Source organism: Bradysia coprophila, unplaced genomic scaffold (genome assembly GCF_014529535.1).
Source record: "Bradysia coprophila strain Holo2 unplaced genomic scaffold, BU_Bcop_v1 contig_70, whole genome shotgun sequence".
NCBI classification, from domain to species: Eukaryota; Metazoa; Arthropoda; class Insecta; order Diptera; family Sciaridae; genus Bradysia; species Bradysia coprophila.
The window spans coordinates 4,678,963-4,748,775 of NW_023503941.1; the positions used below are offsets into that span (position 1 = coordinate 4,678,963).

Here is a 69,813-nt window from a genome sequence, read left to right on the forward strand (position 1 = left end):
ATCATAAAGATTCGCATCAAATTCACTTAGCCATTTTCAAAGCATCGTTCATTCAAAATTCATTGCATCGTTACGTAATTTTGAAAATTGCTGTGACCCGAACAGCTGTGATTAAGTCTCACTCAGATGACGTCGAACGAAGGATAAGTGAACCAAACAAAGTGACAGTTATTAGTTTATAAGCTTATATGATAATCGAAAGTTAAAGACATTTGGATATGGTAGATCATGTAGAGCAATTAAACTATAGAAGCCAACCTACAGGCCATCAATAATCCCAAAGATTTTAAAGACAACCCACAAAAGCATGTAAAACCCATCAAAATCTTGAAGTTGTTGGGCTTACAAGAGTTAGGAAGGGTCAACGAGGGATAATATTTTCCTCGTTGTAATTCTTTTAACTTTGGGAATAAACTTGATGAAAAAAGAATTTTTTAGGGACTGAATTTTGAAAACCGTCACATTTTCTGTTTTCTGTCTTACTTGACTTTTGTGAATTTTCGAGTGTATTTTTAAATAAGGAAACTACAATCGCTAAACCGAACTGGTGTGCATACGTTATTTTGCACCAGCTGGTCACATACAATTTCAAATGGGACCAGCTGGTGCAAAATAACGTATGCACACCAGTTCGTTTTAGCGATTGTACAAACTCAAGTAAAACACAGAAACAGAAAATGTGACGATTTTCAAAATTCCGTCCCTGCAGTAGCTTTTAATTCTGAAGTGCTACAGGATATGACAGAGTCAGAACCATCATTTTCTATGGTATATCCTGGATCTTTGAAAGAGCTGTGTTTTTGAGGTCGGATTAAGAAGTATTATGTAAATTTGTTGTTTTTGTTGGTTCTTCCAAATTTTTGAGATTAATAATATCACTGCAGGTTGCTTCCAAAAGTTTAATTAGTTAATTGGTGAATCATGTACACCATCAATACCTTTCGACCTATTAACTTATAAACTTATGACTTGTAACCACTTGACTTATAACTTATAAATTCGGATTTATAAGTTGACTTATAAATTATACGTCGTCTACTCAAACTCTACATTATATTGATCCGCCCGCCACTTTTTTCAACAATATAATAGAAGGTTTGCGCACTCGACTTATCGAACTTATAACTTTCAACAAGTTCTGCTACCTTTCATACCCAACCAATGTTCAATAGCTCGAATGTTCCAACAAATTGAATATATTGGTGTGTATTAGAAGGTTCAATTATAAGTGACAATTCAAAAGTTAAGTTTCTATATATTATAAATAGAAACTTAACTTTTGAATTGTCACTTATAATTGAACCTTCTAATACACACCAATATATTCAATTTGTTGGAACATTCGAGCTATTGAACATTGGTTGGGTATGAAAGGTAGCAGAACTTGTCTTGGTGTTAAAGCGAAAGAACAACAGTGGTACAAAGGAGTATATTTCCGGAATTATACGGAACATAATAAAATTTTGAGGGTGTTCTGAGTGATTTATACATACATTTTTTATTTGCATTGGCTGGTAATGAATTTCTCAAAAAATTCTCAAATTTCTTAAAAATTTCTCAAATTTCTCAAAAATTTCTCAAAATTCTCAAAAATTTCTCAAATTTCTCAAAATTTGTTAAAATTTCTCAAAATTCTCTAAATTTTCTCAAAAATAGTCCCTGGTAATATATATTAAAGGTGTACAAAAATTTCGCTGCTGGTAATTATATCTCACCAAAGTTACCAATAGCGCAGTATTTGTATACAATTAGAATGTAAATTGGTAACTTTGGACCGTGATTCCACACATTTTTCAGCCAGTAGACTGTATTCTATTTTTCAGTCATTTTTCAAGCATTTTTCAGGAACTGTGTACTCGCCTTAGAAACAATAAGAAATCAAAGCGATTTCTCATGTTTTTTTTTAAATATAAACAAGCCTTTATTCAATGTTTTTTTTTTGTTGATACAACACTTCATACATTACATCGTCGAGACCAATTACAAATTCTACATCGACTATAACAATAACAGCAGCAAGCTTGAACGCTTTTCGATTCTCATGTATGACAATCATGCCTATACACAACTGTAACTTACAGTGCCAACATCACACTCATACCAGATTTCAAGTCGAATAATGTATCTATCGACGTAAGGATAATAATACTTACGTTTGACAGTGGTTCGGATTCCACTTTAGTCAGTAGGTCCAATTAGATGACAAAGGGGCACGCACAACAGGCTCTGCTTAGGTGCAGAGATTCGTCTCACCTCCTACAATCTAATCTAATCTAATAGCTTCATCCTTAAAAAATACATTTGCAAAATGAGATTTCCATGAAGAGGAGTGCGCCGATGAAAGATGATGGTGCCGACCGACAAAGTGGGCTGGGCCAGGTTCTTTACTCTATCCAAATGTATTTAATGAAATTGATCGATTTTATTACACGTCCATACCAAAGTATAAATAAACACTGAAGGGAAATGCAAAGGCAACAGGTTTGTTGCAAGGTCATTTCGAAATGTCAAATTTCATCCACAGATGGCAACTTTACCTCAACTTTTTTTAACGTTTAGCTAATGTTCATCTCAGGATGAAATCGTTGTCGTTCTTGTTGTCAAAATTCGGGTTTACAGTTATTTGGTAATATTGTTATTTGGATTATACAATTAATTCACCTCAAAGTAGGGTCCTGCTTGTTTTCGTGTATTCGCATTACAGTCAGTCTTTATACACTTTGGTCCATACGACTCGACTGTTCGACCAGACTGACTCGATACAATGCAATATATAATGACCATGGGTGGTGAATAGAAATGTTGACATAAACCGCCGTAATACCATTTAAGACGCTTTCGGATTGCACCCCTTCCAGCTGTAAAGGTTGGTTTCAGATCTGATATTTTTGGAAAGGTAAATCAAGCATCACAATTTAAGCACAACACCACTGTTTTACAAAATCAACGACGCACTGGTAAATCAACGGCGCACACCACTAGCTGTATGTATAACTATATTTTTGTGTACGTAAAATTCTCTCATATTTTGCGCAGTTGTAGCTTAGCCTTTCGTGAGTGATGGTTAGTTTTTTATAGTATCGAACGAACAAAGCGTCTGAATAAGTGAATTTGTGACGTCAAATTAAAACATAATCGAGTAAGTCCTCATACCCGAGTGAAAATCCATTACATAACTCACCTAGATATTTTACTTTTGCTAAATACCAATATGGCGGCCGGTGGCCATTTTGTTAGGGGCCGGAAATAGAACTGTCGATGTCACTTTACAGCCGTTAATACCTTTCAAATAAAGACAAAATCATGAAAATCTGAAGAAATTTGCTCGAGATATGAGCAAAACTCGCCACGTTGAATGTATGTACGTCCGCTCAAGGGACCTGATTGGTATGGTCAATATGTTCGACCTTTACCTTTCCATTTACATATCACTTACAAGTATAGCGTTTGAATATCGGAATATGGTCGAAAAACCTTAACCCGATGGTAACGAATTCACAAAATTCTAAGAATTCTTTTATTCTTCTTTTGTTATAATGGCAGACGATACCAGCCGTATTTGTAAGAGCACTTAAGGGGCTTCAGTTGGAAAGGTGTCGACCCAAAATCGCCCTTCTTCGAAATTATCTTAGAATTTGCCATTTCAAAACTAAAAAAAAGAATTTTCCAGAGTTGGCGAGTGCTGGAATCGAATTCGCTAAAAAAGCATTTTAGCATGCGTTAGGAAATTAACTATTATGTACAGCAGTGCGTAAATGGACTTTTCATGCACTAGTGCGTAAGTTGACGTTTGTAAGAGGATCCCACGGCTGTACATAAAATCTTGTTGCTAACACGTTAGTAAATAAGGGTTTTGCGCATACCCACTCACATCTATTGCGCAAAACATCCCATTTACTAACCAGTTAGCAAAATAGCTATTTCAAAATCGAATGCGTTTTGCTCACAGATTTGGCATCCCTGACCTGGCCAACCATGATAGGTTTCTCTTTACCCGTGTTACAAACGTTGACATTAAAATTTTAATTAGGTCACCTTCGCGTTGCTCTATGTATAGCTGTACCCTACACTTATACATTTAACAGAGCTCATTTTTACTACCGGTGTTGATGACAAATGAACAGATGACGCTAGTCAAATCAGCATTAAATGCTGCGCTCATATCACACTTTATTTCCGGTTATTTGTATCATATTAAACCCGTTTAGTTTGTAGTCATATTACTTCCAAGTATTGAAATTTGTTTCTGTTTTACGTGTTCATATTAAGATAACCACACACTTATTGTCGGTCAGCTTAAGTGATCACCATTTGGGTCCGGGGTTTTTATTTTTTGCACGTTGCCACACGTGCTGTTGTCAAATTCAAGGACATCACCTTGAAAAATTTAGGACCTTGCAATATCTGCAACATGAAGAAACTAAATTTCAAAGCCCACTGAAACCAAAGTATATAAACACTGAAGGTAATGCAAATCCGCAGTTACACACGGATCCAAACTTTCAGGTGGATTTTAGCTCCGTCATGTTACACACGTATTGACTTCGTTTGCGTCAAGTTGCATCTAGTGGTGAATCTGGAACGATTTAGCGGCGTTATGTTGCACACATATAAAATTCGTTTGCGTCAAGTTGTATTTAGTGGTGAATTGGAAGTTTTTGGGCCGTCATGTTGCACAAGTTTAAGTTAGACAACATATGAAAATGAATTCACCTGAAAGTTTGAATCCGTAATTTCTCTGATCCGTTGAGGGTCTGCATTACCTTCAGTGTTTTTATACTTTGACTGAAACCCCGTAGTCTACGTAGTAAACACAAACGAGGCGAGCCAATCTTAATCTATTTTAACGCGAGTCAATGGCAGTTTGCCATGTAAATTTCACATCACGGGCGATGATTTGATATATACCTGCAATTCTCAGTCTCTTCAGTTGGCGAAACTAATGACAGGACCTAGTTCACTTTCACTTTGCTGCGCTCTGGCCCGTTAACTTTTGCACTCAATGTAATCGGCCATTTACATGGTCTGTCTGTCTGTCTGTCATGTAATCTACTAATAAGTCACACATTTCATGTGGAAAGTTGCTGTGCTTATTATGTTTCAGTTATAACATATCGACTTATCGACATACAGTCATTAACTTTAAAGGAAGTCATAGCATATATGGACATGCTGTTTGGAAACTAAACTAAACTCAAAACGCAATAGATTTTCGTTTCATTTCCAGAGAGTTGCTAACAACGACGTTTCGACGTTTCCAAAGTATATAAACATACTGAAGGTAATGCAAATACTCAGCGGATCACAAGTTTTATGCTGAAAACAAACGAGGCATTCAAAACGTGTTTTGGTCCTTGTTTTCATGACGAAATTGTCGCAACTGTCAAATAAATTTAGAAATTTCTCTATCGAAAATTGCGATTGCTGCATTTGTCAATGAAAACTAGGACCAAAACACGTTTTCAATGTCTCGTTTGTTTTCAGCATTACGGAACCCAAGTTTCGGATGAATATAAGACTTGTTATGTTGCTTGCGTGACGTTTGGCGTTTTAATGTTGGTAGAAATGTGTTGTTTTGCATACAATTTTTTGTGTTGAGTATAGGTTTCTTCCAAGGCCGTTCAAAATGTCAATCGTCATCCACAGAGAACCCAACACAGCCTCACTTTGACGTTTTCACAAACAAATTTGTTTAACTTGCAGTTATGTTTGCTACTGTGGATGAAGGTCGGATGTTTTCGGACTGTCAAAATTCGTTTTTACCGTACGATGGAAGAAACCTATAAAGATGCAACCTAACAAAGTGAATTTAACTAGTGGCCAACATTCTAAAAATTATGTTCACTCCAAAGTAGGGTTCCGTGAGTTTTTGTGGAATGCAAATCCACCTTCAGTATGTTTATATACTTTTGACGTTTCGACGGAAACGGCGTCCCAGCCGTCATATTAGCATCTCTCGGTTAATTTCTAGTTGTTTACTTCCATTTACAATACGTTTCATGACTAGTTAATTGAGCTCTATTTTCTATGAACCAACTTCACTGCAATGACATTTGAAAGATATTTTACCAGACTGAAAATAGAGACCAAAGAATGAAGTAGTGCAAAAAAATGTGGTTTCCCGTGGTGTGTGTGAAAATCGAGTTGAACAAATGTGTGCATGAATCAAATAAGTTAGAAAGGATGACGTTACGTGATGATATGATATACGGTGTTGAATACATTAGGGATATAAACCATTATGTTTCGTAAACTTTGTTAGTATGGCTATTTTGTGAACTTTTGACATTTCTTCCGAGATTTCTTCCATTTATTTTATGTCAAAAGTCTACTAAATCGCCATACTCACGAACCTTATGAACCATGATGGTTTACCCCTATTATTTTGTCGTAATAGCGATGGTATGTTGAACTTAATTCACTTTGTTCAACAAGTTCTGGTCATTATTTTACTGATTCCACTGACTTTGTTATGACCTAATTACATTCATTTTTCTGTCTTGAAGAGAAATCTGGCAACAATGAAAGCAAAGTGGTATTTCGTGACACTTTTCTTGGTTGGCATATTGTGTCGAATCAACGGAATTTCACTATCATCATCGACATCAAGAGTTGACGAGCCGAAAAAATTATGCACGTCCACATATCCAAAGCTTAACTCACTGCCGGGCAACGGTTGGTGGAGTTTACGGAACATTGAAATGAATCCAGTTTTTTCCATCACCTACAACAAATGCCAGATCTTGGAAACTCCGACTGGAAATTACTTACTTCCGGACCACTTGCATATAACGCCTAAATCCGAGAGTGACATCGACACAACTCAAGAACTCATTGAAAGCTATCAGAAATTCATCAGCACTACTTCAAGTTCGATGAGTGCCAGTGCGTCTGGAGGATATGGAAAGTTTTCGGCGCAAGGCACATTCTCATCAGAGTACAAACATATGAAGAAAAATCAAGTCATTAATAAGTCAGTGACGTCTAGAATCTGTGGGCGATATGTTTTGCATGCAGCCAGATTTGACGAATACACGGGTAAGGGTTGTTTTAAGGAGAAGCAATAATTGATTACCAAATCACATCATCCAGTTTGACTTAGCCAAGGCTGTAAACTTTGGGGAGGTCACGCAGATCGCCATTTTATTAGATACGCGGGAACACACCACTCCTGAAGATTTTTCATATAAAAAAATTCACCACATCGTCACGGCGACGAGAATCGTCACAGGAGGTGAATTTTGTATGAATTCTCCGCCATTTTATCTTCAATTGTGGCGTGTCACCCGCGTATCTGTATCTGCTCGACCTCCCCAAAGTTTACAGCCTTGGACTTAGCAACCTGCCACTCAACATTGAACACTTTTCTTGACCCCCTATTTTATTAAAAAAATTGGCTTAGTTTTAGATGTTCGTTTGTGGTTAGTGTGTCCTTTAAAGAGCTATTTTGATTCTGACTTCATTCGGTATAAATACACCTTTGTACAATTCGAATGACATGACATTCGTGCAAATTCAATTCAATTCTGTACAGATGAAGGACATCAACACAGACGATTCCAAATTCAGTAAAGCTTGTGACAGTATACGTATCTTGGTATATAAACGATTTGTTATTTTTGTTGTGACATTTAAATGCTAAATGTTTGATTGTAATGACTGTGATCGACTTACTTAATTTATCTTTTTATCTATTGTGATTCTATGAAAAAGAGTTCCAGACTCGTAAGACTTACTGACTTAGTGTGAAATATTAACTAATCCCAACAAAAATCTCTTCGAGAAAAGTGTGACGCAGTCTTTGAAGTACAATTTCTAAAATGAATGATATCGCTAGAGTTGACGCTTTCAGCTTCGTTACGCAAAAATTAAATTTTACACCCTATTAGTTCAAACAAGCTGGCTTAGGTTTTCTCATCATCTGCCAAATAATTTTTACAAAAAAAAATTTAGACTGAAAACAACCAAAATTTTACCAAAAAAAATCTGCGTCGCATGCGGCAGATAAATTTTCTTGCAGGTCTGTTACTGAACATTTGTCACTTTGCGACGCAGATTTTTCGACGAAAATCGAAAATTTGACGAAATTCGAAAATTTGCCGAAATTTAACGAAAATCGAAAATTTGACGAAAAACGAAAATTCGACGAAAATCGAAAATTTGACGAAAATCGAAAATTCGACGAAAATCGAAAATTCGACGAAAATCGAAAATTTGACGAAATTCGAAAATTTGACAAAATTTAACGAAAATCGAAAATTCGAAGAAAATCGAAAATTTGACGAAAATCGAAAATTCGACGAAATTCGAAAATTTGACGAAAATTTGACGAAAATCGAAAATTTGAGAAAATTTAACGAAAATTCGTCGAAAATCGAAAATTTGACGAAAATCGAAAATTTGACAAAAAATCGAAAATTTGACGAAAATCGAAAATTTGACGAAAATCGAAAATTCGACGAAATTCGAAAATTTGACGAAAATCGAAAATTTGACGAAAATCGAAAATTCGACGAAAATCGAAAATTTGACGAAATTTAACGAAAATCGAAAATTTGACGAAATTAGAAAATTTGACGAAATTAGAAAATTTGACGAAATTTAACGAAAATTTGACGAAATTTAACGAAAATTTGACGAAGAAAGTAATTCTCTATCTGCCACCATTCAAGAAATATCTCCAAAACTCCAATTGACCCACCCATTTCCAACTTTCGACATTTTTCGCAAATGCCCTTCTTTTCTACTCGTAAAACTCTGAGACTTTGCCGAAGAAAGTAACTCTCTATCTGCCACCATTCAAGAAATACCTCTAAAAACATAATTGACCCACCCATTTCCAACTTTCGACATTTTTCACATATGCCCCTCTGTTCTACTCGTAAAACTCTGAGACTTTGCCGAAGAAAGTAACTCTCTCTCTTTCATAACCCAAAAAAATATTAGTCCTTTCATCCTACGCTCGAGTAGCTCAAAATTTGGTCACTCTAATCAGTCTAGCTCAAACGAATCTGACCCGATTTTTTTAATTCGAATCGTCTTACGAATACCTTTCATTTGATGGGTCGCACGCCTCTGTAGGTTTCAATACAGCTAAGCTACAGCCGAAAACGCGTTCCCGACCCTCGAAAACCACACACAGAAACCACTTCGAGGCCAATAAAACAAAATTCTGGTTTTTCCTGGGGTAATGGCGTATCACATTTTCATTTTTATGCCCACCCTGAGGTTCCTGCAAAATTTCATGGAGATTGGCTGACTAGTTTCCCAGATCGACCGTCGATAGATAGATAGAAACATACAGAGTAAGTTGAAAGATTTTGATTGTTTGGGAAAAGTCAATTTGATGCATTTTCTATGAAAAATGACCAACTTCAAAACGATGTATTTCCGGCAATTTTAAAGCTACATAGTCGAGTGATAGCTCGTTTTGCTCGTATTTGAAGCGCGAATAAGATAGAATAGGATTTGTGGTGATACAGGCCAAAGGAAAGAAACTTAAATTCTCGCCTATATATAGTTGCCGCGTCTCAAAAAATTTTCTTCGTTCTTTTTTTGGAAGTTAGACTGCGTCAAGTCCTCCGCTAACGCTCCGGACATGATCTAAAACTACTTTCACCGATTTAAAGAGAATTGACTGGGCCCATAACCTGTGAAATATTAACGATGAAATGAAAGACCTCTTTTGGTTGATGATGAACAGACGAACATTTATTGTCGTAAGGTTGACCTCTCATAAGACTGGCTGTAAAGTTTCCATTCCACTCAACAAAAAGTACTCCATGAGAGATCAAACCGAAAAAATTCAATTTTGTCTCTCACACGGAGTATTTTTTTGGTAAGAGGAAATTAAGCATAACAAGAGCAAAAGTCCCCCTGTGTTTGACTCTACGTTATGTTATACAAACATGCGATGGTGATAAATTCAACACTTATTTTTGAAGACATTTTTTCAATCGATTGTTCAACGTGAAGCCTTGATGGCACATTTTTGCCACCCAAATGACGAAAAATGTAGCAGACGACCTTTTTCTGAATTTGGACTTGTTGAATTTTGGGTGTTGGTTCCTACTGTCACCTGAGACCTCAATAATAGCAAAAGTCTAGAAAAGAAACAAACCGATCAGAAAACCTTTAAATTCCCTGACACTGCCACTTATGTCCAAAAGTATATGAACCGCTATACATGTGGTATGGATTACAAACATTGTCGTGGGTTGCTTCATTCGGTGACGGGAAAAATCTCCGAGTGTATTATCGTTGCAGCGGCGATAATATCGTTTCATGGACGATAATATCGTTGCTAGGACGATATTATTGTTTCAGAAAACGATATTATTGTCGTCTGATACGGTATTATCGTCGCAAAAACAATAATATCGTTTCAATCGGCGATAATATCGTTTCAATGACGATAATATCGTTGCACGGAAAACGATAATATTGTCGTCAAATACGGACGATAATATCGTTAGAAAACGATATTATTGTCCGGAAAACGATATTATTGTCGTCTAATACGATATTATCGTCGCTCGGACGATAAGATTGTTACAGAAAACGATAATATCGTCACAGCGACGATATTATCGTTTCAAAAACGATATTATCGTCCCAGACGATAATACACTCGGAGATTTTTCCCTAGCCCGCTTCATTCCTTTTAATTCAATAGGCTACTTCGATCACTTTCTTTTTTGAATTTAAAACAAGCTAGCTTGATTGATCGTTCATATCAATAGCGTGCTCAGTTCACAATCAAATATTATTGGTCCAAGTTCGACACGTGGTTCTCGAAGTTATTAAACCTACGATTGACTGAACAAAGTTGGGCTGGGGAAAATCTCCGAGTGTATTATCGTCGAGGACGATAATATCGTTTTTGAAACGATAATATCGTCGCTGTGACAATATTATCGTCCGAGCAACAATAATATCATTTTCCGCACGATAATATCGTTTTCTGCAACGATATTATCGCCAATGAAACGATATTATCGCCGATTGAAACGATACTATTGTTTTTGCGACGATAATATCGTTTCATGCAACAATATTATCGTTTCTGCAGTGATAATATCACCCGTGAAACGATATTATCGCCGATTGAAACGATATTATTGTTTTTGATACGATATTATCGTATCAGACGACAATAATATCGTTTTCCGGACGATAAAATCTTTTTCTGAAACAATAATATCGTCCTAGCAACGATATTATCGCCGCTGCAACGATAATACACTCGGAGATTTTTCCCGTCACCAACAAAGTTCTAGGGATTTTGTCTAGTTGTTTTCCCTCTCGCGTTTTTCGCCAGACGAAATTCGAAACGAAAATAAAATTCTAATTCCAACAGTTGAACTTCATCCCGACCTTAAGGTCAAATTACTGGATGCTATCGATGCAATTGAGAATGGTCATCTGACAAAGGCTTCACTCATCTTAGAGATGACAATCCTATCACATGGCACGCATGCGGTAACAGGCATCGATCTCGGTGGTGTGATCGTGAAGGAAGATTACCTTTCCGCAGCATACGTATCGAATAACGACATGAACGAACTCGGGCTGACCGCTTCAGCATCGATAGGATTTGCCGATTTTTTCAACATGAAATGCTCCTATTCAAAAGCGGATTATACGGATCAGTACAGCCAATACACCAAAAATACCAAATCGACCAAAATCAGTAGTCACGGTGGACAGCTCATCGATTCAGCTATGTTAAACATATCAACTTGGGTAGAATCAGTTCCCAGTTATCAAACGGCAGTCGACCGATCGGGAGTCGCTCTACCATATGTGATTACGCCGAGACATTTTCCCCACGTAAATCAAACCACTTTGGCAGTACTTCGTCGTGAATTTACGGAAGCCATCGAACATTTCAATGCGGTCAACATCCGTATTGGTTGCATGAATCAATTCTCACCGAATTTCGATTACAATGCAAACATTGGGGATAAGTCTTGTAACGCACCACCAACCAATTGTAGTGGTTTTCACATTTAAAGACCAAGCAGAGTTCTTAACATTTCCGTTAATTCCAGACAGCCTCGGTGGCTTCTTTCAAAACTGTCATTGCACTGGCGACAATAATTGTGCTTCTTTGTGTGCAAATCGAACTGTCACGAATTTTCTCACTGGCGAAGCTACCTGTCCAGAAAATTTCACGCCAGTTTTCCTGAATGAAAAGAAGTTTAGTGCTACTCGAGAACAGTGTTGGCAAGACTGTTATTGCTTTCTGTTTTGTTTTTGCGACACGAATTGTGAAACGATCAACATTGACTATGGGTACGAAACCTACTGGTGTGCTGCCAATGTCTATCCAGTTCCCGAGAAGAGCGGACTAATGTTCGGTGGAGTTTTCACTTCCACAGCAATAAATCCAGTTACGGGTATGTATTGGCTTGCTGTCACAGTGATAGAATGAAAGTCCACGGTGGCAATGAAAGTGGGGGCTATGATCGGATGAATTGATTTTGTCTATGATTAGCACTCTACAATATCAATTTATTGATTTTTACGAATCGTACTAACACTCCTTATCACACTGACACATCTTGTATCACACTGACACATCTTGTATCACACTGACACATCTTGTATCAAACTGACACATCTTGTATCAAACTGACACATCTTGTATCACACTGACACATCTTGTATCACACTGACACATCTTGTATCAAACTGACACATCTTGTATCACACTGACACATCTTGTATCAAACTGACACATCTTGTATCACACTGACACATCTTGTATCACACTGACACATCTTGTATCACACTGACACATCTTGTATCACACTGACACATCTTGTATCACACTGACACATCTTGTATCACACTGACACATCTTGTATCACCACTGACCACATCTTGTATCACACTGACACATCTTGTATCACTGACTTTGTATCACTGACACTCTTGTATCACACTGACACATCTTGTATCACACTGACACATCTTGTATCACACTGACACATCTTGTATCACACTGACACATCTTGTATCACACTGACACATCTTGTATCACACTGACACATCTTGTATCACACACATCTTGTATCACACTGACACATCTTGTATCACACTGACACATCTTGTATCACACTGACACACTGACACATCTTGTATCACACTGACACATCTTGTATCACAACTGACACATCTTGTATCACACTGACACATCTTGTATCACCACTGACACATCTTGTATCACACTGACACATCTTGTATCACACTGACCTCGACACATCTTGTATCACACTGACACATCTTGTATCACCACTGACACATCTTGTATCACACTGACACATCTTGTATCACACTGACACATCTTGTATCACAACTGACACATCTCTTGTATCACACTGACACATCTTGTATCACACTGACACATCTTGTATCACACTGACACATCTTGTATCACACTGACACATCTTGTATCACACTGACACATCTTGTATCACACTGACACATCTTGTATCAACACTGACACATCTTGTATCACAACCACTGACACATCTTGTATCACACTGACACATCTTGTATCACAACTGACACATCTTGTATCACAACTGACACATCTTGTATCACACTGACACATCTTGTATCACACTGACACATCTTGTATCACACTGACACATCTTGTATCACAAACTGACACATCTTGTATCACACTGACACATCTTGTATCACACTGACACATCTTGTATCACACTGACACATCTTGTATCACACTGAACATTGTATCACACTAACATCTTGTATCACACTGACACATCTTGTATCACAACTGACACATCTTGTATCACACTGACACATCTTGTATCACACTGACACATCTTGTATCACACTGACACATCTTGTATCACACTGACACATCTTGTATCACAAACTGACACATCTTGTATCACTGACACATCTTGTATCACACTGACACATCTTGTATCACACTGACACATCTTGTATCACTACAATCTTGTATCACACTGACACATCTTGTATCAACACACTTGTATCACATGACACTCTTGTATCAAACTGACACATCTTGTATCACACTGACACATCTTGTATCACAACTGACACATCTTGTATCACACTGACACATCTTGTATCACACTGACACATCTTGTATCACACTGACACATCTTGTATCACACTGACACATCTTGTATCACACTGACACATCTTGTATCACACTGACACATCTTGTATCAAACTGACACATCTTGTATCACACTGACACATCTTGTATCACACTGACACATCTTGTATCACACTGACACATCTTGTATCAAACTGACACATCTTGTATCACACTGACACATCTTGTATCACACTGACACATCTTGTATCAAACTGACACATCTTGTATCACACTGACACATCTTGTATCAAACTGACACATCTTGTATCACACTGACACATCTTGTATCACACTGACACATCTTGTATCACACTGACACATCTTGTATCACACTGACACATCTTGTATCACACTGACACATCTTGTATCACACTGACACATCTTGTATCACACTGACACATCTTGTATCACACTGACACATCTTGTATCAAACTGACACATCTTGTATCAAACTGACACATCTTGTATCACACTGACACATCTTGTATCACACTGACACATCTTGTATCACACTGACACATCTTGTATCACACTGACACATCTTGTATCACACTGACACATCTTGTATCACACTGACACATCTTGTATCACACTGACACATCTTGTATCAAACTGACACATCTTGTATCAAACTGACACATCTTGTATCACACTGACACATCTTGTATCACACTGACACATCTTGTATCACACTGACACATCTTGTATCACACTGACACATCTTGTATCACACTGACACATCTTGTATCACACTGACACATCTTGTATCACACTGACACATCTTGTATCACAACTGACACATCTTGTATCACACTGACACATCTTGTATCACACTGACACATCTTGTATCACACTGACACATCTTGTATCACACTGACACATCTTGTATCACACTGACACATCTTGTATCACACTGACACATCTTGTATCACACTGACACATCTTGTATCACACTGACACATCTTGTATCACACTGACACATCTTACCACACTGACACCCCTTGGCACACTAACTCTTCTTGCCACAATGTCACCATTAACTAACACACCAAATCGTACTAATACTCCAGCTACAGTGAAGCTACAGGTATTCGAAATTTTAGATTTTCAGCCGGTACAGCTACATTAACAACAGGTAGCCTGGTAGCCACTGGTAGGGATATTCTCCCCGCACTTAATTAGTGCCAGAACGCTAAATTCTTTCTAGTGAGAATTAAACAACTAATTTTGGGCTGTTTCCCGTTTAACGTTCAAGTTTATTCTGAATCTTATTCGTACAAGCACCTCGAATTTAAGGCAAAGTCTTTGCATACTTCGACCAATTTCAATTCAAGAGGTTGCTTGATTCATCACGTTTGACCAGTGAAACCACTAGTGGATTTCCGAACACTTCCATCTGTGGTTTTCGAGCGAAAAGAGGAAACCACACCACACGGCCTTTGTTTCTTTCAATTTTCAGAGGATGTACAAATTCTTACGGAATGACCGCACTCTCACATGACTGTCCGCCCACTTGTTTCGTTGACCCAAATCTTTGTTTACGATCAATCGTCACGAAATGCATCAATTTCACGGAGTGGCCAGACTCATCGATTCGAATAAATACTTACATCAACTGCCAAAAGTGAAGACAAACTCTTTCCACGGCTCTGCGAAACTCATAGGCCTTCATCTCGACACCTTTGTTGTAACCATGCCGTCCTGTCACGGTCGCCATAATCGAAAGTTTTAGATGATTCGTTCTTCAATAAATCGGCACGGCTGCAAATTGCTAATTGAACTTCCGTTTTCTGGAAGGGATATTCTCCCCGCATCAGTGCCAGAAACCTCTGTTTCTACTTGAGAATGAAACAAGTCATTTTGGGCTGTTGCCCGTTTAACGTTCTCGAATCTCTGAATCTTATTCGTACAAGCACCTCGTGTTTAAGGCAAAGTCTTTGCATACTTCGACCAATTTCAATTCAAGAGGTTGCTTAATTCATCACGTTTGAGCAGTGAAACCACTCGTGGATTTCCAAACAACAAGTGAACCAAAGTGAAGCTACAGGTGAACCCAAGGGAAGCCAAAGGTAAGCTTGAGTGAAGCCTAGCTTCTGTGAACATGTACTATTATATATCTAGCGTGTAAAAGTTCGCTAGCTCTACTGCAAAGTGGACTTTACAGTTGAGAGAAGTATATAAAATATAATATTGCGGTTGATCATGACCCGTCTCCCCCACGTAAAACGCGACCAAATATTCGAGGACCGATGGATTTTAATTTAAATTTTTTATTTCTCGTCCCTGATAGGCAGCAAAAATTGTCCACCAAACTTTTCCGAAGTTTCCATCTTGCAAGATCTCACAGTGTGCGCGAGTAACGATTACGAATTCGGATACAAATACTCGATTCCGTTTGGTGGCTTCTTTAGTTGTCGCGCAGGGAACCCGCTAGCTTCAATTTCGTTATCGAACGAGAAAAATGCAAAACTGCTGCTTACTGCAAGCAAAGCGACCTGCGGTGATGGCTATTCACAACATGCAGCTGCAATCGACAATGATTGCCTGATCAATTATTGTGTCAAAGCAAATTCATTCGGCTTCGGCCAGAACGAAATACCAATTCAATTGCCACCGTTCCAAAACTACGATGAAATGTTTGCTGAAGAAGAAACGAAGCAGTTGCCGGTCGTTATCAATAGGTCGTCTGTTGTGAGCATCGTTCTGGGTACTTTGCTTGGGTTTGTGGTTCTAGCCAATGTGTTGTTCGTTGCAGTGAAGTGCTTCCTTCGACGCAGACGATCGCGAGCCGAAGATAATGAACGCAAATCGTTACTTGGAAATACAGCCACCACATCAGAATATGAAAGTATATCAGGCGATGTCGGTGACGCTTAGTAAGACTTTCGATAGCTGTGAGAAGCTAAAACACACTTTCCATCAAAATAAATTTATATTTGTAGTCAAAAGAAATTGTTTACCATTCTTTTCGTAGTTCAATATCGACAACATAGGTGTCATTCAATGTCATAATCAGACGTTCATATAACGTAATAACGTTCATATTATATCTTCAAACAACAACAAGCTATATTGCATCCATATATTGTGCCTGGACTTGATGTGCCGTTTAGAGATGGAGGTGGATTATAGGCTCTATGATGAGATAGTAAAAAGGGTAACCAGCTAGACCACTTTTTAGAAACTAAAGCTCAAATGTAATCGCCCAAAACCACTTATAGTGGAGGTATAACGCAAGTCCTTTTATCCACTTACAAAACAGCTGACATAGGTAGGGGTGACGCTTACAGCTTCGACTCGCAAAAAGAAAAGCTAAAATTTTACCGAAAAATTTCTTAAAAAAAAATACCAACAAAATTTTGTCAGATTATTCGGTTTTTCCTTTGTTTCAGATCGTATTTTCCCCTATTTTAACCATTTTCTTAACAGTACTTTCCTCAACATCTGCCACTTATGACGCAAAACTTTTTTGCTCTTATTTTTGCGAATTGAAGCTGTGAGCGTCTCCCCCACCGATATCAGTTCTTTTGTAAGTGGATAAAAGAACTTGCGTCACACCTCCACTATAAGTGGTTTTGGGCGACATCAGTTCTTTTGGATATCATAAGGACCTTAATCAACAAAAATTTTACCCGAAAAATTTTAGAAAGAAAATTATAACAAAAAAAATAGCGTCACAAGTGGCAGATGTTGAGGAAGGAATTTTTTTTAAATTGTGAAATAAACTGGGCTCAAAATAAGAATTTAAATTCTGTGTGGTTCAAGAGTTTTTCTTGTTCCACACGATCCACAGCGCTTTGAAAGCTTATTTAGTAACCATGTCCTGCTGCCCTCTCATTCAATTTAGTCGAAACTATCAATTTCATTCGAGACAATACATACAAATATTTCGGTTGAATATTTACTGTACCAACTACATAAATACCAAGCGATTCAAATGCAAAGTGTTACAAGTCAGGTTCTGTTTGTAATTGATCAATTAGTTTTGGTGCTTCTTTTACAAATTCTGACGCGTTACTTAATTGTAGAGTTGACTCTACTGTGCACATATAGAATTCTTCTATCTTAGTTCTTATCTCATGTATCAATAGTGTGCGAAATTTATTCTACAAATCGAGTCCGCTGGTGATGTTTTATGTTCTCATATGCTTAATGAAGGACAAAATACAAAATTCCTAAGAACTAACCGAAGAATAAAATATTTTTAGGATTGTTAATAGTCTACATTCTACAATATGAAAATGTAACGACATTTTAGTGGACAACATACCGAGGCGATTATGGAAAGTTAAGTTAGAACAGACATCTGAAAAGAATTGCGATAGTCGCCTTTCGACGAACGCACACACTTGGTGTATGACATTTCCTTTATCAACGCACTGCTCCTAGCATGAACATAAGAAATATTTGGAGGCTGACGAAGTCACAGTAGGCACTGCGTTTCTTTCGTAAAGACAGATGGCTTGTTTCGTTGTATGAGTTAAAACACACTATACAATCAATCTTAAACGGTAGCTCTCATCACAAAAGCCTCCGAATTGGACATTTGTCAAAGTAGTGTTCATGCTAGGAGCAGTGCGTTGCCTTTATTTATTATCATTGTTGTGCAAGTGTCAACCAATTCTGTTTTTCTTGTGAGGTTTGATCTGTGAATTAGATAAATAATTTTGTTTTCAACTATTTTCCCTAAGAAAAAGTATGCAGAAAAGGCAAGTTCCAACGTTGCACTGTCGTTTTATTTAAAATTTCGACAGTCAACGGTTTGATTATCTTTTCTCATGCGAATCGCGAGTGTGGAATTTTTTGTCTTTTGTGCTGACGTACAAAATGTTCGTCTTTTTGGTGTCCAAAATGAAATTATAATGAAATTTCCAGATTTTTAGTTCTATAAGTTATCTAATGAAACATCGGACAAGCAGAATATTCAGCCATTTGTGACGCCTATCTTTTTGCTTGTCGAATCTGTAAGCGTCACCTACACCGATATCAGTTCTTTTGTAAGTGGATAACAGGACTTGCGTCACACCTCCGTGCATGGAAATAATGCGGTATCCTGGTATCCTAGATACCGGGCGAAAAATTGGATACCAGGAAATTTAGCCTTCGCCGAAGGCGATTTTCTTTTTTTTACTGTAAAAATTAGACTTCGTCGGGAAATGTATATCAGCGGGAAATATCTATAAGCAGGAAGAATTCAGAACTAACCGGGAAATAGCTGTCACCGGGAAATGGGAAATAGCTATCGCAGGAAAGAACTCACACCGGGAAATATCTATTATCGGGAAGTACTCACTGGGAAATATCTATAAGCAGGAAGAATTCAGAACTCACCGGGAAATAGCTGTCACCGGGAAATCGGGAATAGCTATTACTGGGAAGAATTCTCCGGGAAATTTTATCAGCTGGAAGAACTTATTGAGAAATTTCTACAGACGGTAGAAGAACTTATTGGGAAGTTTCTGTTAGCGAGAATTTTTTTTCTTGTCAGTGTTTAGCGGGAAGTCTCTATCATAAGAAGTTTTTACCAACGGGAAGAACTCATTGGGAAGTTTATAACAGGGGAAATTCTATCAGCGGGAAATTTTATTTTGTTAGAGGACAGTGTTAAGTCTCTATCAGCGGGAAGTACTCCTCGGGAAATTTTTATCAGCGGGAAGAACTTATCAAGAAGTTTTCGTCACTATCCCGATCCCGATGAATTATTCTCTTCAACGAACTAAACTTTTGATGAGTTACTACTTCTGGTGAAACAGTTCCTAATAGGATGCATAGACCTAAGAATTTAAAAATTTCGCCGGCGGCGCTTTTGCTCAAATTAAAGTTTCATTTAGAATTTTGAGTTTGTACAGTTTCAAAGAATGGTACTATTTTTGCAGCATCAAAAGTCAATCTTCAAAAAATTTAGCTCGCTCCGCTCGCGAATTTCTTTTTTTATATTTAAGTAAATTGAGGCAGAATTTCTGAAAGACTGTTATGACCAACATATCTCACCGGATACGGCGATTTGACCATTTTTAAGTAACATTAATGGCAAGCCTTATTTCATTCATTTTAATCAATTTATTATTCATTTGATGATCTATGAAACAGTGAAATTATTTTCACTTAAAAACTTGGAAAAAGGTGCAAAAATGTACCCATTTTTAAGTTTCTTGGGATCGGTTGTCCTTGGCGTCGGCGGTGCCATTGGATATAAATTTCACGACATGGAACAAAATAAACACGAAATGGAACTGACAAAACTACGGCAAAAACACGAAATCGAACAAAATATACATGAAATAGGATTGACAAAAATACGGCAACAACACCAAATGGATTTGGAGAATGTCAAGGTACTATCAAAGGTAGGTCCCGTTGCTAACGGGTTTATATCCGATAATCAACCAAAAAATATTTTCTAGGAGAGACGTGAGAAGATGAAATCCACCCGAATATGTCTGGCTAAAAATGACACAGAGGAATGTTTACGATCTTTCAATGACGTAATGAAAGAGTTTTCAATGAATTAATTAGTTGAAGTGAGGGAACTGTAGTATCGTTCATTGTATTCAGGATGTCGGCATTGTCGAATATTTTTGGTATGGTATTTGACGTCGACATCTTGGAGCCAATGAACGATAGCACAGTTCCTCACAGTTTACACAGTTTTTTTTTAAATAAATTGTGTTCCAAGATGAAAAATGTTTGTATTAGTTCCGGCCAGCCTAAAAGACTTGTCTTAATTCGAAGTCCGGTACATCAGCGTTGGATGTGCTGCCTGCTCGAAATTTAGACGTTGCACGAATTTTATTTACATAATGATAACTACTTCTTCTGCAAAGGATGACATTAACAGTTATTTGCCAAGGAAATAATTTGCTCAAGAGGCATCAGTGCCTTGCTGAAAAGCATACTATAGAGCGATTTTTAAATACTGGATTTTTGTTTACTTTTGATATCTTTCCACCCACCCGAATAATTTTCAAAAATGTACGACCGCAATAACGACCGCGAATGTATTAGTTTTCAACAGAAAATAGATTTGGTTGTAGCTTTGAACTGTCTCATTTTACAACGTCTTCTACCAACCACTTTGTACCTTCGTTAAGTAAAATATCTTACACGCATGAAATATTGAAAACCTCTCAAACCAATATTCTTGTAGGCGACGAAACGTACTAGGTCGTGTGGGGTCGCTGATTGGGTCTTGTTGGGTTTAAAATTCATCCACACTGAGTTATGAGCTAGGTTGTGCCTCATCTTACAAAAAAAAATCTTGCATTGACCAGAAATCGAACTCCCGACACCAAAAAGTTTTTTGAACACAAAGCAGCGACTACAGCCATCCGGCTATAGAGTCACACAATCGTACCGAACGTATTGTTGAAGCGTATATACTAAGCATTGACTACTTGATTTCATTCAATGCGCCTTTTTACATCACATTGCACCTTCTAGATCTCTGAGTAATTCCCAAAATTAGAACAGAAGATAACGTTCCAATGAGTTTATATTATCTGTTTTATCAAAGGATAGGCTCGTGCAGTTAGCATCTTTACAAACATTTTCTTCTACAAATTGATGAGTGAAAATTCATACAGATGAAAGTCAAGAAAAGGTCAAGCATTGTAAAAACTAATGTTAGACTTAAATCTGCACAAAAAGACTAGAAAGAGCTTGAGAAATAATATTCGCGTCACCGGGAAGTCAATTGCGACTCACCGGGAAATTTTTGTCAAAATTTTCGGATACCGGGAAGTTTTGTCTTGGTTACCGAGAAGTAAACATTATTTCCATGCACGCACACCTCCACTGTAAGTGGTTTTGAGCGATGATATATCACCTTAAGAAGCTCATCAAAATTTCCGGCCTTTGGCTGAAACACATATATTCAATCAAATTGTGTATGAAGCACACCGGTTCAAATCCAGCTGTACAGTATTTATTAAGTGAATGTGTCAACGTAAAACCCGGAATCAGTTTGAAACGCACTCAGGTGTTGCCAGATTATTACTATCGTATTCGTTGTTGTGTCGCTACAGGTACATATACTCGACAACTTTCGGCTGAATCATCGATTTGCGTTATCTGGAATTATTATTTATCACAATATTGCAGTTTCAATTTGATTAGAGTGAAAGAGTGAACATATTGGTTTCTGCTTGAAGCAGAAAAATTCCTAAATTTCAATAACAAATTGCGTATTACACACAATATCTCCTTCATCCAATTAGTTTGCAACAATGGATTCACCGAATACATCGTCGCCGTTTAGTGGAAACAGGTTAATCATTTCCAGAACAGTTAACATCCCACATAAAATGACAATCGTCTCACTTTTAGTTCAACCGAACCAAACGAGTCTCAGAAGAATTTGGAGCTCACAAAGAACAAAGTCGATGAAGTAGTTGACATAATGCGACAAAATGTTCAAAAAATCGTCGATCGCGGTGAAAACTTAGCGGAAGTTGATAATCGAACTGAAGCGTTAAGAAACAGTGCTATGCAGTTCCAGAGTCATTCTCAGAAATTACAACAAAAGCAATGGTGGGCCAATACGAAAATGAAAATTGCATTGGGTGTCGTTGGAGTAATTCTGATTATAATTATCATTGGTGAGGAGACGTTATTTTTACGTTATTTGGCGACCGAAGTCAACTGAATTCTTTGTTTTTCGATTTTATAGTTTGGATTGCTTCTTAGCTATCAACAGTACCGCAATTCAAAAGATCCTATTTGCTGATGGTCAGAATACGTTAAAAATACAAACACTGTGTGCAATGTAATTCTCGAGGGGGTGACAGCTAAATTGTTTTCTTCCAATTATGTTTGTCACCTCCTCGATAAATATTGGAAAAATGAATAAATTTAAGACTTGCTTCTGCACTGTGATATTCTACAACGTATTAAAAACTGGCTACGGTGAGCTTTAAAATTTTCTATTCGAGCTCTCATAATAGCTAAGAAAACACGGCAGAGTAAAATAAGCCAGGTAGGAGCACTTGATTTGACTAGGGATTTGAATGATCCAGTAACCTTGTATACTTTGCGAATAAAATTCATTCAAATTGGTGAATTGATGTATTGCCGGGGTAGATATGCCATGTGTTTATCTTCAGTTTTAATTAAAAGGAAAAGGTTGAATTTTCTCGACGTTTCCACCTTCTCCAGGTCATCATCAAGAGTTGTTATTCAAAGAAATCTATCTTTTAGTACAAAGATTGGTCAATTATTAGACCAGTATGAAGTACTGTGGTCTTATAGGTCAACCACAACCTTTTCCTGAGCTGGGCCGTGGGGAGGCAGTGGTGAGTCAAATGGTAAGCAAACTGATACAACAACACTGTCTCCTTCTTCCATATGACTTATACATGTTCTTACCGCTACCAGGTCATCTTCGTCGAGCTGATTCAAGGCATTAACGTCCGAAGATACATGAATCGCTGCCCTTGGTCTCACTCCTTTTTTGTGGTAAAACTGTTAGAGAGTGCGGAATGAATGGAGCCAGATGTTGATCGGTCGAAATAGTTTTATTGAATGAACAAAGAATTTTGATTATCTATTTTCACAAGAGTTTACTGAGTTGTTCTATGATTCAATTATATCGATCATGCTACTTTGTTTCTTCAACACTCCCCCTCAAATGTACATGATCGACACACCATTCTCCTCCTTGATTTTAGAAAGCACAATCCATTCAACTTATTGAACCGCGATTTTCCTTTTTTATCCGCCATATGATCGACAACAAATTCCAAATGCCTTGTAATTATCCACACAACACTTTGCTAAGCTGCCACGCCATACTACGCTGCTATGCTTGGCTACGCCGCTATGCCGGACTACGTTGCTATGCCTGACCACGCTGCTATGCCACTATGTCTTGCTATGCCGCAATGTCTTGCTATGCCGCAATGTCTTGTTATGCCGCTATGCAAAGTTACGTTCGGTAATTATTCGACTCCAGTACGATATTGATTCAATAAACGCAACTGGGTCCCATCCCATAACCTGTTAGAGACTGCGGAATGAATGGAGTCAGATGTTGATCGGTCGAAATAGTTTTATTGAATGAACAAAGAATTTTATTCATGTATCAATACAACAAATACAACTGAAATGGACCTACCATTAAGCCCTAGGCGAGCTTTCGTTTTACGAAAATGATTAGAGAAAACAGCTGACGAAAAACATTTAAAAATGTCCTTTCTCTGACGAACACTATCGGGGAGCTCGCGTGGGTCAATTTCGTTCGTTTTGAACATTCTCTCCAATTCTTTTTGCTCTGGCCCAGGGGGCTTTTCTTTCCACAGCTTTGTTGCCATCTCAATTTACGTTTATAGAAATTAATTCTAATAATTATTCCTATAATTGATTCGTTCGGGACAATGCACAAGCACTCGTATAAGATGTGTGAATGAAACTTATAAATCTCAGAAATTTTTGACTAATCGCATTGACATGGTATTTCATGCAGTTGCTAATGTCGCGACATTAGAAATAGTAAAGAAAACCCTAAATGATTGAAGAACCGCCATTTTTTTTTCATTTCTGGAGCTTTCATTATGAATTGTATAAAACTAGTTGATGGTATAAAAAAAGCGCGACAACGTTTTATACAATTCAAAATGAAAGCTCCAGAAATGAAAAAAATGGCGGTTCTTCAATCATTTAGGGTTTTTTTTTACTCATTTTAATTAATTAGAAGTGTTTTGAATCAAATTCCACTTGGGATTATTTGGAATATCGATTTCAATAAGAAAATAATGGTCCCAAAGCATCTGTATGTGTAAATAATGTCAGATTCTACATGTTTTGTGTCCAGTGTAGAGCTGTTTTAAAACGTTATGATCATTCGTTTCATAAATTATTTTAAACATTTTTTTCTGCAATTTGGTGACAAAAGGTCCAAACTTGAATATTTTGTAGTCCGATACGTGTCTCGATGCGAATTCCGTTCAATAATGATTACACAAATTGTGGTTTATTTTATACAAAAGACGCTGTTTACATGAAGCTTCCAACAGATGGCCGGTGTAGTAAGTAGTATGCCCTCTTAACCTGTCACATACGGCTATTCATATGTTATCGATAACGACGACAAAAATAATGACAAGCTCTGGGTAATATGGTTACTTTAGAATGCAATGAATTACAATGAAGTATCACTGAAAGTATCACGGATGCTGCACAAGTTGACCCTCTGAATCGCTATGGAAATGCGGTGCAAGAGGAAATCAAGCGATCTGTTCTCGCCTGTCTTCTTCTTCATAAGTTTGCCCAACTTCTTGAGGAAAAATTTGTGTCGATGGAAGTAATAAACCCGATAATAATACTGGGCATATTTCTCGTATTTGTTCAGTTGAGTTATTCTCATTTCTCCAAACAATGGCCTTAGTTGGCCATTGTCGTAAATTTGCACTATACGATGACATCGAACTGATGTCGACTATACACGTGTAAATACGAATGGAGAACGAAATGTGTTGGATAGATCAGCGTACAACGTGAATATTGTTGGCATTAGTGGTTAACGTTAAATGTGGCACATCATGTCCGGAGCGATAGCGGAGGACTTGACGCAGTCTAACTTCCAAAAAAAGAACGAAGAAATTTTTTGGAGACGCGGCAACTATATATAGGCGAGAATTTAAGTTTCTTTCCTTTGGCCTGTATCACCACAAATCCTATTCTATCTTATTCGCGCTTCAAATACGAGCAAGACGAGCTATCACTCGACTATGTAACTTTAAAATTGCCGGAGATACATCGTTTTGAAGTTGGTCATTTTGATAGAAAATGCACCAAATTAACGTTTTCCAAACAATCAAAATCTTTCAACTTACTCTGTATGTTTCTATCTATCTGTCTATCTATCGACGGTCGATCTCGGAAACTAGTCAGCCAATCTCCATGAAATTTTGCAGGAACCTCAGGGTGGGCATAAAAATGAAAATGTGATACGCCATTACCCCAGAAAAAACCAGAATTTTGTTTTATTATTGGCCTCGAAGTGGTTTCTGAGTGTGGTTTTCGAGGGTCGGGAACGCGTTTTCGGCTGTAGCTTAGCTGTATTGAAACCTACAGAGGCGTGCGACCCATCAAATGAAAGGTATTCGTAACACGATTCGAACAAAAAAATAATTTAAAAAATCGGGGCAGATTCGTTTGAGCTAGAGTGATTAGAGTGACCAAATTTTGAGCTACTCGAGCGTAGGATGAAAGGACTAATAATTTTTTGGGTTATGAGAGATAGAGAATTACTTTCTTCGGCAAAGTCTCAGAGTTTTACGAGTAGAAAAGAAGGGCATTTGTGAAAAATGTCGAAAGTTGGAAATAGGTGGGTCAATTGGGATTTTAGAGATATTTCTTGAATGGTGGCAGATAGAGAATTACTTTCTTCGTCAATTTTTCGATTTTCGTCTTTCGAATTTCGTCAAATTTTCGATTTTCGTCAAATTTTCGAACTTTGTCAAATTTTCAAATTTCGTCAAATTTTCGAATTTCGTCAAATTTTCGATTTTCGTCAAATTTTTGATTTTCGTCAAATTTTCGAATTTCGTCAAATTTTCGAATTTCGTCAAATTTTCGAATTTCGTCAAATTTTCAAATTTCGTCAAATTTTCGATTTTCGTCAAATTTTCGATTTTCGTCAAATTTTCGAATTTCGTCAAATTTTCGAATTTCGTCAAATTTCGAATTTCGTCAAATTTTCGAATTTCGTCAAATTTTCGAATTTCGTCAAATTTTCTATTTTCGTCAAATTTTCGATTTTTGTGAAATTTTCAAATTTCGCCAAATTTCCGAATTTCTGTTATAAACTGTTATAAAAATCAGTGTTCTAAAACTTCTAAAACGACTGATATCCCAACAAAAATCTCTTCGAGAAAAGTGTGATGCAGTCTTTGAAGTACAATTTCTAAAATGAATGATATCGTTAGAGTTGACGCTTTCAGCTTCGTTACGCAAAAATTAAATTTTACACCCAATTTTAGTTCAAACAAGCTGGCTTAGTTTTTCTCATCATCTGCCAAATAATTTTTACCAAAAAAAAGTTTGACTGGAAACAACCAAAATTTTACCAAAAAAATCTGCGTCGCAAAGTGGCAAATGTTCAGGAACAGACCAGCAAGAAAATTTATCTGCCACATGCGACGCAGATTTTTTTGGTAAAATTTTGGTTGTTTCCAGTCAAATTTTTTTTGGTAAAATTATTTGGCAGATGATGAGAAAATCTAAGCCAGCTTGTTTGAACTAAAATTGGGTGTAAAATTTAATTTTTGCGTAACGAAGCTGAAAGCGTCAACTCTAACGATATCATTCATTTTAGAAATTGTACTTCAAAGACTGAGTCACACTTTTCTCGAAGAGATTTTTGTTGGGATAAACATCTGAAATGACTTCATTTTTGCTCGTCTCGTTGGTCGAGTTGGATAGGCGCTGGATTTATAAGCCAGAGGTTGCTAGTTCAAGCCCAGCTGTGGACATTATGAGCAAAAATGCTTTCACTTCAGATTTTCATGTCTAGTATGTTTCACTTAATAAAAGTTATCTACAATTATCAGTGTGGGCTGTGGGTTGCATGAACAAAACAAGCCTTCTTTTATTTTGCAAAGTTTATAATTACGTTCGTGTGCGATTAGTCTTGAATCTGGCCAATATGGTTTCTCTTCTTCGTGATATTTTTAAACTTTAATTTCATTCCTCGATTATTGGTCTAAGTTTTTGTCAAAGGGAAAAGATGTAAAGATGTGTGCAGAAATGTTTGTGGTGTGAAGTTCTAGACAAAATTATAATGCCATTTTGGATTGTACCCAAATTGTGCTTCTTCAACTATATCCATGGAGCTATCGGTAAGAATGGCGTGTGATATATCAAACGAGAGGTATTGGCCGTACCAATCAAGCACTAATTTCAAATCACAAAGAAAACTGTCACATTTATCCTAAGTTTTTGATCTATTGAAAGCCAAAAAAAACTTTTGTTAAAATACATAACACACCTTAAATGTATTTCATGAAGCATCCTTTTGGATCCGTTTTGAACATCTGGAAGAACAAAGAATAAAGAAAAAAAATCAATTTTTTTCGTAATTTATCTAAGATCATCATTACCGTTTTGGTTTTGGAGTATTGAGTCGTAACAAGCTCAAATAGTACCGTTACCAGATTCTTTGAAGCTCGGCTGGACGTGCCACAGAGATCCTTCAACATTTGATCAAATGTGACGTACTTTTTATCAATCATTTGGGAAATGGTTTTTTCGTCAGCTGGATTCTTCAAATTATCCTTAAGGCACGTGTTAACGACTTCTTTCATTTTTCCCTTGAAATATTGTCAGATGAGCCTCGAGCCTTCGATTTAGTCAATTCGAATCTTAACAATTAAAGAATTACCGATTTGCACATTTTCGTAATCGTTGCCTTGTAATCCCCTTGCGCTTGTAATTGGAGCACCAACATGAGCGTCAGCAGCACAACAACTTTTTTATGATTCATTGTGTTTAGAGTTCAATCGATCGAACGATATCCAGTCGTAGCAGATAGACTGAAAACTGAATGGAAAATACCTGCTAGATTGTTACAATACTTTTGTGTCTGAATAGGAACATCAATTGCTATATATAGGCAGTTATTGTCAACTGCTGTTGAACGAAAGTAGCCTTGCGACTCAGTGTTCTTGACATAAGCGATTCAGTGTTCTTGACATAATTTTTTACCTCTCTTTATTTGTTGTGCGTGCTGAATCAATTACGTATAAAGAGTTCGTTGTTTGTTTCTCAATCTTTTTAGTCACTTCACTTCACGTTACAAAGGCATTGCTGCTAACTATAGTTTATAGCTGAGTAGCCCTAATTCCTAACACAAACCGATCCATTCTCAATTCCTGTACACATTCGATTTCATAATCCATAATTTATTGTCCATGTGAGTTCCTTGTCCTTTCCGTTTATTCCGCCCGTGCTGCAGTGTTCGCAGATTTCTTACTTTCGCTCGAATTTTCTTTGTTCGGACATTCCCATTTTCTGTGACCTAGTTTTCCACAGCTATGACATCTAAACTTGAACGCATTCGTGGCAGAGCTAAGCTGTTGCTTCAAGTGTGTGTTCTCCAGCTTTCTTTTGCCGTATTCATCAAGAAGTCTACTTCTAATGAAGTCCATATTCAGTGTTTCGGGATTCAGCGTTTCAATATCAGTGACGAGCGTGTCATATGATTTTGGTAACGTCATCCATTTCCTCAAGTCTTGCTTAAATCGCCTTTAATTCACGTATAGTCTTGTCAAATTCAAGTAGATGAGCTTTCAAGTCAACGATTCTTGCGTAGTAGCAGCTGACCGGCTATACTTTTGCGTTCAAAAATAGATTCCAACGTTTCATAAACTTCTTTCACTGTTATTTTATCCTTGATGTATTCGAACTGACTGTCTGCGCTATGGGAAATCAAAAGAGCTTTGCATCGCTTTTCTTCCTTGATGTATTGTCGATATTCCCGATCGATGGCATGAAGAGTAATAATCTCCAGATCGTCCATTACATAATCTGCCAGACCTTTCTGTTCCAGAACTGAAGTCATACGAAATTTCCAGGTATTAAAATTTGTTCCATCGAATTAGAAATGTTTCTATTCTTTCTTATCCATTTTGATACGTGTCCTGGGCCCATAACCTGTTAGATTTGCAGATGCAGAGTAATGAAAGGCAGGTTTATTTAAGAAAAACGTCCGAGTATATTTAGTTCTTACAGAATGAACAACTGAAATTACTTCACGGCACACTAAATCTAAACGATTAATTTGGATATTATATCATTGGATTACTAAATCCAACATTTTAAACACAAAGAACTGTCACATTTATGCTAAAAAATTTAATTGAATAAACACTGACATAACACTTAACTATGATTGTACTTCATGATGCATGCTTTTGGATCCCTTTTGAACATCTGTTAAATATAAAGAACAAAAATTCAATATATTTCGTTATTTAACTGAGATCATCATTACCGCTTTGATTTTAGAGTATTGTGTCGTAACAAGCTTAAATAGTCTCGTTACCAGTTTCTTTGAAGCCGCGCTCGACGTATTACAGACATCCTTCAACATTTGATCAAATGTGACGTACTTTTTATCAATCATTTGGGAAACAGTTTTCTCGTCAGCCGGATTCTTCAATTGATTCTTGAGGCACGTGTTAACGATTTCTTTTAGTTGTCCCTTGAAATTATGTCAGATGAGTCTACAATTTAGTCGATTCCAACTGAAGAATTACCGATTTGCACATTTTCGTAATCGTTCCTTTGTAATCCTTTTGCGCTTGTAATTGGAGCGCCAACATGAGAGTCAGCAGCAAAACAACTATTTTACGATTCATTGTGTTTAACTTTCGATCGTTGGCAGGTAGACTGACTGAGTGATTGAAAATTCATGTCTTCTTGCAGGTTATTACAATAATTTTGTGTCTGACTATAAACATCTGTTTCTAAAATTAGATAACAGTTGCTTCTCTTTATTTGTTTTACGTGCTGAATTAATTACGCAGCAAGCAATCGTTGTTTGTTTCCCAATTTGTTCATTAATGCAAAAAGTACTGTGGGCTATTCAGGACCTACTTTTGGCAAATTTATTTGGAAACTCATGGAATTTGAAGCAGATGGTGAGGGCTGGGGTGACGGTTTTTCAACGATAAACTTGTAAATGATGCGTCAAATGAAATGTTCTTGCCAATCCTCCATTTTTTTGTGGAAATATATGTGAACCACATACAGGCCACCATATTGGATTTTATTAAAAATGAAATATCTCGTTGATAATGATTCTTAGAGAGTTGCTGTCAAGAGGGAAGCGATTGGTTATGTTTACTGTTTATGTTTCAAAATTTGTTCAGTGTCCCACGTTCTCAGGTGTTGTGGTAAAAATCATCCCAACAAAAATCTCTTCGAGAAAAGTGTCACGCAGTCTTTTAAATACAATTTCTAAAATGAATGATATCGCTAGAGTTGACGCTTTCAGCTTCGAAATTTGAAAATTTGACGAAATTCGAAAATTTGACGAAATTTGACGAAATTCGAAAATTTTACGAAATTTGACGAAATTCGAAAATTTGACGAAAATCGAAAATTTGACGAAATTCCAAAATCTGACGAAATTTAGAAAATTTGACGAAAATCGAAAATTTGCCGAAGAAAGTAATTCTCTATTACCCAAAAAAATATTAGTCCTTTCATCCTACGCTCGAGTAGCTCAAAATTTGGTCACTCTAATCACTCTAGCTCAAACGAATCTGCCCCGATTTTTTTAATTATTTTTTTGTTCGAATTGTGTTACGAATACCTTTCATTTGATGGGTCGCACGCCTCTGTAGGTTTCAATACAGCTAAGCTACAGCCGAAAACGCGTTCCCGACCCTCGAAAACGACACTCAGAAACCACTTCGAGGCCAATAAAACAAAATTCTGGTTTTTCCTGGGGTAATGGCGTATCACATTTTCTTTTTTATGCCTACCCTGAGGTTCCTGCAAAATTTCATGGAGATTGGCTGACTAGTTTCCGAGATCGACCGTCGATAGATAGACAGATAGAAACATACAGAGTAAGTTGAAAGATTTTGATTGTTTGGAAAACGTTAATTTGATGCATTTTCTATGAAAAATGACCAACTTCAAAACGATGTATTTCCGGCAATTTTAAACCTACATAGTCGAGTGATAGCTCGTTTTGCTCGTATTTGAAGCGCGAATAAGATAGAATAGGATTTGTGGTGATACAGGCCAAAGGAAAGAAACTTAAATTCTCGCCTATATATAGTTGCCGCGTCTCAAAAAATTTTCTTCGTTCTTTTTTTGGAAGTTAGACTGCGTCAAGTCCTCCGCTATCGCTCCGGACATGATCTATTTGGTCTAATTTTTTATTTTTCTCTTTCGTCAGTAATTTACCTTTTGAATCTGTCAAAATCGGTATTACCGTTCCCCGATCATCAGAAAAAAGGCGCTAGGTGTAAGTCCTATGTTAAAAGTTTATTTTTTCATCATTACATTTGTGCGTTGTCGATCACACTATCAATCCATGAAATATAAGCACTAATACGAGTGAAAACAGCCGGCCTATCATTCAAACCACAAGGGATAAGTCCCCATGATACCAACGCAACAGCTACATCATTTTGTACCAAAGCGCCACCATCATCGAACATACAAGCGCTCGCAGCTGTTGATCCAGCACAAATATTAGTTTCACTGATAGGATCGGGCCATGGCCAGTCATTTCGACAACTTTCGAGCGGAACAATTACCAACTGAGCCGTTTGTAAGATGTCGGGAAACACGGGGAAAAATCCATACGCTGTGCTTCCCCATCCATGTATCGTACCGACACCAGTTGGAATGGTGTCAGCGGCCGGCAGCTCAATTGCATTCACTAAGGAGTCAAACACAAATGGCGTGCGAATCAGAATAAGACCAATGTCGTGTGGCCCTTGGAATCCATCGAAATCTTCATGCGTCCACATATCATCTAATGTCACATGCCGAATTTGTTCTACACCTTGGAATGTACTGAGGTCATGCAAACCAGCCACAACGGTGCTGATTCCATTAGTTGGATAGCTTTGCACACAGTGACCTGCTGTTAAAACCCAATTAGTGTGAATGATTATTCCAGCACAGAAATGGGCGGGTCTGATAGTTCCCCATTGCAGAGAAACTTTGTGTGGTGCACTATGCGGCACAGCATTTTCTCCTCCAACAACTCTGCCAATATTTGTGGAAATTCGTCCGGAACGTACAAGTACTCCATTTTGAACTTCAAATGTTGGTGCCTGCTGACGTGGCAACGCTTGCGAGGAAGCGACAGCACACAAAATCAAAATTGTAACAAATTTCATTTTGTTCGTTCACGGTCCGTTTCGGATCAACTACAGCGTATTAACGTGGGCAACCAGGTGCCGAAGAGCATATATAATCTGCTACTCTTCGCATTTTCTAATATCTGTCGTGTTCAGATAAGAAATACACCACTTGACTGTGGAAGCATTTAGGTGGATTATCAAAAATTATCAAATATTACGAGCATGTCTAGTCATATTATTCATAGATAATTCTTATGCAACAGTTTTACACTGAAAATATTGGTCGATAATAGACACAATGCGTTGATGTAGACTGTACTTAACAGATAATTATTAGACCCGTACGAAGTACAGGGGTCTCATAGGTCTACTAACACGTTTGTAACACGTCGAGTTCGACTCCTAGTCTTGCAAAGACAACTCACGGTGCGGTTGAATGGAGTTTAATTAAACATGTCGTCGCAAATTTGATATTTTTGGATGTTCTTTGTCTGCTTGTGACCCTGAACAACGTTCCACAAAAATTTTTGATTTTCATCCGTGCAGTCCGATCGATTGCAATCGATAGGGAATGGAATTTTAATAGTTATGACAAAAAATTTGTCGCATGGATGCAAGGTGGACAGGTGGCGACTCATTGAAGTTGAAAAATGACGATCTTTGAAAGGTTCTACAGGCGTGGATACTTGAGTCACAGAGGTGGTAGGTAATTAGTTGTACAAGTAGAGGGACATTAGCCCTACCAATATCCAAAAAATTACTTTTTCAAATTTTCTACATAGCAACTTTATAGTGGTTCAAAATTTTTCTCTGATTTTTAGCCATAGTTGTGAAACTCAGCAACACCTAACTGACACTCATGATAATTTTTCGCAGCCAAACTGCTTAATTTTGTGTTGCTGTTAGTCTCAGCTTTCCAACAACAACCCACTTGCTATATCTCTGGTCAACAGTGCCGTTCTATTGAGTGCCTAAGTGAGGTAAGTCCATCTACGACGAAATTTTAAACATGACTTCAGAAAACGGTAATAAAGCCCAAATATCGGTATTATTTTGCTTTTTAGCCCCGTACGAAGTACAAAGGGGCTTATAGGATTACGATGCCGTGTGTAATTAATGGAATTCGAAGCAGACGGTAAGGGCAAAGTGTTTGCCTATGTTCATAGATGACGAATCTGAAATAAAAATTTTGTCTGTCCGTCTGTCCGTCTGTCACGTCGATATCTTGAGTAAATCAAATCCGATTTCAAAATTTTTTTTTTCCCTGAAAGATAGTCGAAATAGTGAGGCTAAGTTCGAAGATGGGCATATTCGGGTCCACCTTTCGTGAGTTAGGGCCACCTAAGTGATTTAAGGTCTTTTGGTGATATTTATGGCAAAATAAACGATGGAAATGTAAATGACACGGCAAATGATAGGTATTGTCAATACCAATCCAGGAAAAAAACGTTTTTTAAAATCGGGTGAGTGGACCGTGAGTTAGGGCCTTAGAAGTGAAATGCTACTAGGGCCCTATGTATATTTTACATAGAACTCGAGTAAATTTCATTCGTTTTTCGTAATTTTTGTTTGATTTGGAAGGTAATCGAATGCCGAATAGAATGTTGTTGAAAAAAAATTAAATTTGGGTCCTTGGCCTAAGGCCGCTACTAGGGCCCTATGTGTATTTCACATATAACTCGAGTAAATTTCATCCGTTTTTGGTAATTTTTGTTTCATTTGGAAGGTAATCAAAGGCCGAATAGAATGTTGTTGAAAAAAAATTAAATTTGGGTCCTTGGACTAAGGCCACTACTAGGGCCCTTTGTGTATTTTACATATAACTCGAGCAAATTTCATCCGTTTTTCGTAATTTTTGTTTCATTTGGAAGGTAATCAAAGGCCGAATAGAATGTAGTTGAAAAAAATTTTAAATTTGGGTCCTCGGACTGAGGCCGATACTAGGCCCTTCAAAAAATAAAATTTTAGGGCGATTTGAAATTTTTGTTTCATTTGAAAGGAACGTCGTACAGGGCTTCGTAATTGCGCTATGCGCAATTTGTAAGATGTACATATTACATAATAATTTTACTTTAACTACATTAACCGGCGCAATAGGCTTACGGTCAAAGTAGGGTGACAGACGCACTAGGGTCACGTACGCAATAGATATACGGGTTTGTACGGGGCTCAGTCGCAGCAAACGCTCCGACTGTTCTGATGGCTCGTTTTATTTAGTTTTATAACTCTCTTTACAAATCGCAATAAAACAAATCATCCCCATACCTCCTAACTCAGTTATAGTACCCAACTACGAATATTTGAAATCAAAGTCGGCTTTTGACTTGCGATGTGAGCTCAAAGAGTTACAGTTGTACAGTCGATATTTTTCGTTGTAAAATGTTTCTTCCAACAGTAATGCTGAATTCAGACCAATTTGGAGGCTTTCGTGATGAGAGCCACCTCTTAAAATTGATTGTATAGTGTGTTTTAACTCATACAACGAAACAAGCCATCTGTCTTTATGAAAAAATCGCAGTGCCTACTGTGACTTCATCAGCCTCCAAATATTTCTTATGTTCATGCTAGGAGCAGTGCGTTGTAGTTGGACAAGGCTGGCGCCACACTTTTCTCTGTAGAGGTTTTTGTTGGGATTGTCTTATACAAGAAAGACCAATCAGGCTGTTTGCTATTATTCCTTGAGTCAATTCCACAGCTGTTACAACCAATGACAGAATTAACATTTACTAATTTTTATTGCTTTATTGTAATTGCGCTAATATTACTTATGGCACAATTATTATCGCACTCCAATTTTAGAACAAATATAGGAACGAGCTAAAATAACCGTTTTTTTCACCTCTTTATAGAAACGAGGTAAAATAACCCTTTTTTCGGCTCTTTATACAAATGAGCTAAATTTAAAAAAAGGTCAAAAATGTTTTAAAAAAAACTGATTTTGACATTGAAAAATATACAGTCTAAGGCAGTCAATTTTCAGCATAAATTAGCTTCAGCTGTTTTTCAGCTGATCCATACAAACAATCACAACCGTTTATACGTCTTTATACGGTTTTACCACTATCATGCGCGTGCGTGTAGCAGCTTCAACCGTATGAACAAGGAAAACCAGTTTTGATTGTATGTGTGGATCAGCTGATGAAGCAAATTTATGCTGAAAATTGACTGCCTTTGACTGTATAAAAATTGACAAATATGCCGATCACAAAAATGTGTTGTCGATTCGAGCAAGGGAAGACGGGAACATTTGTCTCACATGAAAGTTTGTCGTACAACTATAAACACCAAAATGGTTTTGTGAGCATTCTGGGCAATTAATATTTGGATTGAAATAAAAAATATTTTTCCTTTTTGTATTTTCAATGATTTACTTTTGTTGGGATAGGGCTTTTGCTGCTGGGAGAGAAAACGTACTAAAACGTTAAAAGCTTTCAAAAGATGTGACAGGTACAACAAGGTAGCTCTCTAGGGCGCGTACCGCGCGTACAAGAATTGTATTTCATTCACTCATGTTAACTTTTGTCACTCAGTTAATACTGTCAAAGTTAACTGTGAGGTTAGATTCTCCACGGCCGATTTTATCCGTGAAGAATTAACTTATCAATGAAACTTGACATTTCTGATGTAAAAAGGTTTTCGATTTTCGTATTGATGAAAAATAATTATTTTTGAGTGATGACATTGTGTTTAAATAGTGAAAAACAATTAATTAAATTTTGTTTATATTACAACGGCAGTTGTCAAAATTCACTTTCATTAACTCGGCGCGTTCACTGGGCAACAAAAAAAATAGAATTTCTGTACGCGCCCTAGCAATATCACACACTGAAATCAAACAAATTTCGAAAGCTAATGACTGTAGATGTCGATTGTCGCCCCAAGGCGAAGTCGAGTTAGACAAGACGTCGTTTGCGAAAAATTACCGGTATATCTAATGTAGATACACAGTTTTTCGCAATTTCGGGACATAATCACCTTTCCAATGAAAAACATGTCCTACATGTTGTACCAATATTTAGAGATGAGTGGGCCGCCCGCAAAAGTGGGCTGCCCGCAGCCCATGCCTCATGCCCCTGGGCATGGGCGTAATGGGCTTCAGAGATCGTGGGCATAGGCCAGGGTGTGGGCATTTTTATAAAACTTGGGCGCCCAAACTACGATTTGTTATCGTCATCCCATCAATTCATAAGAAATATTTTTCGATAATTAGTGTAATATCGGAATTTTTTTGGATCCTGGAATTAAATTTTGTTTGAAACGGTCGTCATTAACATGGGAGTCACTAGCAGAATGTCTTTATACAAACTTATTACCCAATGGGTAATTTACCCATACAAGACACATTTAACACTAACTAAATCAGCGATTATTGTAGACAAAGTTTGTGGGCTGGGCTAGTGCCCATGGGCATTTTACTTGTGGGCATTGGTCTGGGCATTGGGCTCATTTTTTCAAATGATGGGCATAGTGGGCATGTGGGCACAAAAATTTGCTATGCCCACTCATCTCTACCAATATTCACGTGTAATACAGAAATGTAGCCGGCAACGCAGTGAAACCTTCAAAACATTATAGATGATGATTATGACTCAGAATTATTAAAAGTACACTTATTAAAGAAAAATCATTCTACACACTCAAGACCGGCAACGATAGAAGAAAACAATCTAACAGTCATCAATTTCTAGTTTACCGTTATAAGTTACAAATTAGCATAATGAGAAGCCATAGCAAGCTAAATGGATATATAAGAACTGAACCAGCCGATGAAGTATCCTCTTCACTAAATAGAAAAAAATTAGTGAATTGTGACATTTGACGAGTTGGTGAGGCCCAATCAGGAGTATTTCCTCCAAAAAATGTTTCAATGTCGGATCGCAACTGAAAATGTTTTCATTTCAAGTAAAAGTTTCACAATAAATCTTTCGAAAGCATTTTGAACATGAAAGGCTGTGTGAACGGGCTTCAGCTCTTTTCGTGGCATTTTCGGAAGCATTTAACTTCAGACGGAATGGCTTGTTTGTTCCGGTTAACACAGCCTCCATTTTTTCAATGAACAATTGTCGACAATCCCTTGTCGTCAACTATTTGCGCATAAGTGATAAAATTACATATTTGTAGGAGTTTGGCAAAGGGATGGATCTTGTGCTTCTCGATTTGCATACAAGTACAGTTCTCCTTGTCCACCTTCACGCCACATTAATCTGGTAGAGAAACAGTCCACAGCAGGATCACCTCCAGTGCAACTAGTCTTGCCACCATACAAGCCAGGAAGTTTTCCACCCTTAACAAAGTCGAAACCGGCCGGGAAAAACACACCATATTTGAAGATAGCAGTGTGATTAATCTGATGTTTTGTCCAAACACCAAACCCACCAATTGGCTCCACCGATGGTGTGTAACTGGTCAATTATTTACTGAATTATTAGCGAAGAGATTTCCAGTTTAAATAGTCAGAATTTAACCTGCCCTCTGGATAAATTACATCAATTCCTTCTCCATTTTCCCAAAGGAAAACGTTCTGATTGCCGTAGCTAACTTGGACATTGCCAAAGGCTTCAGAAAGTGAGTTTTGACTGAAGTTTGTACGGAAAACTTCTACTTGAGTTGCTAAAACCAAAGTTTCAGTGAAGACGCAAAGAAAAACCAGCAAACGTTTCATTTCAAAACTTGTATTAATTAATGATAAAGCCAGAATTGCGTTGTGGAAGAGATTAGACGTCTTATCATCATTTGAGCGTTTCGAGTGCTTCATATTATATATATATGGGACACTCCGGCTAAAAAGTGACATTTCAAGTTATTTTCAGAATAAACTTCCTTTTCCCTGAAAGCTATTGATTGACACTACTTGTCTTAGTTTGAGTACCGAACGAGAACTTGTTGGGCAAACAATACAATTTCCAACGTTTTTTTTTCCTTTCTCACTGACTCGTTCAGTTTTCGTGGTACTAGTTCAACATCTGGATTAAATCAGAGGCGCCGACTCATAATTCTATATCGGGGGGCCCATTCAACAAATTTTACCGATTTACTATCAAAGGACACTCCATGTTATCTTTCATCAAACGACAATGTTACGGGCGTTTCAACTCGGACACTGCGAAAATGCTTGATAACTCAGTCGTGCGATCTCACCTAGAATTCGCCTGCCCGTATTGGTTGATGTTTACATCCAACCGTTTGAAAGCGTACAAAAGCAGTTTGTTTTGTATGCCAATACCGACCGCTACATCGCTTCGAATGATGGGACCCGCCATCTCCGTCCATACGTTGATAGATCCAATGAACTACATTTGACTGGAAAAGTTAACTCTCAACCACTTCGAGATCGTATTGATTTGTACATCGTGTTGGATTTCCAATTGAATAATCAAGTAGTCTATATTTACTAAGTTAGTATGCCTTGAAGAAAATTAGTTGCAAACCTCAGTCTAATTGTAACATTCTTCTGGAAAAGTCGTTCTGCTAATAAAGCTCTGCATATTTTGTAACGTCTGATTTTATTACTGCTTCTGGAAATCTGGATAACCAAGAGGTTATGGGCCCAGAGAAAGCAGGCGGAGTAGTAAAGAAGTTTTATGGATGGAATTAAAATACCAAATATAGAAAGTTTGATTGTCGTAATGAAGCTGGTACGGAATTTGGTGCACGGTCGCAAAATTATAAACAAAATAGGCTGCGTGCAATAGAATTGGAATACGAACGTCAACGACATTGGCATCTAAACGGAAAGGACATTGGCATTCAAACGGAAACGACATTGCCATTCGAACGGCAACGACATTAGCATTGGACATGGACAATGATATATGAGCTTGAGAATTCAGCTCGGGAAGTGGATGTGGAATTTACATTGGAAGTTGATCTGGAAGTTAGATCGAGAAATGGAATCGACGATATTAGTGGTGTTGGGAGTGGCGCAAGCCATAGTTCAGCTGATATTCGTGTGGGACGAAATTGCAATTTTTGAAGCGGTAGAAGGAATTGACCGCACAGAATTGAAATTGGAGAGTGGTAGAAGGAATTGGCCACAGGAATTAGAAAGTGGTAGAAGGAATTGGCCATAGGAAATAGAACATGGAAATTATATTTTTGGAAGTTTGGACACTTAATTGGAATTGGATTAAATGGAAGTAAATGGCATGGATTTCGACGTGGCAATTAAACAATGACATTTCTAAATGTGTTGATTCCGAAAATTCATTTATTTAAGGAGGTGCGAGGCTATTAGTTTTGAAGAGTGATGCTTGATGATTCAATTGAGAAGGAGTGTTGGATTTCCAATTGAATAATCAAGTAGTCTATTTAGTAAGTTAGTATGCCTTGAAGAAAATTGGTTGCAAGCCTCAGTCTAATTTTAACATTCTTCTGGAAAAGTCGTTCTGCTAATAAAGCTCTGCATATTTTGTAACGTCTGATTTTATTACTGCTTCTGGAAATCTGGATAACCAAGACATCGGATCCAGAACATTACGCAACCCTTCACTGATTCGCTTAGCAACATACAGTCGTGAATACCTGACGAACTCTCCGTTTAACTTTGCATTTGCATGTCGTCTGTTCAACTTTGCTGCCACCTACGTTGATCCAACATTACCTTCGTGAGAGTTTCGTCGAAATGTTATCGAACTTGATGATTCAATTTTTGGTTCATTTTCTTCCTGCTGAGTGCTGTTTGCTTCCTTTGACTGTACCACGGATCGGAATTGTTTGTAATGGGCAGTAATTGAAAATGCCACACCATACACCAACCAACAAACGGAATTATTCGTTATGGCCAACGATTGAAAAATGCCAGGCCACCAAGCAAGCCACTGTTGATTGTACTGTCGCCAATGATTGCACCGCCAAGCCAATTAGTTTGTGACGATCAATTAAGGTAAATTAGAAATGGTAGACTGTAGAGTTTCGCACTCCAACACGCAGTGCCAGTCAAACCACTTCTAATCAACTTAAATTCTTTCCTCGTTCACGTAACTCCGCTGAACTGATCAAATTAGCCTTCTCGCTTTAATTCTATTTCAATACAGTTTTAGAGTGAATCACATCGTAGAGTGTCTAGATGTAACTATTCTCAACACCGATGAAAAATTTTTGGTTTTTGAAACGTTATAACAATAGCTACAAGTTCTCCCGAGTTCGTTTTAACGTTGCGGCATTTGCAACGGACTAAAAACAACACCAGAGCTCACACACAGTGTGAGACTATTAGACTAACGCAGAGGAAACCAAAAGAAGAGCTCCATTTACACATACAGTTCAGTTCTTTCTTGGTCTAGAAAGCGACTAGACCTGGATTGGATTCAATATCCGTTGCATATTTTTTGACTGCTGGCTGTGGTATGAGGCTAGTGATGAGATCGTAAACTTACTGGAAAGTCGTATGCTTCTATGGATCTAAAGGATACGACTAGACCTGGAAGTACCCGTTCGTAGGTTCCGTAGGCTTGCGATGTGGGTTGAGCCCATTTTTAAGGAATTTTGAAAAATTGCACTGAGCAGATACGTGATGGTAGAGGAGAGGTCCTAGAAGGTCTTCAAGATTTTGATGATGACCGGGTAGCACAAAGCGCCTTCGTGATCTGTGTACATCGATCAGAAATGATCGGACCTAACTGATAAATCTAGAAAAAGGGAAGCTGGGCAGGACATATTGGGAGAATGACAGATGAACGTTGGACCAAAACCGTTGTGAACTGGAGACCCTGACAACAAGGCCTAGAGACAGACAAATGGAATCAAGGAAATAGAAGGCAATAATTGGCAGCATGTGACAATAGACTGTTCGCAATACTGGGACAATACAAACAGGCTGAAGAAGAAATCCAATTTTAAAGGGAAGATGTAAGGATGCTAATGATATACTAACTAATACAAACGTACATCAAGGTATTGTATTGTAACACTGAGTGCCCCTTTCTTTTTTCTTTCGATTAGGTCTGTCGAAGGTATAAGAGGTATACGGAAAATTTCAGATATGCGAGGTTGGTCGTCCAGAAATTAGCAAAAATATATTAATGGGAACTATGAACGACCTGCACACAACAATCAAAATACAAGTCGCTGCCTCCGGAAAAGCCAAATTAAAATTACCCTTTTCCTATCTCTGGACCCGCCTTTCTTAGCCTTCCTTTCGACGATGAAGTCGTTTGCGTAAATTCTTTTGATACCGAACGGTGACTTTGTTGTTACCAACATTCCAACTACAAAGCATATTTCTCAATCCAACAAATCCTTTATTTCTACATTTATTGTGTAGGATCTTCCACCTGTTTTTATAAATGCTGATCCCAAAAACAGTTGTTGTACGCAAAAACGGTTCCGCGTCATAGCTATCTAGACAGATAGACAAGAGCTGCCGCCGAAGAGCGATTATTAAAGATTCGAGGCGTTTTTGTGAACACCGAGAATTTTTAATAATTTTTTTTTTCGAGTCGAATCATTTAATGGATATTACTAAATAACCTCCATACAAACAACACACACTCTACGGGGAGTGTGTGTTGTTTGTATGGAGGTTATTTAGATTTTACATTTGCCCATATCAAAACTTACGGAAAACACAAATTGTATCTAAATTAAACAAAAACTAATCACAAATTAACAAAAACAAACACAAATTATGTCAATCGAGCACAAAAATGTTGCAACAACATGGCTGCCCGAATTCTGTCTACGTTCATAATGAGAGAAGTTACTCAATCTACTAAGTCTACTACATTAGCTATGGTAGCAATGTTCGCTTAGGTGAGAAAATGATTTTTTTCTCACTCAAAATGGCGCCTCTCAGAATGACAACAAAACGTCATTCTCACAACGCTTCATAGTGGACAAAATAAGGATCTTCGCATCGCTAGCATGAAAAAATTCTCTAGAAATCTCAGCTAATGTCATATAAATAGTGAAGGTAATGCAATACGCAAGCCCTCAGCAGTTCAGAGTTATTTTGGGTCTCGACATTCAGGTGAATTAATTTTTGTCATGTTGCCATCGTCGTATTTTCTTGTGACTAATGTTGTTGCATCCAATTCACTTCACCACTAACTGCAACTTGACTCAATCGAACTCAATATGGGTGCAACGTGACAAAAATAAATTCACTTGAAAGTAGGGATCCGATGCATTTGTCACCTTGTGACTTTGTGCATCAGTGATATAATGGTATCAGAACTTGAGGAGCCCGGCTTTTTGACATAAGAAAGTGCGAGCGGACCAAATAAAAACATGCGCTGTTACGCACGGATCCCTACTTTCAGGTGAATTTAGTTTTGTCAAGTTGCACAGATAGATATTCATTTCGTGACTTTGTTCGTGTCATGTTGCAGCTAGTGGAGAAAACAAACCTAGCAGGTGCAACAACATTAGAAAATACGACGATGGCAACATGACAAAAATGAATTCACCTTTAAGTCGGGTCGGGTCGGGATCCGAAATTTCTCTGATCCGTTGTAGGTTTGCATTACCTCCAGTGTTTATATACTTTGGTCAGCCCGGACGGGAACACAAATTCGGTCTGCCCACTCACCTCTAATCCGAATCGCCGAGAAGTTTCAGAAGCGTTCTCCGAGACGAGATATGGAATGGGCTTTACATTTGACCCACGTAAAACCAATGAACGTCAACACAAGGTATGGTCGAATGTCAAACTTTGTGTGGAGCGGAGGACATAGCGATTTCATTTATAGAAACTCACCTATCATGAGAGGTGAGTTTGTTTATACAGTGTTTAAGGGGAGCGAAAACCAGTTAAATTTAATTGGTCTCGGGGTCAGCTGTCAAATATTCATCAATGAAAAAGGAAATTGAGAGTTGAGCTCAGTTTAAATTTGTATGTGATTTCTCTCATTTTGACGTATGACCCCGAGACCAGTTTAAGCAAAGTAGTCAAAAATCGCTCTCCTTAAACACTGTATATGAAATCGCTATGTCCTCCGGCTTGTATGAACAGACCATACCTGGTTTATACTTTCATTGCGTAAAACTAATCACAAATTAAAACGAGACAAAAATTTCAAAAATGTGTCGGTCACTCACACAAAAATATTAACAAAATTTGTAAAAGAAACAGCACGCCGGTTGTCTAGTTGTTGTCAACACACAAAATATTATTCGAGAACATGAAAACACATGTTTTTCGATTAATTGACAAATCGATTAAATGTCGCACGGTGACGGGCATCAGTTTCCGGACATGTATACCATCTAGTCGGCCACCTATTGATATTTCATTCATAAATTAGTTTATCATTAAAAGAACAATAGATGTCCTGTCCTATTGCTGATAACATGTCCGGAGACTGGTACGCCGACCCTAGTTTCGATATGAGGCAAATGTAACGGTACATTATTGCTATGTTGGGTCAATAAGGTATTTTATCGCAGTGAGCTGGAGCTGTAATTTTGCTTGTAAATTCTTTATCCTCCAGGACGAGGCCCTTATGTCTCCGTCGTGTACATAACACCCATCCACACGCTCCGCATGCGATAAAATATCTTATCAACATTGAATGAATGACACACAATTATGCCTATTATGTCTGCATTGCATTGTAAATATGTCCCAACACAGCTGCCATCACTTGAATATCCATCGACCAGGGCGCATTGGTCCGTTTGTTCAGAAATTTGAGGCATTTGTCCATCACAACCGAATGATTTTCTTTGATTGAATAATTAGCGAGCACGTATCTGAGTGTTGGATTCGTTAGCGCCATTTTCACGTCCATCGATCGATTCCCCGAGCGACAATATTCGCATTTGCATTCGAATCCCCACCATTGTTTCAGTTCTTTTTGTCGTTGTTCCAACGGTTTTTCGCCATCGGTTAAATACGTTGTAAACAATTGCTGGCCCTTTTTGACCGGACGAATGGTCACGCTGCATCTTTTATGTCGAACCGCATAATTGTGCAAGTTTGGCGAACACGAATGGTTCAACATCGACAGGACCAATGCGACGGTTGTGTTCGATTCGTCACCGTAAGTGTTATTGTTCGTAGCGAGGAAATGGTGTGCGACCAAATGAGTGATGAAACGTTGCTTCTCCGTTGTGTTGAATAGATCTCCGATTTTCGGAATCGCCATTACGTTTCGACAGATTTTGTATGTTTCGGAAGTGATGTCGAATGTCGTCGGTGGCACTTTTCCCAATTTTAAGAAGAAATGGTACTTCGATTTCGCGTCATGTAACGCCGCGGGCAATTTTGACGGATCTTCGGCCAGAATCTCATCAACGAATTTCATCAAGTTTTCCGCACTGTCGAACAGTTCTATGGCCAATAGAATGAGTTTGATCTGGAACTTGTCCTCTATGTGCAACGTGTGGAAAAACGTTCCACATTCGAATTTATGTGTCGTGTTTCGGTCCATGCATTCGGTACTGCAAAAGATGACCACTGAACATTTTGCACAAGGTATGAAATTGGCTTGATTGCGGAAGCACGTATAACACAGCGGCTCGTCATTGTTCTTCACCATCATAAAGTTCTCCTCCAGTAAAATAATTTTACCAGCCGGAATATCACACTTAGCCACCATGTGTCGACCGAATTCCACATTTCTTCTCACTTCGACGACATCAGACATACACGGCCAATTTTCGTTGGCCGGATAGCTTAACTTCGGTGTCCACTCGAACTGACGTGACTGAATTTTTTTCACATTCTCACTGTCCCGTTTGCGTTGCTGCAGCTTCGGCAACAGGCGATCAGGCACGTTCGATCGCTTCGCCAATTCAACGTCAACGATAACTTTGTCGTGCATTTTCATGTGGAAGAAACAGGCCGATCGATTTGCGTAGGCTAAGCCAACATTTTCAGATTCATTTTCGGCGAAACACAAACTCCAGTTGTAGTATTGCATCGCATCTTCCCATTTTTCTGCCAGAAATTTTTTATTGCCCTCGGTGCGCAACGCGGTTGACGTCTCGTTATTCTTGCAACATCGATTCGATGACGGTACATTGTTGATAATCGATTTTGGTACGGATTTGAACAGATCGACATATGTTGCACCGACTGCATCGGATTCTTTATGCCATAAACGTTCCATTATGGGTTGATTCTTTAGAGCAAACAAAAAAAAATATTTTTTTCTGGACAAATAAACATGGAAAATGAAAAGAATTACCACAAAATTTTACCGTTTGAATTAAGTTATTGCGCAAAAATATCCGAACAACTATTCCGAGACTGTTCAACAGTTAGGGTAACTAATAATAATACTGATAGACGTAAATTCTTGCCGGTGAACGTTTTATGTGATTTCAAAAATACCGCATGTTATTTTTAAATTTCATATCGTTCCCATCTCACACATGTATGCATAACGCACAGGAAAATTATGTTCTCTCACCAAAAAAAACACTAAACATTGAGTGTAACATATATGTTCATATACACATAATGTAATTAGTACATTTTGTGTAACGAAAGACCACAATCATACCATACGTTAGGGGTAGACCATATTGCTTCGTAAGGTTTGTTACAATCATTGATGTAATATTAGACTGTTAGGATCAAAAGCCCGTCTATTCTAATTTTCAAAGTGACGTTTTAAACGTCAAACTAAAGTAGATTTTATGCGATTGGTCACAAAGTTGTTGATTTTTCATTAATTCTATTTCAGTCAGAGAAATGATAAGTACGCTTCTCTCCTTCTAATAAAATGGCGGTCTGAGTGACCTCCCCAAAGTATACAGTCTTTAGTTTGACGTTTAAAACGTCACTTTGACGGTTGGAATAGACCGACTTTTGATCCCAACAATATCTTATCTCAATGCTCCGCAATATTATTTTTTGTTGTAGTAACCAAAATTCTGGTAATTCTTCTTCTTCCTAGTAAATAATGAGCATTGGGTGTGCTCAATTCTTCGATCTTTCAAAACAAACAAAAACTTTTGCTTTTTTACTTTACTGAAAAAAAGCCAACACAAACGACCGATCGAATGCATCGAGTCAAGTGGACAATGTCAACAAGCTTTTGTAAGCCGAACTTATATTTTCTGTGTCGCATCTGAAATTCATCATGTTCGGCTAATATGACGACTGGGTCGTTTCGACGGATAGAGGGAATATGTCGAATGATTTTGAAATTGGTTGAGCGAAAATGTATTGAATTCTCTCTCAAAAACCCAACTGTCATTCGACATATTCCCTCTATCCGTCGAAACGACCCAGTCGTCATATTAGCAACTCTCTGGTTCGGCTGGGTTAGTATATGTAGCGATTCCAAAACTTTTTTGACACAGACCTCAGGAATCTATTGAATTGTATAGAGTCACAGCAACCCTTGAACAGCTTATACATACCAACTTTGTATTACCAAAGCATTCTTTGTAAATTCATTCAATCACCAGCTTCGGCTAGCAACACAACTCAGTGTTTCATTTGTGGAAGTACATTCTTCCCACAGTATGTTGTACTTCTAAACAATCAAAGTGTAAAACAGGTATGGTCTATTGTCCGCCCGGAGGACATAAACATTTGATTTTCGTACTTAAACGCGCTCATTTTCATATTATTTTGACATAAAATGTGAGTGCGTTTAAGACGAATTCGCCGATTGACCATACCTGTTCTAGACTTTCATTGCTTCTAAGACCGACGCTTTGTCACTATCAGGAACATGTGTCGTAGAAGTGATGGATGATGGACCGCAGGCTCATATCGACCGTTGACGCAGAGCTTATCAATCATAGGATAGATCAATTATGATACGAATTTTCATACTTTCACACATCAGTCACCTACAATAAATAGCAGATCCAGTCTACAATTCTTTTGGTGTTTTTTTTTTAATTTCTAATGCCAGAAGAATGTATCAAATTAAATATTGAAACTTGCAAATCCGATCCTTTGTGGCTATTATCAACGTTTCAGCGGGTACCTCTAGATTCCACCTTCGGTAGTGGATTCACCCATTTCTTGTCGCTAGATACAGTTTTGTTTTTCAATAGTCCGAAAGCAGAGTTCAGCATTTTACTGCTATTTTCCAGAATCTTCATTGTACGCAATGTTTGGTGTGTGTGCGTCTATGGTTCACCTCTATTGTGATACTCCCAGAAGTGATGTAAAACGATTTTTTTTCTAGAGTACCAGAATATCGATATGAGAATAAAGGTGTGCGTTGCCGACATCGGCCGACACGTCGCTGACTGTAGGTGCTCAGCCGGTGAAAAAATATCATCAGGCGTTGATAGTTTTCAGTGACTTGAAAACAAAATGCATTTAGTTTAATCCAGACAGGCATTAAGGCATTAATTAGGCATCAAGAAGTTTTAGTTTCATGCTAACGACTCAAGATTTGAAAAGAGACAGGCAACAGAGAAGTGTCGTTTAAAGAAAGTTTTTTTTTAGTATCTCCCCAATGGCAGAGTTTTTGTCATTTATGAATACAACCTAACAAGATAACAAGAACCTAAATTTTCGAAAATTATAGATCACTGTTTGGTTGGGATTTAGACGTTTAGTTTACTGTCATTTCACTTCAATATTCTACTTTTGCGATCTTTGCAAAACCAGAGAGATGAAAAGTCGAAGCGACGTCCCAGTCGCCAACTTTTCATCTCTCTGTCCAAAACATTTCCGTGATATAAATGACAATTAAAAGTGAACGTGGTCTGCCAATTTGTACTACGGAGATTGCAAGTGACGCTGTAAATTTCGTGCGACCTAACAAAAAATTCGAGTTTAATAACTCAAATACTATCAAATTCAAATAGCGAATTAACAGCTTTTGACTGTAATTAGGATTTCCCATACTTTAGAGAGATTTTATAATTGTGAATTGTAAATCGTATGATTGGTCTGTTTGGTGTATTAGAACATCGGTAGTGAATATTAGACCTGATTAGTGTTAACTAACAGCAGAGATTACTCATTTACGAATAGGAAAACCCCTATGAACTATGTCTGACATGGGTCTCGAACCCGAAACATATAGGGCGTGAGTCCATCGCTCTGCCGATTGAGCTTTTCCGACACATGGCTGAAATTAGTTGACTGCACAAGTGCACTGAAAACTCATTCATTCGTTCATGAACCGCCTTAACAATTACTTTTTTTATCGTAATTGAATCTGATAGAGTTTTGCACGCCGCCGTCGATATATTTGATCGGCGCACACCTATAAATGAGAATTTCAATTCTGGTGAGAAGTTGTTTTTTCCTTAATTCTAAATAAAAACCTGTCTGCAAGCAGAATTTGAACACCCAATACCAAAAATATTCATCAGACTCGTACGATGCAAAGTAATCATCAAAGTCTATTAGGTTAAACCGGGTTGCAGTATCATGTATGTCTTTGCTAAACAGGAGATATCGACATTGTGGAATAGTATTGTGGAATTCAATGAGTCATTGTTAAGGCATAGCACGTGAAATTGTGCAAAGTTTACATCAGGTTTACATCAAGCATGAAAAGTATTTGACAGAAGTCAGCCTTAGATATGTCAACCTTTTCCAATCATTTTTCATTAGTCAATTGTTCAAGCATTTTTAAGACATTCTTCACAAACTGTCTGAGCCATCTGTCAAAAAAAAAATCAAACGCGCTGTAAACGCTCATTTTCAGGCATTAACGGTCCCAAGATCTGTGTACTAGACTTTAACTTGCACAGATTCTGTAGACGCACACCATGACCCTTTCCATACAGTGGTTGTCGCTACTTAATAAACAATTCCTTGCGAGTCTATTCTATTTTACGCACGCACAAGGTGTACGTAATTCCTTAACTTGTTGTTTATGCATCTCATTCTATCGATTCGGCTACGACGACCCAGATTTTCAATAATAGTATACATTACTGTCTACCTGGGATATTTCTGTTGTTGAGACGTGTAAACACGTACATAGCACCATGTCGAAACAACAAATTTCCAGCATTAAAGAGCTAGAAAATGTGAAGAATTGGGTTTGGGCGAGCCCGATATGAGGCTCTTTATGGGCGTATAGCTGAAAAGGCCAACAGCAGGAAATTTTGCTGAGGGGAGAAAATCATTAAATTTGAAATTTCCAGAAATGTCCTATTTTTCCACTGAGAGATTCTTTTGAAAAACAGCCTGCTGAAATCGGACGCATTTTCTAATGGAATTTTTGATATGTGTCTAGATATGTCCCTGGAAGCCAATACCTGTTTCAAAAAAATTCTTCTAAATTTGTGTGGCTAGTGAGAGGTGACCAAAGCCCGAAAACATGCACGTTTCTTATGGAAATTTCTTAATTTCTCGTAGGCAACGAAACGTACAAGGTCGTCTGGGGTGTCATTAGAAAGGTAATTGCATGTACTTTCGGGCAGATTGGGTCTTATTGGGTTTAAAATTCATCCACACTGAGTCATGAGCATGAGAAAGTATGGTAAAAAATGGATAATTTCGGCGAACTTCTAACGGTTCACGTGCATACCAAACATGCATGGGTAGTGTTTCGATGAATGTGGTTTTGGAATGAAAATTTGATGCTCTGCATCGCTATTCCAAAAAATTTCGTTGTGCAAAATGTGAAATGTCATTTTTTTTGTTGTGGTGCCAATACGACAAAATGTCGCATGCAAAAATTTGCGACAAATCGACTAGGCCGCTACTACTGGAGGCGTGTGTGCGTTGTTTGTATTGAGGCTATTTACTTTTCATGCCTTGGGCATAAGTTACGTAATTTTCTTCCTAATTAAGACCCTCAGCATGAAAAGTTGTATACGCATCTGTTGTGGGCGGTTTGTTTTAGCCACTTTTGCTTGTCGCCCTCACTTCGTTCGGGCTACAACTCGCGCAACTGTCTAACATTATACCGTCCACAACAGATACGTAAATAACTATTTCTTGTAAGAAAATTATTGACCACTACTTAGTCTGTGGTGGATACCAGATGACAATGGAAAACGCAGTACAGCTGAATTTTTTTATAAAAATAATTTTTGACCGTTAAAAATTTTAATTTTGTATGAAAATTCAAAATGTTTTTCGTTGTTATGTTGGATTTCCATACAAGCCTGTCTGTCAAAATTATTTTTATAAAAAAATTCAGCTGCATAATTGTCGATCCGATCAATGCAAAATTGTTCGTGTGTTTTAGGCAATATAGCCAAATTAATATGGAGGTTTTTCCGTTTAGAATTCGAATTTCCGCATTAAAATCGACCAAATAAGCCATCACGAAAATAAATATTGTTTCGATAGCCCGTACATTATCCGTATGCCTAGTTACAAGGCCTGTCAGAAAACCCCAAATTACACCTGAAATTTCACAGAAAATAGATTTTAAATGCCAAGAGAAAATCTTAACAAATGGTTTCCTTAATATTTCATAAGTGAAATCCACGAAACCTTTCAGAAACGTTAAATGTACATAATATAGTCATTAAATCTTTTACTTCTTTTGTTCAGAGCGTTTAAGTTATAAGTGTTTAAAAAAAAATCTCTTGTACTTCGTTTGTTTTGCCTATCATTTTACTATTTAAGATTACATTTACCACAGGTCTTGGCTTACTTCTTGCATTGTTGTCGATAGCAAATGATTTTTGTTCTTTGCTACATATTTCATCTATGCTTGCTCCTCGCAAGTAGATAGGCTCACACGCATATACTGACACAAATATCTCCTTATTCTCGATAATTTTTCCCTCCAAAGAAAGTCTAATGGGGCTAAAAAAAAACAATTGCTGTACCTACGCTACCGTAAATTACTTTTGCTTGTCACATTCATCACATTCAACGTGAAGTTGGGGCTCCTATTAAGACATAGTCGATAATGATTTTGATTGACATGCCTACTCATATTATTGAAAAGCAAGTGACCCAATAGCGACTGTAAGATTATGTCTATTTTGACATTTTCGTTGGTTATTTGTGTCGCGAACTCTGCTACTACTTGGTTGCTGACAGTTATACGGTTCTTATTGTGTCTCTCCTTCAATAATTCGCATCTAACGAGTTGTTTTAGACGGTGGTAAAACACTCTTGGGAGGTAATTACCCCTCGTTTTTAGAAATATTCAGACAGATTCACCGAATGCACAAGCAGAATTGATTGATTGAATAGACCGGATCGATTGTTGGACAACTTTTTATTTGCATAATGGATGTACAGTTAAGCCCAACGAAATCTAAGACGCAAGTTGCTTCAGCTATTTTTCAGCTGGCGCACTCATCCAACCTCACTGCCTTATTATACATATGTGTTTACGTTTTTACTGCTACCACACGCACATATAACTGTTGAACTCGTAGAATAAGGTATAACGAAGTGAGGTTGCATGAGTGGACCAGCCAGCTGAAGAAAATGTGATGCAAATTTCGCCATAAATTTGGTTGGGGTTCACTGTATTTCATTTGAAACGCAATATCGTTTCACAAAGAACTTATTGTCACTCTCTGCAGGAAGCATCAAAAGTGGCAACTACTTCAAACGTACTGCTGTATTTTTCGTTGAGCATTTCGGTAGCTATTCTCACCATCTTGACGCGTCAGTTCCAATTCCTGTTGAATATTCTGCAACGCAGATTCATGCTGCGTTTGGATTCGATTGACCTCACTTTGAGCCACACTGATTTGACCTTCCAATTGTCGGCGCAAATTGTCCAATGACTGTGCATTGATTGCATTCAATTCGGAACGGACACGGGCTAATTCGATTTGATGATTTTTACTCATTTCACCAATTCGTGCATCGGTGTTCTGGCTTTGCGTTTGTAGTTCCGCTTGGAGACGTACTTTTTCGGAATTGCTTCGAATTGTCAGTTCCTGGAGTTGACGCGTCAGTTCGGCCACTTGTCGATTGCATTCGTTCTGAACTTGTTCCCGGGCGAGGCGAACTTTAATGTCCACCGATTGATTAACGTCGTCATTTAACTTAGCGAATGCCTGGTTGTACACCTGACGTTGCGCATTCAAATTATTTTGTATGTCAGTGAATGAACGGTCGGCCGTTTTCTGGTACAGTGCTAAGTTTTCAGCAACATCGGCCCACGATACGGCTACCTGTGTCAGTGTAAATATAACGAGCAAACAAATCAAATTTCAATAAATCGTTTCAATCACATTCACGCGAAACAGAGTCCACATTTTACGTACCACAGAACTAAGCACTAACATCTGAACGATTAGAGGCATTCTTTTCAACTACACAAGACAGTGACGACTAACTGATTAAGACTGTTATAAGAAAAAAAGCCAATCGATCTTGAAGCGGAGACGAAGGTACAACATTTTCAAGAGCGCGTCCAATATTTTTATTGCGAAAACTTTTTTTCAAATACATGGCGACCCTCTCATATTCGTCACCGGTATTTTTTTTGTTATCAAAATGATTGTATTTGCAAGACGCCTCATCGTTCGTTTCGTAACATTCAAACTCATTTCGTAGCATCTAAACCTGTTCTATTATTCATTCAAATTAGGTAGACTGACGGTGATTAGCTGTAGGTTGTCCAGGGACTATATTGAGAGATCGATTTCTAGCTGTTTCTCAAAATACATTTCTCACAAATAGTCCCTGAAGCTTCCTTCAGACCCGTACGAAATATGTGTTTCTTGTCAGATAACTCTTAAAAGACCATTCACAAACCAACAAGCTTGGGTTTTTGACGAACTAGGGTCATGCACACATACTCATGCTATCTAGCAGCGTCTGCCACTGACTCCTCTCGATTTTATTTGCAAGGTAATGAAGACCGCGTCAGTACAGTCATCAGTGCACAACAAAATCGCTGTCATCCGGCATTTTCGATGTAGTAAAAATGGAATATCTCGGTGAAAATGATAATTAGAGAGTTGCTGTCAAGAGGTAAGTGATTGATTATGTGTTGGGTGTGTTCGAGGTATTTTGTTTACGGAAACTATAGATAGACCAGATAACCATACAACAACTATATTCAGCATGCTGCGTATTTAACTGCATGTTCATTTGAGTTCGAACGGGACTGTCAAAATTACTGTATACTGCGAGAGTGTATTGCTCCGAGGAAAATATATTCCCATCACTAGTGATAGTCGCTTCCGCTGTACGTGCTCCTATTACAGTAATATTGTTTCAAAATAGATAAATACTCAATACACTCATGGTGTGTACTTTTCTTATGTTCCGCACTCGGTATAAGTACGTACACACCTTTTGTGAGAAATAGTCTAGTGATACGTTTAAATGAAGAGATTTAACAACGCAGTGTAGTTACCATAGACTAATCATTACTAGGCCGGAATTTCGTACGGCAAAATCAGTTTATATATTTCGTAAGATTTTACGAAGAATGTTGCACTAATACACGTAGGCGTTGACATTTTTGATATTTGTCAATTTAGCATCTTCAAAATCAAGTATCAGGAACGTAGTTTTGGTTCTAAAATTCTGGACAATTTTTAGCTAATCTACTCTAAATATATGGTGCAGGAAACGTGTTTTTCAAAGTGAGGGTTAGTATGAGGTAAAGAGTCTGCTTTTTCAAGTGTTTTTTATGTTTCTTGCAGCAATTTATAGTGGTCTCCATCTTATAATGAAGTGCCCACCTTTAAACTCACACTAATCATTCCCATATTTAAATGTTTTTTAAATTTAACGCATATGTGTTGGAAAAGAATTTAAATTCTTCGCGCTACTTTGCCCACCAATTCTCACACGACCAAATATTTCGTTTTTCATGTAGGGGACACAATTTTTACGTACTTTTGTTCGTAATTTCTAGTCTAGATCATCAAGATATAATTCGTCTAAGGTCTGATCTATCTAGTGGCTTTCTTTCCCATACAACCTACTTTCCATAAACGAAATATCTTGGTCTTTGTTTGACTTTCGTCACAGTTAGCTTCCTTGCTAGAGAGAGCATTGATGTGGTTTGAAGATAATATGACTTATTGCGTACAGAATTCGTACGGGTCTTTTTCTTATGTTTTTGTTTTTAAATTCGTTTTTATTTTGATCGTAGATAATAAATATTAAGTTTTTTTTAAGATGAAGGAGATATATTTTACTTATGAATCTGTATAGTGACTGATATCAATTCTCTGAGAAAAATATGGCGATCAATAAAGAAGATTTTTTTCAGACTGTTATATGAAGTGATTTAGATGTTTTCGGTGATAACAACAGGTCTACAAAAATCGGTTTCTTGATGATGAGCATAAAATAGAAATAAAATTTATTTTTATCAGATTTGCTAGGAATTTATTGTGAAATGCACTTTTTCAGGATTAAGTTCCCACATGAAGACAGCGATTTTTAAAATTCTCCAGGCGAATCGGAATATTAGATAAATGTGGTCGTTGACCTTCATTAAAAGTGTTCATTCATCAAAATCGTTACACTCTTTGTCAAATGTGAAGAGTGCAGCAGTTTAGAGACACTGAGTCTACACTTTCGTATGTTAGTGCCTTTGTTTACCGTTACAAATTTTGTCACTATACGGTGATGGTTTTTTCGCTCCTTTGGAAAGGGAACTGAATACAGATATACCATCGTCAATTAAGAAAATTTTGAGCTTCTTCGAGTACAAACCTGCTATTGTTCTAGCAAGATTTGATGATTCGTCAATTATTTCGATAGAGGAAGATCTTCGAAACAATTTCCATTCTTCAATGCCAGCAAAAATTCAAATTTTTGGGCGATCAAAAAAAAAATAGTTTGGTCGAGACACACTAATTCCATCTTATATAAATCAATCATCCAAAAAATCTGGATCAATTGCAGATAATGCTTAAGGATTAAAGCTTGTTTTTGAAAAGATCGTTTTTTACTGGTTGCGCCGTGCAGCCTTTTTTTTTTCGTTTGTTGACCACATTTATTACAGGCGATTCATCGAATGATCAGTCAAACGACCCAGGCTATGTTTGTATTTATGTAAATGTTAGGGATGTGAAACGTTCAAAATTATCGATAATATCAATCGAAAGAAATTATCGATAATCGATTAATCATATCGTTATCGATAATTTAATAATTATCGATAATTATCAATATATCGATATTTTGATATTTATCTGAAAATTCATGATAATATACCGATATATCGGAATATATCGATAAATATCGGATTTTCGGACCGAAATATCGATATATCGAATTACCGATATCTTGATAATTATCAAAATATTAATAATTATCGATTATCGATATTTTTTGATAATTTTCGATACAAAACGTTGATAATTATCGATTATCGATAATTATCGATAATCATTATCATTATCGCCCATGCCTAGTAAATGTATCAGATTATTCTGCCAGTCTTTGGCGGTTGAAATAAATTCAATTCAATTCAATTCGAAAAATTCCTTGTCATCAAAGATAGACTTACGTAACTTAAATTGTCGTAATCGAGCAAATACGGAAGTAAGCCAGTTAGTAGATGATGAAAATATTAAGTTTTAAAAGAACTTAGGTTCTGTTATATACCAACATGTTCCACAAAAAAAAACAGGTTTTCGAAGAGCTAAGTCAACCGATTTTTTCCTCTTCTAACATTCACAACTGTCATATATCTGATCGTAAAGATGATGGTAACCTGTTTTTTAGAACATATTGGTATATCACAGAACGATGATGACTCGTATGATACTAGATGACATTGATAATCCAATGTTTAGTTTGAGTTTCATATTGCTATTCGTGACACAAATTCATAGTCAGCAAAGATGTTTACATTTTGCGCTATCACCACTATCCTCTACGTTCAGTTTTATTTAACTTATTCCACTTTCGTTTTCCGTGATCCTTACGAACTCGAAGTTGGTTCTACTTGCAGATTCAATGGCAACCAATCCGAGGGCATTTGCAGGCCAGTTCGAAATTGTCCCGGCGCACTTAGAGATTACAGAGAACGTAATATTACTGTTACTGTATGTGCTTATGATTCAGACAGCTCTCCAATAGTTTGTTGTGGATTGAAAAGGAAATACGAAGTTTGTAAGTTGATGACGTACGATATGTGTTCGCTGTTCTGCGTGTTGGCGCGGCTCAACCGCTGATATTTTTGTAAGTCGGAATTTCATAAATTACTAAATTTCAGATTGTGAACATTATTTTGGTGTTCCTGAGCTGGTTAATGTGTGTCCACGTATGGGATTCAAATACAAATGTTTCGATAGTATCGGACAGACCTATACTGTAGTTGCTCCATCCGGAGGTATTCGAGCCGGCGCAGTTTCTCATATGGTTTGTACATGCAGCAAAATGAAAAATGATCGTAACAATAGAGTTTAATGTAAATAGGCAGCACTTGGCTGGCGCTATAACGGGACGACTCAATATAAATGTGGAGGGGTAGTGATCAGCAAGACTTTTGTGCTGACGGCGGCTCATTGCACGGAATCTTATGGGTAAATATTTTGAACAGTGTAAGAGGATGAAACCACACCTCTTAGCACCAAACTATCACGTCGTGAATCTTGATTTTGAAAGCATTTACTACAAAAAAGCGTGATGTATTGTAGATGAAACATGTTTGCGAAAATGATTTTCAGGCCGAAGCCGAACGTTGTACGAACAGGCGCTGAACATCTACAAAAACAGAATTCACGCACCACCTATCAAATACTCGAAATAATTTCGCACCCTGGATACAGGGCACCAGTCTATTATCACGATATAGCATTGATAAGATATGAAAACGTTAATTGGGATCAGTACGCGAACCCACCATTTGCCTGCTTGCCTCCAGAGCATCTTATCTATGATCAAGACATTACTTATAATCCGTTACAATGGGAACACCTGGAAGCGCTAGGCTATGGTGCCACATCATTCGGTATGTTTTTTGTTTTGTTTTATGAACAACTCAGACTATCTTCACAACTTCGTTCTAGGTGGTCCGACTGATGACAAGTACTTGGTCAAAGTAAATATTGACGTTCTTGCTGACGAACTGTGCACTAATGCATTCCCACCTGATGAAAACCAACCAAACGGTTATCTAAATAGCACTCAAATATGTGCTGGAGATGTAAATAAAGGCAACCGAGATACTTGTCAGGTTAACTTTTAAAAAAATTGAATGAATTCCTATCCGAATTACCTAACACAATTTTCTTTGCAGGGAGATAGCGGTGGTCAGACAGCAATCATTTTTTTATTTTTGGAGCATTAATTTCCAAAATTTTTGTCAACAGGACCGTTACACCGACGATTGAAAAGGACATTGACCTCTGGTAGAACATACTACGTGTTTGGCATCACGTCATTTGGCCGATCATGTGCAACAGGGGTTCCAGGAGTTTACACTCGCATCACATCTTACTTGGATTGGATAGAAAGCATTGTGTGGCCAACGGACACAATGGGTGCCAACGACATTGAATTGCGTCGTATAATTTCATGTTCCGAGGAGCAAAAGCTGTGCTTAAAGAATATCAGAAACTTTCACAAAAAGGATGATCCTTTATGGCCTGAAACATTTTCTGAAAATGACCCTTTTTATGATGATGCACTAAACGACATAGGGGACGAAAACGAAAACAGTAACGGGACCGCATCTGAAAACGATGACGTCGAGGATGACGTATATGAATACGAAACAGGTGATGAAGTTGAAAACGGCGACGAATACACTGTCGACGATCTCGGTTATGGTCTGATGGAAGTAGAAGTGCCACGCAAGCATAAAACTGTGTAAAATGTATTTCAAAAGCGAGAATGTGATACACCATTGCAGCATTGCACTCAGTTTAAAGAGAAAATAAAATTGTCTACGAATGTTAATACGACACGACACGATTGTCAACGATTCTGAGCCGGAACAAAAATTTTTTTTGGCTATGTTGTAGATAGTCGGACAGGAAACCCGGTCATGTCGGTGGATAAGGATACAACATCAGACATTGGAGTCGATGAAAACTCCATATCGGCTCTGAAGGAATTGGGATTTCGGCCATATATTGAGACAACAAACCCCCTCACTTTCATGAACATTGTTTCCTCTAACTTCGTCAATAAACCGCGGCAAAATAAAGTCAGTCTCAGAAACTCAAAAGGTCGAACAGCGGAATTCCGTTTAAAGAAGAATTAGGTAATAACTCTGTGCGCATATGAAGTGAAGGGAAATTACAAACCATCGCAGCTCATCAGCATCAGTAAAGTAAGACACTTACTTGTTAACACATGATGTGTCAACGGAACAAAAAAGTTGAATTCTATCAAGTAAATTCATTGCTCTGATTCAAGAACCTTCATTCAGATCAGGTAAAATTCAAGGTCGAAATAGAAGGAATGGAAATATAATCCATTCAGTAGGGAGCAGCACTCCACGAGCATGTATGTTGTAAATTTAACAGTGGGATTTTATGAGCAGCAAACGCGCATCGTTATGTATGGGCATGGGGTAAAGATTGAACAATAGGGACAAACACCTGCTAGAATTTATACTTTCTTCGGATCTAATGATCAACAATATTGGATGCAGACCAACTTTTGTCACAAAACCACGATCTGAACTCACAACCAGCGAAACTGTCTAGCAACCCAGCTGCAACAAACTGGGATCTCTCACCAAATAGTAACAAAACTGACCATGAACTCCAACGAATTAAATACTTACAACTTACAACTGCCGATTTCAAAGAAGTTGTCAAGTGGGAGTCGAATAACTTAAATTCGATAAAAACATACATTGACACAGGCTTCCGAAAATTAACAGCAAAAAACAGTTTTCGTGTACCGAGAAAGTATGGCACAAAAGCGAAAAAAGTGATGAACGGAATTTATCGCTCCACATGTGCCGGAGGTCGCAAAGATGGTAAATAAAATGCTGTCATTGATTGAAATAACTTAAATAAATAAATAAAATGACCTTGACATCTTGACAGCTGTATGTAGCCCCCAAATGCTATAGACTCGAAGCCCTGACAACACTTCAAAATTTACGAAAACCAGCTGTGGAAACTTTCTCGTTTAAGTTCGCGGTGGCATCAGGTAGTGGCTTTAGTCAGTGTATTTGATTTAAAATAAAATGCAACTCTATGTCGATGTCAGGTAAAAACGACTGCTTCTACCAAGTGTTGGTTTACCTGACGAAGCAGGCAGCTGGGCAAGAGACGTTTGAGCCGAACGAACATTTGCCGAAGGTTAGACAAGCACATCGAAATCATGCCTGGCTAAACAACCTTGAATAGAATAAGTTTGTAACCTTAAAAATTGAAATAATTTAAGGTGGTTCAGTCTGACCACATTTGCTTGTCTTTATCATCAATAAACTAGGTTCCACCTTTTGCGTGGCTCAGATCCGTTGACTTACAGCTTCAGTTTCGTTACAATAATTTAGCGTAAAAAATTTGTTGAATTCACTTGACGTCAACAAATTTCAGTTTAAATTTCTACGCTCTTCGGAGTTGCCTAATATTCTAATAAAATATCGCGGGTGATGTGAAGCAAGGCACTCATTTCGCTGCAAACTTCACACACGTCTAAAATTCCAATAAAGTTTCGAGACTTTTGTGAATTACAGCCCTGGTTTCACTCAGACCGCAAGCTTTACACTTGTCTCTAGCATTTGATTCAATTTATTTTATTTCTCCATCATGAAATTACAATCTTTCTTGATCGATCCTTAAAAATATCTCTCCACTGTGAGACACTTTGAAGGAGTCGTACCAATGACAATTACATCAAGTAATAGAAAATCGTGAAATTACCAATGAAATTGTGTGGTAGATGTTCTACTGTACATTAAAAGATGAGATGTTGCCTCATGCGAGGTCAAAAAGGATCTGATTTTATCCTTACAAAGTAATAGGCAATATATAGACAAGTTGTACGGTAACTTGATTTGATTCATTTGATTGGCAATCTGCGATCGTTCTGAATTGCCATGAGTGTTATTGAAGTTTGATGGTGTTCATGTGGTTGGAATGTATGAACGGTTCGTAATTTGGGATAGATGTTGTGTCTTGTGCTTGACAATAAGTCGATACTAATGTTATCTACAAGTATGGAAGACAGTAGATAAACTGTTCTATCGTTTGTCAGTCGTAAGTTGTACCGATCATTTCTTTAAAAGCGGGGAGGATATAGAAACATTTTGTTGTTGATTTTGATAGTAGAAATAGAAATATTAGACAGCGATTGATGTAAGATTTACTCAACGTTTCTGTCTTGTATATTTTCATTGATTGTCGAAAAGTGTTTTTTAGATCATTTTCATGACCTTATAAACGTCAGACACATTCCCAGCTGTCAGACATGTCGAAAAATATAGAATGAATTGAACGAACGATTTTTATGTAAAAACCAGCAAACTGAACGTCAATTAATTGAGGTTAAGGACTACTGGACGAAACATTTAGTGGGGTTACGTTGACGAGTACCGTATAATGAAAGGAAACATTCAACATGAATTCTAGAATCAATGACAACGATCGGTCATAATGGAAAATCTGCCTATAAAAGAAGCGTCGCTTCCTATTCATGCCCATTCTGATTTCGACTACTGTGCGCTCGCCTTAATATTAGACAGTGCCGTATGATATGAAATAAAGAATCTTTATAACGTTTTAGAGGATTGTTTGATTTATAAAGTCGAAAATATCATTGCGAAGTGAACACGTCTAACTGTTAGGCTGTTCCGCCAATTGACGATTCTCGGCCAACGAAACAATGGGGGTTTGTTTGAGGGTTGGGAACGGTTGTTAAATTATATCTTTGGATGTATGGATATTATGATGACGTTGTATTATAGCTTAAATGAAAGGACTCGACGAAACGAGTGTAATATAATATTCGCCGAAATAACGTACGCCGTAATAGAAAAAAGAAAACTTTATTTGTCATTCTACGTCAAAATTAAAATGTTCCGTAAATGGTTCATCAATTAATGTGTAATGCCACCATTCCAACTGAAATGCACCAAAATTATATTTCGCCATTTTCTGGCGCAAATAGTTTCGTCTTTCCAAGTAGAGCTTGTCAATCAATGTACAATCATGCCACGACACTGGATCGAACAAATCCACTGAACTGTACATATCAACGGTGTTATCTTGCCAATAGTATATCGATCGTCCGTCACTCAGTTCTCGTTTGATTGCACTGGGATTGGGGTCAACGGTTTTGCCAAGTTCAATAATTGTGCAATCGACTGTACTACCCCGGCTGTGTGACGATGTGGGCGTTACATAACCTTTGTCGAATGTTTCCTTTTTGCTGAGATTGGGATAGTAAAATTGTTTCGTTTTCTCATCAGTCGAATCTCGCCATCTAACGAATTGGTCAAGTGACTTCTGCGGTCGATAACCATCATAGATCACCAACGCGTAGTTGTCGTTTCGGATGTCGTTTTGAATTTGCTTTAATCTCAATGCGGCCTTTTCCGTCAAAATGACTCTCGGCGCTTTGTATCCATCGATTCTTTCACCAATAAAATTTCGTTCCCCATAATACATAACCTCTTGATGTATCGTCGGATCGATTTGTTCAAGGTACACAAAGCCATCAGGCAGGGAGACGTTTACCATTGACATTTTTGGAACAGAAAGAACGTTTTCACAAAAGTAATTTCATGCTCAGCATAACAACAATCCAACACTTTTGATTATCACATTGCAACTGATACAAACCATAACAACATACGGAGCGAGTGTAGAATGTGTTATAATGTCAGAGATGATTCATACACTGCTTACGACAATATACATGCGCGTCTGGCATTCGGCGTTGGTTGTGTTTATGCTGTTTATCTGCAATATTTATACATTTTATATAAATAACTCGTAAAAGACGGCATTTCAGAGTTGATATGCCTTTTTAGAATTTCGAGTAAATATTTACATTTTGGAACTAGAGGTGTGCGCCGCGCAGTCGCAAAACAATAATAACAAACGTCAGCAGTTGACGCGTCGACGCTGTTTAAGATAGTGCCAATACTTGTGTTGACAATTTTTGTGCTGGCACAAATTATTTGTGACGTCACAAAATTTTTTGAAATTCGTTCAGTTTTTCGTTGTAACACAAATATTTGTTCCATCACGAATATTTAGGCTGACCACAATTTTTTTAGTTCGGTTCAGTTTCGTCCAAGATCTCAACTCAATTTAAATTTACAGAACCAAATTATAGACGGCAACTGAATTCGCCCTTCAATAAATATTAGTCAACTAACCATAAAGAAACATGAAAGTCGACTAACATTTTCTTACAGAATTTTCTAGTTGTGCATGTATTTCGAATTTTGTAACTTTCTTATTTCAGGGGGATCGGAAAAATCTGTGTTCACTCAATTTGAAAGTTGAATTGCGAATAATCCGACGACTTTCATGTTACTTACAGGAAAGTCACTTAAAGCAGCTGAATCTGCACTCGAACCATAAATAATCATGATAATCTCTGATGTTATCTCCTTTTCGCAACTTTTTTATTTGTTTTATATCGACTACTGCTCCCTATCCGAAGAAATTAAAAACTGAATGATTTGATGTGCTAGGAAGGTGTAGACCTTCAAAAACCTGGACACGTGTTTTTTTTAAGACGTAAAATGCGATTTAACATGAGGGAGGAGCTCAAGAAGTTACTTATACAGCTGCTCTGATTACAGGGACTCAAGGTGTCATCTTTTCGAACGGAATTTGTTCGGTAAACGTTTTTAAACGTGAAAAGTGGCCTATTTATCAAATTCGAGAATATTTTGATTTTTGATTTTTTTTAATTTTCCCCACCTCTCAAATTCAATATTTGACGATATTTGGCAAAAGCTGAGAGTTTTAGTGAATTTCGGACCAGTATGAAAATAAATGCTCTTTCATTTATGTTCAAAATATTACTTTATATGATAGCCCTAGCCTTCCCCTTTCCAACGATCCCTCATACGATATATTTCGTAACGAATTGTGAGATTCAGAATTTTTGTTGCTGTGAGGTGTCACTCTACTCGGCGGCTGGTGAAAGGCCCAAAACACTTTTTTTTTTTCAAAAAAACTAAAATTTCTCTTTGAATCACTGCTAAACTAGTGTCATTAGCATACTTGTGCTAATGATTTATAGGTGAAACGTTTTCTGCACTTTGTAAGAAGTTTTTACTTTTCTGAAAAAGAATGTTTCGCACCCTCACCAGGCCGAGAAACGTGACACCTCACAGAAACAGAAATACATTCTTTACGAAATACATCGAATGGGATGTCGTTGGAATGAAGCAGGTTAGAGTTATCGGATGAAACAAGATTTTGAACAAAAATGATCGAGGGTTGAATTTCATACTGGTCCAAAAAAAAAACAAGAGTTTGAAGTTTACGAATTGTTGTATTGATCAACAAATTTCGATGAAAACGTAAAATTTGGATCATTTTACTGAAATATTAAATTTCTGTCATCAACGACTTTTTCGTATATGATGGTCGTTCTTTCGAATACTCATCAACCGCAACGACCAAATCTTCATATGCCTTGCCATCAGTGCATTTTTTAATAAGACCGACAAAAGAAGCCATCAACTGAACAGATTTTTCAGCGGTGTCATTTGTAACTTTCAAATCTTTCACAATTTCGAGACCTTTTTTGTAGCTTTGGCTGAATGGACAATTTTTTACTGGTTCACGAAGGAATTCGGTTGGAATTCGAAATCTTTCGAAAAAGTTTATCGTGTTTGGAGAGACGAAATCACTAAACTTTTTTTGTAGATACGTGGCTGTGATAACTTCAGGCTTAACCAGAACTCTATGTCCGTTGCTTGCTTTATCTTCGAACTCCTCATCATCTTCAAACTCCGTATCCAGCATCAACCGATTCACCATTTCTTCTTTAAGTTTCAGTTCGATGTTTGAGTCAAAGAACGCCAAAGCCACAATTTCTTCCTACAAGTACCACAAGTGATTGCTGAGTTTCTTTATGATTTTGGAAATCAAAACTTTTCCAATGGATTTATCCAGCAACACGTTTTCAATGAATTTAAAATCCTGATACGGGGCTTCCGTTGCAAATGGGCTTCGGAAGCAGGCCTTCAGGTTTTGCCTTATTAGAAAACTGCACACATGTCGCAGACCATCGATATCTTCTTGGGTCAGATGACTCGCGAATTGGTCTCTGAACATAAATATCTTCAGAGAGTATTAAGCTTTCGACATCCATCTGTAACAAGTTGACTCTATAAGCTTCTTTGAAGTTATTATCGGATTTTGAAAGATTTACCTGGCGTGGTGGTCTGCGCGAGGTGGATGGAAAATCACTATATTTCCCTTCATTCCTAAGCCTTCACCAAGGAAAAGCAATGATAATTCAAGGAATTCTTTGTAATCGGATCTGAGAAATGGAAATATGAAGAAACATCAATCTTCATTTCTCACCTTTTAAATATGTTTTGACGGAAGTTATAAGTACCTGAACTAACTTTCGTGGTTTTGAACTACGAAATTTTCGATTTACAACAACAACTGAGCGGCGTTTTGCGAAAAGGACATAACTTAAGATCCAAAAAATGTATCAAGATAGCCATGAAATTTAAAGATCGAAAACCAAGCATTCTTTAGTGCAAAACACCGTTTGCTATCATTTATCAGCCCATTTTCTTACCGATTTTATCAGCTATCAGCTACCTAAATCAATCAAATCGATCAAATTCATGATTTTTGGAACTGTCAATGGAGTGAACAGACATATATGAAGTGTTCAAAATAGGACCATTTTTCTACAGAAAAAAGACTAAATATTGCGAACATATGTTATTCGAACATATTACATTGATCGACAATGTCGACAGGTGCATGTGGGTGTTATATTTTTATGACAAACTGACTTTAAAAATGAGAGGACAGACGTAGCAGACGCTGAGATGGTAGCCCCGTACGAACTACGAGCGCGTATGCCTATTGCGTATACATGTGACCAAGTCTGTCCTTCAACAGGAATGGAATCGAAAATCATTATCGATGAATTTCGCGAGTGTATGGCTAAGTACAATTTGCGATTTAGTCATTTGATCATAGACGGAGACTCCAGTGTAATATACGAGTTAAATAAGGCGCAATCATACACAAGTCCTGTTATGCAAATTGAAAAGATCGAATGTGTCAATCATTTGCTTCGAAATCTACGATCTTTACTTCGACCATTGGCTGCCAATTCAAAATCCTAGGCTATGTACTTGACTGGTGTGATTGTATTAATAATTGGGCGCATGATCAAAGCCATAGCACCGTAAAACGGGATTATTTGTCAGCAAAAGTTGCAATTTCTTAGCTGTAAGTCCTGACAATGAGCAATTCCGTTCATCAAACTAGAGGACAAACCAAAACCATAAATATTTTATCAGATGCAAATGCAAGTGGCACTATGTGATTGTAATTTCGGTTTTATTTATGTTTGGTACAGACAACTTAACCAGATTAACTGGACCAGATTAACGAAGACTTAAACAGAATTCGACAGTGGGCTGAAGAAAATAAACTGATTTTGAATGCGAGAAAGTCAATGGCGATTGTCATATCTGAATCTGAAATTGAGATTGATGATCCTGTTCTTGCTCATAATCCAATTCTGCTAAATGGTGATCGAATTCATTACTTCCGGAAGGCAAGAGTACTGGGACTACGGATAAACAACATGATGACATGGACAGATCAAGTGAGACAGATATTGCAAAGGGTGTATGGTGGATTGCGAAGCCTCTGGAGTTGCGGCCCGTTTTTGCCGTTAGACAAGCGCCTCATGCTAGTGAAAACGTTGATTCTTCCGCATTTTACTTATTGTGATTCTGTCATGTGCGACATGGATGCCAGTTCGAGACATTCACTGCAAGTAGCGATGAATGTTTGTGTGCGATTTGCGTTCAAGCTAAAGCGGAGAGATCACATTTCGACGCAAGAAGTAGCTGTGTTGGGATGCTCATATCCGAACTTTAGAAAGTTTAAAATGTGTTTGGTGCTACGGAGTGTTCTGATAAGTAAGCAACCTCGCTATTTAGCTGCACTTTTGAAATTTACGCGTAATGCTCGGAACCCGTCGTTGATTGTGCCATGCGCTGTGAGATCCATACTGAAGGATTCTTTCTTTGTTCAAGCTATCACTTTGTGGAATTCGCTTTCGCTAGATTTGAAGAGGAATATGTCATCTGAATCTTTTCCTGATGAGTGTTTGCGTTTTTTTTGTCATTAATGATTAGACTCTCTTATGCTCTCTTTTGCTGTTTTTTATGTTTTTATTCTCCCACTCTCTCTCTCTCTCTCTATGTTTGTATAAAGACAAGATAAGAATCGCATGAAAAGGTTTAGAGTTAAGTTCATGTTATGAAATTGTGATTTATGTGCGACATCACAGGTAGTGTTAAGGCGATAGCCTTCTGTGAATCAACGTACTGTTTTCTTATATACCACAGAGTATTTTCTCAAATAATAGCTAGGCCGCTAGGCCAGTGGACTGCACTTGTTATTGGCCGTAAAAGGATTGTAGAGAGGTCTCTTGAACAAATCCAACGCGATCAGATCCCGTTGTCAAATTATTTGCAAAATGAGGAATTTATGTACACGGAACGGGACACATACATCATTTTCATTTCAAATTAGTATAAGTATGGCGGATGTCGAAAATACTCGTTTTGATCGAGCTCGATTTTTTGTTAATTTGGACTGTTTTATGAACTGTTATTGATGTTTTGTCGTTTAATTTTACGTTACGAAGTGTTTTTTTAATGAAATATCGACGTTTACGGACAGTTTGTGTGTTCTTTTGGCAATAATCGTCGAAATATTAGGTTCAGTGATAAACGACGAATTGTGTTTTATACAGACAATAGCGGCCGTTTATTGTAGTCGCTCGACATCGCCATTCAACGTATATCGCTTGTTGCTGTTTCGATTGTACCGTTCCAGCTGATTGTTGACATTGAATCGAAAAGATGAACAACTGTACGGTGTGCGATGACTGCTTTCTAAATGATAATCGAAATAAAGTTATTTGTGATGGGTTTTGCCGTCAATCTTTCCATGCTGAATGTGTCAACTTTAGTAAAGATGCGCTGTTGTGCTACCGAGAGATGCCAAATCTTAAATGGCTCTGCGATGGATGCATCTTTCAAACACGCTCGTTTAACGTTTCATCTCCACCATTCAATAAAGTCAATTCAACCATCGCTATAACAACCGCATCGCCCGTCGAACGCTCGCAAGTTGCTGCCAAAAGCCAACGGAAATCATTTCCAAATGCAAAGCCGAATCGACATCGCCCCGTAATGTTGCCAAACCGATCGAACAGCGCCGAAGAACACATTAGAAACGCCGATCAATCAGTGTTGAGTCCATCAATGAACGTAAAGCCGAAAACCGAAAATCGTTTGATGAAGTCCCCCGTCACAAATGGATCGAATCGGCTGACATCTGTAATCTCGCAACCCGATGTTGTGCAACTCAATTCATCAGCGAACGCAAAACAAGTCGAAAATTGTTTGGCCGAGACTCCTGCCTCAAATGAATCGAATCTGCTGACCGACTCATTAATCGCGCAATCTGATGTTGATGTTGCTGAATCCAGCCCACAGCGTAATTCCGTTGATGATACTGTAAAGGATCCATCGGAACCCACAAACCTGTCTACTAATTCTAGTTCTTTTGCAGAAGTGCCAAGTAATTCGTCTACTGGCCACATTCAGTCACAACGTACAGTTTCACCGAACCATGAGAACTGCAAAGTAGTTTACGTGGCCAATTTTGAAACGTCTGTTACCGAGGAACAAATTGTCCATTAGTTAATTCGGAAGAACGTAATAAACGTCTGCTAAAGATGTGTCGAGTAAAATATTGGTTTCGCCCTCTGTAGATTTTTCAACTATTAGCTTTATATCGTTCAAAATTGCTGTCGGTTTGGACTCTATAGTAAAAAGTGAATGGTGGTCCGATGGTATCGTAGCTCGTGAGTCATTGTCATTGCTGTAATTTTGTTTAATTTAAGTTGCAAACTGTTAATTTATTGTAATTGTATTTTCGTTTATTCAGCCAGTATTTGGCGGTGAAATAAAGATTCATTCATTCATCCTTTGTTTTTACTGATTAGAAGATTGGAATGTGCAGAGGAATTTATCTACACGGAACGGGACACATGCATCATTTTCATGACCTTACAATTGTCCAATATTACCAATTGGAAGGTCATGAAAATGATGTATGTGTTCCGTTCCATGTAGATAGATTCCTCTGCACATTCTAATCTCACAATGTTGAACCCATACGAGGCATTGTATGTAAATGTGTTCGCCGAAACGTGGCTAGGCAATTCCTTCCACCTGGGAGAGATCGCCAGCGTACCTCAGGCGGAGCTTTATGCGGCACTCATGGGAGCACATGAAACTCTGCCTATAGGGACGCAAGGCGAAGAGGTCATTATATGTCTTGACAATATATCAAGGCACTCGTATCGCCCGTAGTCACCTCCAAGCTGGTGAAGGAATGTAAGGAATACCTGAACCTTCTTGGTCTGAGCAATCGGATCAATTTGGTCTGGGTACCAGGACATTCCGGCGTGGAGGGAAATGAGGAAGCAGATAAGCTGGCCAAAGAAGGCTCGGCGACTCAGGCAAACGGGCCAGATTCCGCCACCTTCCACCTTCCGATTCCCCAGTCAGAGTGTAAAAGAGCACTGGAAGACTGGGTTAAGCGTAAACACGCAGAACGCTGGGAAGCGTATAACGGAGGCGTTCACACGAAATGCTTCTTCCCTAAGCCTAACAAAAAATGGGCCAAAGATTTGCTCAAAATGGACCGAAATCGCATTAGAAGAGTAGTAGGAGCGATTACGGGACATTGCGGGCTGAATCGGCACATGAATAAGTTGAGGCTTTCGGACACTCCGAGATGTTCCTGCGACCTAGAAGAAGAAACGGGTGCACACTTGATATGTGACTGCCCCAAATTTCTTCAACTAAGACGCAG

The 69,813-nt window shown here is 37.8% G+C and overlaps 9 protein-coding genes and 1 long non-coding RNA gene across 15 annotated transcripts; 3 read left to right on the top strand and 7 right to left on the bottom strand.

The window, feature by feature from the left end:
* Positions 1 to 3,047: 3,047 nt before the first annotated feature.
* On the top strand, positions 3,048 to 17,108 carry LOC119083827 (macrophage-expressed gene 1 protein-like). Of its 2 annotated transcripts, XM_037193626.1 has the most exons (6): positions 3,085 to 3,118; positions 5,564 to 5,567; positions 6,509 to 7,038; positions 11,360 to 11,995; positions 12,054 to 12,401; positions 16,458 to 17,108. In XM_037193626.1, exons 3-6 carry the CDS (start codon positions 6,522 to 6,524, stop codon positions 17,042 to 17,044), a joined length of 2,088 nt encoding a protein of 695 aa, XP_037049521.1. In that variant the 5' UTR covers positions 3,085 to 3,118; positions 5,564 to 5,567; positions 6,509 to 6,521; the 3' UTR covers positions 17,045 to 17,108. The 2 variants fall into 2 exon arrangements, with proteins under 2 accessions (XP_037049520.1, XP_037049521.1); XM_037193625.1 differs by lacking the exon at positions 5,564 to 5,567 and having other exon boundaries at positions 3,048 to 3,139; positions 6,507 to 7,038.
* A 5,145-nt stretch (positions 17,109 to 22,253) lies between these two features.
* Positions 22,254 to 23,041, top strand: LOC119083850 (vesicle-associated membrane protein 3-like). The gene is made up of 3 exons (XM_037193657.1): positions 22,254 to 22,433; positions 22,493 to 22,764; positions 22,836 to 23,041. The coding sequence occupies exons 1-3, from the start codon at positions 22,393 to 22,395 to the stop codon at positions 22,850 to 22,852; spliced, it is 330 nt and encodes a 109-aa protein (XP_037049552.1). The 5' UTR covers positions 22,254 to 22,392; the 3' UTR covers positions 22,853 to 23,041.
* Positions 23,042 to 27,720: 4,679 nt separating this feature from the next.
* On the bottom strand, positions 27,721 to 28,738 carry LOC119083848. 2 transcript variants are annotated; one of them, XR_005088954.1, is made up of 4 exons: positions 28,545 to 28,738; positions 28,264 to 28,473; positions 28,152 to 28,197; positions 27,721 to 28,057 (listed from the first exon to the last, which is right to left on the bottom strand). XR_005088954.1 is itself a non-coding variant. In XM_037193653.1 (3 exons), the coding sequence occupies exons 1-3, from the start codon at positions 28,644 to 28,646 to the stop codon at positions 28,153 to 28,155; spliced, it is 357 nt and encodes a 118-aa protein (XP_037049548.1). In that variant the 5' UTR covers positions 28,647 to 28,738; the 3' UTR covers positions 28,070 to 28,152. The 2 variants fall into 2 exon arrangements, 1 of the variants encoding a protein (XP_037049548.1); XM_037193653.1 differs by lacking the exon at positions 27,721 to 28,057 and having other exon boundaries at positions 28,070 to 28,197.
* Positions 28,739 to 29,873: 1,135 nt separating this feature from the next.
* On the bottom strand, positions 29,874 to 30,548 carry LOC119083847. Its single transcript, XM_037193652.1, has 3 exons — positions 30,421 to 30,548; positions 30,156 to 30,365; positions 29,874 to 30,094 (listed from the first exon to the last, which is right to left on the bottom strand). The coding sequence occupies exons 1-3, from the start codon at positions 30,520 to 30,522 to the stop codon at positions 30,044 to 30,046; spliced, it is 363 nt and encodes a 120-aa protein (XP_037049547.1). The 5' UTR covers positions 30,523 to 30,548; the 3' UTR covers positions 29,874 to 30,043.
* A 1,605-nt stretch (positions 30,549 to 32,153) lies between these two features.
* LOC119083840 (lectizyme-like) lies at positions 32,154 to 33,088 on the bottom strand. The gene has a single exon (XM_037193645.1). The coding sequence runs from the start codon at positions 33,028 to 33,030 to the stop codon at positions 32,179 to 32,181; it is 852 nt and encodes a 283-aa protein (XP_037049540.1). The 5' UTR covers positions 33,031 to 33,088; the 3' UTR covers positions 32,154 to 32,178.
* Positions 33,089 to 37,952: 4,864 nt separating this feature from the next.
* On the bottom strand, positions 37,953 to 38,656 carry LOC119083929. Its single transcript, XM_037193744.1, has 2 exons — positions 38,460 to 38,656; positions 37,953 to 38,396 (listed from the first exon to the last, which is right to left on the bottom strand). Exons 1-2 carry the CDS (start codon positions 38,654 to 38,656, stop codon positions 38,102 to 38,104), a joined length of 492 nt encoding a protein of 163 aa, XP_037049639.1. The 3' UTR covers positions 37,953 to 38,101.
* A 5,067-nt stretch (positions 38,657 to 43,723) lies between these two features.
* Positions 43,724 to 53,867, bottom strand: LOC119083856. The gene is made up of 4 exons (XR_005088960.1): positions 53,857 to 53,867; positions 53,602 to 53,610; positions 50,838 to 50,845; positions 43,724 to 43,919 (listed from the first exon to the last, which is right to left on the bottom strand). It is a non-coding gene; the product is annotated as an uncharacterized LOC119083856 (long non-coding RNA).
* Positions 43,928 to 46,329, bottom strand: LOC119083830 (SET domain-containing protein DDB_G0283443-like). 3 transcript variants are annotated; one of them, XM_037193629.1, is made up of 2 exons: positions 46,138 to 46,329; positions 43,928 to 46,058 (listed from the first exon to the last, which is right to left on the bottom strand). In XM_037193629.1, exon 2 carries the CDS (start codon positions 46,044 to 46,046, stop codon positions 44,529 to 44,531), a length of 1,518 nt encoding a protein of 505 aa, XP_037049524.1. In that variant the 5' UTR covers positions 46,047 to 46,058; positions 46,138 to 46,329; the 3' UTR covers positions 43,928 to 44,528. The 3 variants fall into 3 exon arrangements, with proteins under 3 accessions (XP_037049524.1, XP_037049523.1, XP_037049522.1); XM_037193628.1 differs by having other exon boundaries at positions 46,128 to 46,329; XM_037193627.1 differs by having other exon boundaries at positions 46,125 to 46,329.
* On the bottom strand, positions 52,230 to 53,159 carry LOC119083843. 2 transcript variants are annotated; one of them, XM_037193649.1, is made up of 3 exons: positions 53,065 to 53,159; positions 52,341 to 52,971; positions 52,230 to 52,308 (listed from the first exon to the last, which is right to left on the bottom strand). In XM_037193649.1, exons 1-2 carry the CDS (start codon positions 53,101 to 53,103, stop codon positions 52,396 to 52,398), a joined length of 615 nt encoding a protein of 204 aa, XP_037049544.1. In that variant the 5' UTR covers positions 53,104 to 53,159; the 3' UTR covers positions 52,230 to 52,308; positions 52,341 to 52,395. The 2 variants fall into 2 exon arrangements, with proteins under 2 accessions (XP_037049544.1, XP_037049543.1); XM_037193648.1 differs by having other exon boundaries at positions 52,231 to 52,313; positions 52,346 to 52,971.
* Positions 53,868 to 56,586: 2,719 nt separating the features above from the next.
* On the top strand, positions 56,587 to 58,705 carry LOC119083831 (serine protease snake-like). Its single transcript, XM_037193630.1, has 7 exons — positions 56,587 to 56,887; positions 56,991 to 57,136; positions 57,194 to 57,300; positions 57,445 to 57,728; positions 57,787 to 57,953; positions 58,017 to 58,029; positions 58,090 to 58,705. The coding sequence occupies exons 1-7, from the start codon at positions 56,617 to 56,619 to the stop codon at positions 58,590 to 58,592; spliced, it is 1,491 nt and encodes a 496-aa protein (XP_037049525.1). The 5' UTR covers positions 56,587 to 56,616; the 3' UTR covers positions 58,593 to 58,705.
* The last annotated feature ends 11,108 nt before the right edge of the window (positions 58,706 to 69,813 follow it).

Bases quoted from the DNA above. Each gene is read 5' to 3' on its own strand.
- LOC119083827 (XM_037193625.1), top strand. From the start codon at position 6,522: ATGAAAGCAAAGTGGTATTTCGTGACACTTTTCTTGGTTGGCATATTG. The intron at 7,039-11,359 runs GTAAGGGTTGTT...TAATTCCAACAG, and splicing joins CAGATTTGACGAATACACGG to TTGAACTTCATCCCGACCTT. The intron at 11,996-12,053 runs GTAGTGGTTTTC...CGTTAATTCCAG, and splicing joins TAACGCACCACCAACCAATT to ACAGCCTCGGTGGCTTCTTT.
- LOC119083850 (XM_037193657.1), top strand. From the start codon at position 22,393: ATGGATTCACCGAATACATCGTCGCCGTTTAGTGGAAACAG. The intron at 22,434-22,492 runs GTTAATCATTTC...TCTCACTTTTAG, and splicing joins TCGCCGTTTAGTGGAAACAG to TTCAACCGAACCAAACGAGT.
- LOC119083848 (XM_037193653.1), bottom strand. From the start codon at position 28,646: ATGAATCATAAAAAAGTTGTTGTGCTGCTGACGCTCATGTTGGTGCTC. The intron at 28,474-28,544 runs GTAATTCTTTAA...CAATATTTCAAG, and splicing joins TTACGAAAATGTGCAAATCG to GGAAAAATGAAAGAAGTCGT. The intron at 28,198-28,263 runs GTAATGATGATC...TTGTTCTTCCAG, and splicing joins AATACTCCAAAACCAAAACG to ATGTTCAAAACGGATCCAAA.
- LOC119083847 (XM_037193652.1), bottom strand. From the start codon at position 30,522: ATGAATCGTAAAATAGTTGTTTTGCTGCTGACTCTCATGTTGGCGCTC. The intron at 30,366-30,420 runs GTAATTCTTCAG...CATAATTTCAAG, and splicing joins TTACGAAAATGTGCAAATCG to GGACAACTAAAAGAAATCGT. The intron at 30,095-30,155 runs GTAATGATGATC...TATATTTAACAG, and splicing joins AATACTCTAAAATCAAAGCG to ATGTTCAAAAGGGATCCAAA.
- LOC119083840 (XM_037193645.1), bottom strand. From the start codon at position 33,030: ATGAAATTTGTTACAATTTTGATTTTGTGTGCTGTCGCTTCCTCGCAA.
- LOC119083929 (XM_037193744.1), bottom strand. From the start codon at position 38,656: ATGAAACGTTTGCTGGTTTTTCTTTGCGTCTTCACTGAAACTTTGGTT. The intron at 38,397-38,459 runs GTTAAATTCTGA...ATAATTGACCAG, and splicing joins GTAATTTATCCAGAGGGCAG to TTACACACCATCGGTGGAGC.
- LOC119083830 (XM_037193629.1), bottom strand. From the start codon at position 46,046: ATGGAACGTTTATGGCATAAAGAATCCGATGCAGTCGGTGCAACATAT.
- LOC119083843 (XM_037193649.1), bottom strand. From the start codon at position 53,103: ATGCCTCTAATCGTTCAGATGTTAGTGCTTAGTTCTGTG. The intron at 52,972-53,064 runs GTACGTAAAATG...ACACTGACACAG, and splicing joins TGTTAGTGCTTAGTTCTGTG to GTAGCCGTATCGTGGGCCGA.
- LOC119083831 (XM_037193630.1), top strand. From the start codon at position 56,617: ATGTTTACATTTTGCGCTATCACCACTATCCTCTACGTTCAGTTTTAT. The intron at 56,888-56,990 runs GTAAGTTGATGA...ACTAAATTTCAG, and splicing joins GAAAAGGAAATACGAAGTTT to ATTGTGAACATTATTTTGGT. The intron at 57,729-57,786 runs GTATGTTTTTTG...ACTTCGTTCTAG, and splicing joins CTATGGTGCCACATCATTCG to GTGGTCCGACTGATGACAAG.